Source organism: Miscanthus floridulus, chromosome 16 (genome assembly GCF_019320115.1).
Source record: "Miscanthus floridulus cultivar M001 chromosome 16, ASM1932011v1, whole genome shotgun sequence".
In the NCBI taxonomy this organism is placed as follows: domain Eukaryota; kingdom Viridiplantae; phylum Streptophyta; class Magnoliopsida; order Poales; family Poaceae; genus Miscanthus; species Miscanthus floridulus.
The window spans coordinates 70857931-70930019 of record NC_089595.1 but is presented as its reverse complement, the minus strand read 5'-3'; the positions used below and the strand labels follow the sequence as shown (position 1 = coordinate 70930019).

The 72089-nt window shown below is 47.0% G+C and overlaps 1 protein-coding gene across 1 annotated transcript; it reads right to left on the bottom strand.

The window, feature by feature from the left end:
* Nucleotides 1–30442: 30442 nt before the first annotated feature.
* LOC136511757 (uncharacterized) lies at nt 30443–34780 on the bottom strand. The gene is made up of 3 exons (XM_066505790.1): nt 32913–34780; nt 30962–32819; nt 30443–30854 (listed from the first exon to the last, which is right to left on the bottom strand). The coding sequence occupies exons 1-2, from the start codon at nt 34531–34533 to the stop codon at nt 30973–30975; spliced, it is 3468 nt and encodes a 1155-aa protein (XP_066361887.1). The 5' UTR covers nt 34534–34780; the 3' UTR covers nt 30443–30854; nt 30962–30972.
* Nucleotides 34781–72089: the final 37309 nt, after the last annotated feature.

Genomic DNA, 72089 nt, shown 5'->3' with positions numbered 1-72089 from the left:
CCGCCCCTTCCTTCCTTTGATGGTCAGAGTCCGCTATAACCTTTGATCGGACCAACCACCCAAAAAGTGTCCCGCAGCTAGGGAGATATCCACTCGAGGTTGACCCAATCATCGGCACGAAGCGGCTCACCAAGGTGCTGATGGATGGAGGCAGCGACCTCAACATTATGTACCCTAAAATGCTCGATGCCATGGGCATTGACCGATCACGTATTCGACCGACCGGGGCGCCTTTCCATGACATCGTACCTAGAAAGCAGACCATACCACTTGGACAGATCGATCTACCCATCACCTTTGGGAATCTAACTAATTATAGGACGGAGACCCTTACCTTCGAGGTGGTCGGTTTCCATAGGACCTACCACGCCATCCTGGGACATCCATGCTACATGAAGTTCATGGTCATCCCCAACTACACTTATCTGAAGTTGAAGATGCTAGGTCCATGCAGGGTCATCACCATCGGCACCTCCTTCCAGCACGCCTACGAGTGCGAGGTCGAATGCTGCAAACACGTCGTGGCAATTGTCACCTCCAAAGAGCTTCCGGCCATCAGGGAGGATGTCGTCAAAGAAGCCCCCTGACCCCAAGCGGTCGGTAGTGTCCTTTGAGCCTGTAGAGGGCACCAAGGAGGTTCTCATAGACCCCAGCGGCTCTAAGGGCAAAGTGGTGCGCATTGGCACCATGCTTTCCTCCAAATAGGAAAGTGTGCTCGCCGACTTCCTCGGCGCCAACAGAGACATCTTTGCGTGGAGACCCTCGGACATGCCAGGCATTCTAAGACAAGTCACCGAGCACGCCTTGAAGATCAGGCCAGGATCCAAGCCGATAAAGCAGCGCCTGCGTCACTTCGACGAGGAGAAACATAGGGCCATCGGTGAGGAGATTGCGAAGCTTTTGGCGGCCAAGTTCATCAAGGAAGATACCACCCCGAGTGGTTAGCCAATCTTGTTCTTGTACAAAAAAAAGAGTAGCAAATGGAGAATGTGTGTTGACTACACAGGTCTCAACAAAGCGTGTCCAAAGGATCTATTTCCTTTGCCACACATAGACCAAGTAGTCGACTCGACCTTAGGGTGTGAAACCCTTTGCTTCCTTGAAGCGTACTACGGGTACCATCAAATCGTGATGAAAGAGTCTGACCAGCTCATGACATCTTTCATCACCCTATTCAGATCATACTGCTATGTCACAATGTTGTTTGGCCTAAAGAACATGGGGGTTATGTACCAACGCTGCATGCTCATGTATTTTGGCGATCTCATCGGGCGGACCGTTGAAGCCTACGTGGATGACATTGTGGTCAAGTCCAAATGGGCTGACCAGATCATAGCCGACCTAGAGAAGACCTTCGTGAAACTCCGAGCAAATGACATTAAGCTCAACCTTGAGAAGTGTGTTTTCAGGGTCCCAAGGGATATGCTGTTGGGTTTTATCGTCTCTGAGCGTGGCATCGAAGCCAACCCAGAGAAGATCTCGGCCATCACAAGGATGGGCCTAATTTAGAACATAAAGGGGGTACAACGAGTTATAGGGTGCCTCACTGTGCTCAGCGGCTTTATCTTGCACCTTGGAGAATGAGGTCTCCCCCTCTATCGGCTTCTGAAAAAGGCTGACCGTCTCGAATGGACACCCGAGGCCCACGAGGCACTTGACAAGGTCAAGCAACTTCTGACAAAGGCCTAGATCCTAATCCCTTTGACTGATGGGGAACCGGTTCTACTCTACATTGCGGCCACCACGCAAGTGGTCAGCACCACCCTGGTGGTAGAGCGAGAAGAAGAGGGACACGCCCTCAAAGTGCAGCATCCTGTGGACTTCATTAGCGAGGTCTTGTCTGATTCTAAGACTCGCTACCCCCAAATCTAGAAACTCTTGTATGTCGTCCTTATCGCCAAGAGGAAGTTGCATCACTACTTCAAGTTGCATCCAGTGATGGTCGTGTCATCATTCCCTCTCAACGAGGTCATCCAAAACTAGGATGCTATAGGAAGAATCACGAAGTGGGCACTCGAGCTGATGGGTCAAGGCATTTCATATGCCCACCGGACGGCCATCAAGTCCCAAGTGCTAGCTAATTTTGTTGCAGAGTGGACCAAGATCCAAAAGCCACCAGCAGTTGTCGACCAAGAGTACTGGATGATGTACTTTGATGGATCATTGATGAAGAAAGGCGCTGGCGTAGGGCTGGTCTTCATTTCACCCCTCGAGGTACGCATGAGGTACATGGTTCGCATCCATTTCCCCTCCTTCAACAATGTGGCTGAGTATAAGGCACTCATCAATGGCCTACACATCGCCATCGAGTTAGGTATCTGATGGCTTGACATCCAGGGCGACTCCCAGCTGGTCATCGACCAAGTCATGAAGGAATCAAGCTGCCACAATGCTAAGATGTTTGCGTATTGCCAAGAAGTCCGCCAACTAGAGGACAAGTTCGACGGTCTCGAGCTCAATCACATCCCAAGGCATCTCAACAAGGCGGTCGATGCATTGGCAAAAATGGTGTCTGGCCAAGAGTCAGTGTCGACGAGCGTCTTCGCCAGCGATCAGTACAAGCTCTCGGTCCGCTACGAGGAGCCAGAACAGACCAGCCGATAGGCGGCCTGCCCTAGGCTCTAGGGCTAACCAGCCGATAGCTCCATCCGACCCCAAAGTCATGGAGCTTAACGAGGATCCAGCAATAGAGCCCAACCCTCTAGCCGACTAGAGGACGTCTTACCTCGACTACCTCCTTCATGAGGCACTACCAATGGACAAAATGGAGGCTCGATGGCTCGCATGTCGTGCCAAGTCCTTTTTGTTATTGAGGGCGAGCTCTACAGGCAAAGCCACACTGAGATCCTACAGCGTTGCATCCCCATCGAATAAAGGAAGTAGTTGCTGGGTGATATCCATGGTGGGGTCTGTTGGCACCATGCCATAGCTAGGACCCTAGTTGGAAACACATTTCAACAAGGATTCTACTAGCCGACTACAGTAGCCGATGCTGAACAAATTGTGCGCACCTATGAAGGGTGTCAATACTACGCTCGGTAGACCCACCTACTGGCCCAAGCACTCCAAATGATCCCCATCATGTGGCCATTCGTGGTCTAGGGGCTTGATCTGGTTGGACCTCTCAAGAGGGAGCCCAGGGGCTATACGCACTTGCTTGTCATCATAGACAAGTTTACAAAGTGGATAGAGGCTCGATCAATCTCTGCGATCAAGTTCAAGGAAGTCGTGCTGTTCTTCCTAGACATTGTCCATCGCTTTGGAGTCCCAAACTCCATTATCATGGACAACGGCATGCAGTACATTGAGAAGAAGTTCCTCCAATTCTACGATGAATACCACATCCATGTTGATTGGGCCATCGTGGCGCACCCCGCACGAACAGGTAGGTTGAGTGCGCGAACGACATGGTCCTACAAGGCCTTAAGCCTAGGATCTTGAACTGGTTGAACAAGTTTGAAAGACGATGGGTCATGGAGCTTCCCACGGTGCTCTAGAGCCTAAGGATGACCCCCAGCCGAGCCACCGGCTATACGCCATTCTTCATGGTCTATGGTTCCGAGTCTATCCTCCCAACCAACCTCGATTATGGAGCGCTGAGGGTCTGGGCGTACGACGAATAGGGAGCTAAGATGTCCCTCAAGGATGCCATGGATCAGCTAGAGGGAGTGCACGATGTTGCCCTCCTCCGCTTGGCCAAGTACCAGCAAGCGTTATGCCATGGGAGACCTCGGGTGTGGGATCGGGCCTTCAACATCGGGGACCTGGTGCTCTGCCTCGTCTAGAGAAACAAGAATCGCCACAAGCTCTCTCCGCCATGGGAGGGACCGTATGTCATTGCAGAGGTGCTCTAACCAGGCACCTATAAGCTCAAGACCATCGACGGTGAAGTCTTCATCAACGCCTGGAACATCGAACAGCTACGTGGCTTTTACCTTTAAATCTACGCATGCTTTCTCTTATCGGTTTTGCTATCGACTCCTCGATCTTTAGTGACACCCAACCCTAGTAATGGCTAGGGGCTGAAGACCATCGATAGCGAAGGCTCCATCAATGCCTGGAACATTGAACAACTATGTCGCTTTTACTCTTAAATCTACACATGCTTTCTCTTATCGGTTTCACTATCGTCTCCTTGATTTTTAGTGAAACCTAACCCTAGCAATGACAAAGGGTCGAGTCTCACTCGGGGGCTGATAAGGGTATATATATCCTTTCTAAAACAGTCACTGTGTCTGACCCTTTCTTATGTTAAAAACATAAAGGCAAGGTTTGCGGAAACAAACATTGAGTAAAACTGGTCGGGCCGCAAGAAACCTATGCTCTAGCGGCTATGGCGTTTTTGCTCACCAGCATGATTAGAGTTTTTTTGCCCATACCTCGAGCTTTAGCCTCCACCTTCCTATGAAGGGTTTGGAGGGGCCAGATAATGGTATATATATATCCTTTCTAAAACAATCACCGTGCCCAACCCTTTCTCATGTTAAAAATGTAAAGGCAAGGTTTGCGGAAACAAACGCTGATTAAAACTGGTTGGACCGCAAGAAACCTACGCCCCAGCGGCTATGGCATTTGTGCTCACCAGCGTGATCAGAGTTTTTTTGCCTACACCCCGAGCTTTAGCCTTTGCCTTCCTAGGAAGGGTTTGGAGGGGCCCACAGGTGAATCTCTATCGAGGAGAGGCTAGCGGGTCACCCAAGTCGATCGAACGGCTCAGGCCACTACCAAGTGATGGGTAAGGAGCAGTAGGAAGCCCCATGCATGTTATGCCAACTCTGTCATGAACGATGGACCCAGATTCCACTCAGACATATCCGATAAGAGCTCCCCGAACCCGTCACTCAAACCATCGAGGTAACTTTACCAACCCCCACTTTACTTTTCTAGTGGATGAGCATTCATTCATCCATTCTCATATATCCAAGCATCGTATATGCAATTATTGCATCACAACACTTCGCATCACGTCACAAAGCGGTAGTCGTCTCATACAACATGAGTGGCGACCGACTGGGGTTCGAAGGCTGGCCTGTGAAGGGCTCGAGGCCACCTCACATCGAATAGAGCTAGGGGAGAAATATAGATGAGCCCTAGTGGTCTTTGTCTGACCCGCTCAGAAGCGGATAGGGTCATCTTGACCTTCTCGTTCGATCATAACCTCGAGCCATGCCCATAGAATCTTCATCGAGGAGAGGCTAGTGGGCCACCTGAGTCACTCTCTAGAATGACTCGGGCATTTGTCGGGAGGCGGGTTAAGGAGCAGTGGAATGCCACATGAGGGTTGTGGTAGAACCACCCGAAATAACACACTTACAGAGGCGCTTGTCTTCCACTGACACTAAGCACCCTGAGAGCGAGCTACATCGGGCGAGTTCCGTCGAGCACACCCCAAGGGAGAGCCCGAATGATCCACATTTTCCCCATAGGATCCAATAATGAGAACGATCTTGCATTGCTTAGTCCATTTCATACATCCAGAGTTCTTAAAAATTGTATTATTACATCACCAAATAAACAACAAGTAAACATCTATCGATAAAAAGCAAGGATCCGTCTGTGCCCACCAGAAGAAGCCTTCACACAACGGCTACGTCTCAAGCACCACCTACATTAGGGGTAAATAAACCCTAAGTACACAATGTACTCGCAAGACTTATCCGACTAGTGGGAATAATTTCCAAACTCCATGGAATATGATAAGCTTTATCATTTGCTGGTTTCCTTTTTGTAGAAAGCAATACTAATAGTGAATCTTTATTTCTGTTATTATTAGCAATCATGATTCTTTCATTACCTAGCCATTCTATGTAAGCACCTGTTCTACTTTCAAGCAAGAGTTGAGCAAACAGTTCTATTTCATCACCTTTCATCTTTTAGCTCTTACTATGACGCTAGAGTTTAGACAAGTCATACCGGATTGCCCGATGATTCGCGAATCAATGTGCCCAGCTGGGTACCCCAAAACACACGCCCCGCTTGTACCCTAGGCACAAGTAGGACCAACCCATCACTCTCCTGTCATGGGGTCTAGGTCCCCGTCCAAACTTGGACTCTAAGCCCCCGCTCCTGAGTCTCGGACTCAGTGCGGTGCTTAGACCACCACCATCCCCACCTCCCATCAGTCGGTCTAGAAAGAGCCGGAACCCACGACAAGAGAGCAACAAGCCTTCCCTGCGCCCATACCCAAGTATGTGCTTGGGATAATAAATCTGTGACTTGCCGAGCGTCCATTGCAACGGCCGGTCCTTAGCCAACACAGACAGGGAAAAAGTATAACCAAGCTATGCCCCATTGGCCACAGGACATAACCTCTTACACCTACCAATACCCAAACCATATCCCTACCCGGTCTCCATTTTTTCTTTCCACCATTTTATCATGAGTGATAATAATCACCTATTGTGAGTAACGATAGGTTACTAACGCTACCGAAATCCTAAGCATAGCAGCTACTCGACCTATACTAGTAGGACTCAGGTAGATATATTTATGCATGTAGTTTCTATAAAATGCATGTAACATAAATGCACATCATATATATCCAGTGATCATTCAAAATAAGGGTTATGCACCGGGGCTTGCCTTGGTCAGGCGGGGTGTCAACAAAGTCAGCAACGAACGGCTTCGGGGCTCCCTCCTATACGAGAATCTCCTCCTCGTACTCCTCAATGATCTCCTCATATTCCTATTCACCCATAGGCACGAACTCTACCAACTCGTTATCTACATGCATGAAATGATGATGCAACACTTAGTAATACGGCAACAACAACTCTTAAAATAAAATACAGTTATCAAGCTACTAAGCTAGCTCTACCGACTAAGATGCTAAGTTACCTATTATTACCACTAACAAGTATGAAACATTTCATACATTAACTTTGCAACTAAAGGTATTCTTATTCTTACCATCGATTTACTCTCTATATGATAAAACAAGGGGCACTAGCTACTCTATTTATCAACCTACTCTAGGGCTACAAAATTTACAGTGAGTGCTTAATAATGTTATGAGTCTTCTATAAAAATTTTAGAGCTAGCACTTCTATCATTTCATCACGAAAATTCTTTCTCTAAATAATTCTAATAACGACAAGCATATTACAATAAATAAAGTAACCCTAAGGATACCATAGAACTGTACGAGCTAAATACACTCAAAGCTAGAGCATGAATTTAGGAGACTAACAAAATTTACTTCACAATTTTTGGACACTTACATAATTTTATACTAATTATCAAAAATCAGTTCACAACTTAATTTAGAAAAGCATGAACTAATTCATTAGAAAAGAAAAGGCAATACAGCCTGTCACGGTCCATCGCAGCTCGGCCCACGCTCACGCAGCGCGCGCAAACATGAGACACCGGCATGGCCCACGCGCACGGCACGTTGATGCGGCCCACGCTATGCGGCCCACAACAGAGCTCGCGTGCGAGCTAGCTCTTTTGCTAAAGAGCCCCCATTCTCTTTTCCATTTGCGAAGCTAACTCAACACTATTTAACTAAGTCACGGATTTGCATCTAGCGCCTTGCCCTTACTCAAATTCCTATTTTTCAAGGTCCCTAGCCAGAACTAATAAGGGCCACAACATATCCAGCCAAACATCGGCGAGCACGGACCTCCCTGGCATCAACCATCACCACCATAACACTCTACATGCAAAGCGCAACCGATCGAGGTATCAAACGCCAAAAATGGTGCAGCACGAAGACATGGCCATGCGTCGTGGCGGGGTCTAGCTACGGCAACACCGGTGCCGGCAAAAATAACTAGCCCAATACCTCTACAAATACCCTTTATCCACCCATAGGCTACGGGAAACAATACAAAAACCCTATTTGAAACGCTACCACACTCAAACGCGTTGGCCATGGGAACGGCATCAAACCCAGATTACCGGTGGCAGCGAACGCGTCCCAGCGATCCTAAACCTCAACCGTCTACCCTAGGAGCAGAGGTGCCTCACCAGAGACATGTAGGACGGTGTGGATGAGGTCATGAGTCTCGGCAAGGTGGTTGACCACGTGCACGGGAGTGCTCCGGTTCACGCCGACCGTGGCGAAGATGTTCCCGGTGACCTGCTGCTCCATCGACGAAACTGCTACATGGGTGAGGCAACCAAGTCAAAATGACACCAAAGCACCAATCGTTAGGAGCAAAGGAGTAAAGAAATGACGCCATGGCAGAATACCCCCTTCCGGCGGCCATGGCGGACCACCGTGAGGAAAATGCCTCGCATTACCTCTCCGGTGGATGATAGCTCCATGATTTGATCCTAACAACGAGCTAACCTCACAAGCTAGGCATAGTTGTGAGGAATTGGATGGAGGTGGTTAGATTACGATGAATTTTGACAGAGGGGGAAGGGTAGTTGGCGCCAGTGGGGATGCCTTCGGCTTAAAGACTGGTCGATGGCTACGATGGGCCAAAGAGAGGGAGGGAGAGGCAAGTCTGGCTGGCTAGGAGGAGTAAATGCAGAGCCAGAGAAGCGGGGTCACCAGGCAATGGTGACTCCTCCCTACTGGACGCAGAGGCGGCATCACATTGGGAGGAAACATCAAGGAGTAGGGGAGGGGTTGGTCAGAGCTTGGCTTGTCCTTGCCCAGGAAGAACACGGACAGCGGCAGCGGGACACGCGTGTGTGGCTTTGACATCATAAAGGCAAAACGATGGCATGGTGGCGAGGGGAGCAACCCCATGTGCGGCAAGGCGAAGGTGTGGGTAGGGCCATGTGCTAGTCATAGCGGGCCAAGTGCGGCCATGCACACAACAGTCCCGCATAGGCGAGCATGAGGTGGCAGAGCCACACAGCGCGACGGCCAAAGCGGGCAGCAGCAGCATGGTGATGGGACGACGGCGCAACAACATAGGCGGACATGATGCTGGTGGTGAGAGCGCACATGGGTGACCCAGTGAGGTAGACAGTAGTAGTGGAGTAGAGCGGCCGAGCCTGCCGGCCCCAGCGTCCCGAGTGCGTGCTTGGGCGCGGCAGCGGGTGGAAGTGGCCAGCAGTGCGGCGCCAGCGGCAGGCCTGGCCAAAGCGGTGGCACACGTGTGGGTGTTTGTGCACGTGTGCGTCGGGCGGCCGGCATGGTGATGCCGTGTGCCTAGCACGGTGACCGTGCCCACACAAAGAACTCAACCCAAAACATGCCATGCACGCTTTTTAAAGCGTCCCAAAATCCAAACTTGATGATCCAATTGGTAAACCACCTATTATATACTCGAGATGATATGTTAGGCTATTAAAACAAACCCTAATACCCCATCACTCCTTAACCTAATTCTCCTACAAAAATTCCCAAACTTAGCCTTGTCAAACCGTTTTCTGACTTAGGAAATTTGACTAAGTCTCGATCGGATTCGCGTCGAATTCAATTTCCAAGCTATTTGATACGCTTGAAAGGATCAAGATGCCCAAGAGGGGGGTGAATTAGGCTAATTCTAAATTTTCTTGCAATAATTAAAGCCTACGGTTAGCCCAATTAACCCCTTGTGCCTAGAAAAGTGTTTCTATTAATCTAACACACAAAGGACTTGCAACCTATGTTCCAAACTTACTCTAGCATGACAATTCTATGAATGTAACAACAAGTATTGAAATGCTCAAAGTAAATGCTCAAAGTAAATAGAGAGAGAGGAATGCGGTGATGTTTTGTCGAGGTATCGGAGAGTCACCACTCCCCACTAGTCCTCGCTGGAGCACCCGCGCAAGGGTGTAGCTCCCCCTTGATCCGCACAAGGATCAAGTGCTCTCTACGGGTTGATCTCCATCGCGGTGAATCACCCACAACCGCTCACAACTTGAGTTGGGTCACCCACAAGCTCCACCGGGTGATCACCAAGCTCCTAATCACCACCAAGCCGTCTAGGTGATGGCGATCACCAAGAGTAACAAGCCCGAACTCTCACTTGACCACGCGAAGCCTAATGAGAATGGTGGATGCACACTTTGCTACTCTTGATTCACTAATGAGGTTACTCTCTTGGATTCTCAAATCTCAATCACCTCACTAGGACCTTGCTCTTCTTGGCACTCACAAACGTGTTTCTCAGCTGTTGGAATGAGCAAAAGTGACTCCACACACAAATGGAGCTTCTATTTATAACAAGGGCTGAAAAACGAACCGTTATGTGCCTCTGCGGGGTGACCGGACGCTCTGGTCATGTTGACTGGACGCTCCGTTAGTTCAACCTACACACTAGTGTTTAAGTGTTGACCGGACGCTCATAGCGTCCGATCCTCCGGTCGCATTTAACCCTCACTGGAACCTTACTATACTCGACTAGACGCTAAACCCCCAGGGTCCGATCAGTACTGACTGGACGCATCCGGTCGTAGATTTTCTCTTTTGGAACCTTACTAGAGTCGACTAGACGCTAGACCTCAACGTCCGGTCACTTGACCACTCAGCGTCTGGTCACGCCAGACACAATCTCCTTGATCAAATGAACTAACCGGACCCTACAGCTAGTGTCTGGTCTGACCGGAGCCAGCGTCCGGTCAGCATTTGACCCTCCATTCACTTCCAACTCTCGATCATATGTGAATGAAGTTTGCTCCAAAGGATCTTAGCCATATGTAGGAGCTACCTAGCGCTAGTTTTGACAAGTGTGCACCACACCTAACTCACTAGACTCATCTAGGTCAAGCTACCCATCCATACCCCCCTTAATAGTATGGCTAAAGGAAAAACAAAGTCCTAAACTACTCTAAGTGTCTCTCCAACTCCAATCGACACTTAGAACTAGTCATCCTTAACCTTGTCGTCCATCCTTTGAAAACCAAAATGATTTCCATCGTAGGGGCATGACCACCTTGATTGCCCAATTGATCTCCATTACCATGACCTAACTTAATTGCCTCTGCAAAACACATGTTAGTCATAGTAATCTTGTATTGTCATTAATCACCGAAACCTAATTAGGGGCCTAGATGCATTCAACGCTAGCTAGTGAATTCCTTTCATGGCCTCAAGTATTTCATCGTCACCAACGAAGCTTAAACTACAAACTTTATTAAAGTGTCATATATGCATTTTATAGTATTTTTGTTCAATAAAAATTCATTTAAAACCCTAAGTGATATAACGTGACATTGAATGTATCTTTCATTTCGCGTTTCCGATGATCGTTTCAAGTTACGTACATTGCTTTACACCCTATATTACACACATTTACACATAAATATGATGCTCATGTAGTGTTTTAGCAAAAGACTATACAGTGTAACACCGAGGGTGTTACAAATCTACCCCCCTAACACAAAATCTCGACCTGAGATTTCGTGTGTCTAGTGTGGGAAAAGAGATAAGAATTACATTTCAATGTAACACAGCTACCTATCTGAACCAGAGAGAAGGTGGGGGTAATGCTTCAAGATATAGTTCTCTTGTTCCCATGTGGCTTCATCCTCCGAGTGGTTCTGCCACTTCACCTTGTAGAACTTCACCACATTGTTCCTTATCACTCTTTCCTTTTCGTCTAACATCTTGATGGGATGCTCAATATACGTCAAGTCAGGTTGGAGGGGAAGACCTTCAATTTTGATAGCTTCATTAGGCACCCGCAAACATTTCTTCAACTGAGATATGTGGAACACATCATGTACCACCGATAAAATATCTGGAAGTTGGAGACGATAAGCAACTAGGCTACACTACTTCAAAATTTTGTATGGACCCACGTATCAAGGAGCTAGCTTGCCATGGACACCAAACCGATGCACCCCTCTCATAGGAGACACCTTGAGGTACACATAATCCCCAACTGCAAACTCCAAAGGCCTTCTTCACTTGTCCGCATAAGCTTTCTATCGGCTCTGAGCTACCTTCAAATGACTTTAAATAGTGTTGACTTGCTCTTGAGCTTCTTTGATGAAGTCAGGCCCAAAGTATCCACGGTCTCCCACTTCAACCTAGTTAAGTGGTGTCCTACATTTGTTTCCATACAGAACTTCAAATGGTGTCATATGAATGCTCTCTTGATAGCTATTATTGTAAGAGAACTCGGCTAACTTCAGGCATTCATCCCACTTTTTAGGGAAAGAAATGGCACAAGCTCTCAACATATCCTCGAGCACCTAGTTCACCCTTTCAATTTGGCCATTAGTTTGTGGATGATAAGCTAAGCTTCTAAGGAGACGAGTACCAAGACATTGTTGTAGTTGCTCCTAGAAATGAGAGACAAAAACTGACCCTCTATTAGAGATGATAGTAAGGGGAACTCCGCGTAGGGTCACAACCCGGTCAAAATATATCTGGGCATACTTCTTGGCTGTATATCTAGTGTCCACTGGGAGAAAATGAGCAGACTTAGTGAGATGGTCCACAATGACCCAAATAGAGTCATAGCCCTTGGATGTTCGGGGTAAACCCACAATGAAATCCATAGAAATATCTTCCCATTTCCAAACAGGAATGGGCAAGGGCTGCAAATATCTGGGGGTACGCATATGATCTGCCTTAACTCTTCCACAAATGTTGCACTCTGTGACGTACTGAGTAATGTCCTGCTTCATGTTGGACCACCAATACAAGTGGCACAAATCATGGTACATCTTGTTGCTGCCAAGATGGATAGACAACTTTGAATGATGAGCTCCATTCAAAATCTCCCTTCTAAGCTCTTCATTTGAAGGAACCACCACTCTGTTCTTGTACCTCACTACTCCTTGCTCATCAATACTAAACTAAGGACCACGCCCTTCGGCAATCAATTTCTTGATGTGAGGAATTTCTAAAGTGTCTTGCCTTTGCTCCATAATAATCTGCTCAAGTAATTGTGAGACTAAGGCAATGTGAGCCAGCACCTCTGCATGGTTGAGAGACAAAGGTGTTTCTTCAACCTGATATGACTTTCGGCTCAAAGCATTAGCTACCACATTGGCCTTTCCTGGGTGGTAATGTACCTCCAAGTTATAATCCTTGATCAATTTCAACCATCTCCTTTGCCTCATATTTAACTCAGACTGAGTAAAAATATATTTGAGGCTCTTATGTTCTATAAAAATGTGTATTTTGTTGCCCAAAAAGTAATGCCTCCAAATTTTTAGAGCATGGACCACAGCAGCCAGCTCTAAATCATGGGTGGGGTAATTAACTTTGTGCTTTTTTAGTTGGCATGAAGCATAAGCTATCACATGCCCCTCCTGCATAAGCACACATCCCAACCCCATCTTTGAGGCATCACAATATACATCAAAATGTTTGTCCATATCTGGTTGGGCCAAGACAGGAGCAGTGGTAAGAAGGTTCTTCAAAGCTTGGAAAGCTTTTTCATAGGCCGAACTCCAAACAAACTTGGCTTCTTTATGGAGCAGCTTAGTCATTGGCTGAGCTATCTTGGAGAAATCTAGAATGAAACACCGATAGTATCTAGCTAGACTAAGGAACTAACAAATCTGTTGCACTAACTTGGGAGACTTCCAATGTAGCACATCTTGCACCTTGTTGGGGTCTACAGAAATACCGTCATGTGTCAAAACATGCCCCAAAAACTACACTCGATCCAACCAAAACTCACACTTGCTGAATTTAGCATACAGCTTGTGTTCCCTTAATTGAGCCAGTACTATCCGAAGGTGTTGGGCATGCTCTTCCTTGTTCTTGGAATATATCATGATATCATCAATGAATACCATTACAAACTTGTCCAACTCTGGCATAAAGACTGAATTCATCAGGTACATGAAAAATGTAGGAGCATTGGTGAGACCAAAAGACATGACTAGGTATTCATACAGCCCATACCTAGTAGAAAATTTTGTCTTTGGTATATCTTGTGGTCTAATCTTGATTTGATGATAGCCTGAATGAAGGTCAATCTTGGAGAACACCTTGGCACCAGCTAGTTGATCAAACAAAGTATCAATACGAGGTAAAGAATACTTGTTCTTAATGGTTACCGCATTGAGAGGGCGGTAATCCATACACATCCAAAGAGTGCCATCGTTCTTCTTCACAAAATGGCTGGATAACCCCATGGTGAAGAGCTAGGATGGATGAAGCCCTTTTCCAACAACTCTTCCAATTGCTTCTTCATTTCAGCCAATTCCTTCAGAGCCATGTGGTATGGGCATCGAGAGATAGGAGCAGTACCAGGCTCTAACTCAATAGAGAACTCCACATCTCTGTTTGGTGGCAACCTAGGTAGATCTTTAGGAAAAACATCCTAGAACTCACATACCATAGGAATAGAGACAAGATCAGGAGAAGCTTTAGCATGAGCAGCAATAGGTAAGACTAGATCGGAGGGCATAAGAAGAGACATTCTATCCTTAGAAGAAGGAAGCCGTAACTCCACAACTCTTTGCTTCAGATCTAAGACTACCCCATATATACGCAACCAGTTCATTCCTAGAATTACATAAATGCCTTGCCCAGGCAGTACCATGATCTGGAGACAATAAGTGTGAGTGGCTAATACTAAGCCCACTATGTCTGTTCAAGTATTAATGCACAACTACGCACCCGGAGTACTGATTCTATAGGCAAACGGTATAGCCATAAGAGGTATATTGTGCCGGTGTGCAAATCCCATGCTCATGAATGAATGTGATGCACCAAAATCAAACAACACATAAGCTGGATGGGAATCAATGGTGAACATACCAGCCATCATCGGTTCATTTTGCAATATTTCCTCAGCCTCCATAAAATTAACCTGCCTAGATCGGCTGACTAGCACCTTCTTCTTGATAATAGTCCGCTTGATTAGCCTAGAGTTAGCTGATGGCTGAGCAGACTGGGCTGGCTAGTTTTGCGGACACTCTTGGGCATAGTGGCCTTCCTTGCCACACTTGAAACAAGCACCAAGCTTGTTCCCCTATCCCAGATGAGGCGAGATCTATTGTCCCTGGGGCTGCTGGTGTTGCACCTGCTGGGTAGGTGCATGATACTAAGTGGAAGGAGCCTGAAAGGTCTGCTGAGGCTATTGAAATGAATGCCCACCCGAGGACTAGTAGGGCACCCGCCTGACAACCTGTACCTTCTGTGCTTGGGGATGACTTGAAGACCTAGTAGCCACCCATTTGCGCTTCCATTCTGCTTGAGAGTCTCGCTGCAATCCCTCCATGGCAATAGCAGCGTTCATCATCGCCCCAAAGGTCTGATAGTTCCCAGTAGATAACTCCTTCTGTAGACTATAAGAGAGGCCACAATAGAAACGGTCCCTTTTCTTCTCATCTATATCAACATGAGTCCCAGCATACTGCGACAAGTGATTGAACTTGTTGACGTAGTCCATTAAGGACATATTCCCTTGCCAGATCTAGGAACTCCATCAACTTTCTGTTTAGAACACCTGTAGGAATATAATACTCTCTAATGGACACAGTGAACTCCTGCCAGGTCACATGGTGATCCACCGGCTGCATGGCATTAAATGTATCACACCATGCACTAGCAGATCCCAACTACTATTGTGCCGCAAAGCGCACTCTCTGCTCATTAGTTATGATGAGTAGTAGAAACTTTTGCTCCAGAATGCGAAGCTAATTCTCCGCATCTAGAGGCTCAGCCATGGGCGTGAACGTGGGTGGGTGTGTCTTCAAGAAATCCTGATAAGAGCAAGGTCCCTCAGGATCGTGGGCACCACCCCCATTCCCACCATTGCCCCCGTGGACCCCATCGGTGAAGCCACCGATAGCCTATGCCAGCAGCTCCATAGCACGGGCTGACTCATGACGAGCAGCCAACATTTTTGCCATCATCTTCGCATGAGTCATCGAAGGTGGTGGTGGAGGAGGAAGAGGAGCCAGACATGGTGCCTCATGGCTCTCCCCGTTGTTGTTCCCATTGCCCCAGCCACTTTCACCTTGGCCTTCGCTAAGACCGTGGCCCGCTCCAACACTGGTGCTCCCATGTCTGGACCTTAGGTTCATATAAAAATAGATAGGAACCAACCATTTAGGACAACCCTCCAGATTAGGAACAAGAGATTAGAGAAATGACAAGACATTTATTAAATCATTCTTTTAAATTATCCTATCAATTTACTAATCCCAATTATACATGTAGGGGGAAAAGTTAATTTAAACAAGATTTCTTATCATGATGCATGTATTGGCCTATACGTTCACTCAAGTCAGAATATAGCGACATTCGCAAGAATTTTCGGCACATCGCACACTCACTTTCCGTGTTTAAACGATTCTTACATAACATAAGTTGGTGTTCCTATAGAAAATTGATTAGATAAAACAAGTGCCGCTATCCTAGATAGACCATATTGCTAGGGCTTATACTTATTTACATGATTTTATCATATCCTAATTTTCACAAAACTTTTGTTGGTCAAATTTTAGATTTTTGGAAAAGAGTGATGAAACTCGTAAACTCATTATTGGCTCTAGGACCAACTATGGTGGAACTACCCAAAATAATGCACTTATGGAGGCGCTTGTCTTCCACTAACACTAAGTGCCCTGAGAGCGAGCTACATCGGGCGGGTTCCGTCGAGCACACCCCAAGGGAGAGCCCGAATGATCCACATTTTTCCCACAGGATCCAATAATGAGAATGAGCTTACATTGCTTAGTCCATTTCATACATCCAGAGTTCTTAAAATGGTATTCTTACATCACCAAATTTAGAGTGCGGAATATTAAACAGCGAAATGAAAATAAACAGCAAGTAAACATCTATCGATAAAAAGCAAGGATCCGTCTATGCCCACCAGAAGAATCCTTCACACAACGGCTATGTCTTAAGCAGTACCTGCAACAGGGGTAAATAAACCCTGAGTACACAATGTACTCACAAGACTTATCCGACTAGTGGGAATAGTTTCCCGACTCCAAGGAATATGATAAGCTTTATGGTTTCCTAGTTTTCTTTTTGTAGAAAGCAATACTAATAGTGAATCCTTATTTTTGTTATTCTTAGCAGTCATGATTCTTTCATTACCTAGCCATTCTATGTAAGCACCTATTCTACTTTCAAGCAAGAGTTGAGCAAACAGTTCCATTTCAACACCTTTCATCTTTTAGTTCTTACTACAGTGCTAGAGTTTAGACAAGCCGTACCGGATTGCCCGACGATTCACGAATCAATGTAGTTTGCTCACGCTACCAAAATCCTGAGCATAGCAGCTACTTGACCTATACTAGTAGGACTCATAGGTAGATATATTTATGCATGTAGTTTCCATAAAATGCCTGTAACATAAATGCACATCATATATATCCAGTGATCATTCAAAATAAAGGTTATGCACCATGGCTTGCCTTAGGCAGGCGGGGTGTCAACAAAGTCAGCAACAAATGGCTCTAGGGCTCCCTCCTGTATGAGAATCTCCTCCTCGTACTCCTCAATGATCGCCTCATATTCCTGTTCACCCACAGGCATGAACTCTACCAACTCGTTATCTACATGCATGAAATGATGATGCAACACTTAGTAATACGGCAACAACAACTCTTAAAATAAAATACGGTTATCAAGCTACTAAGCTAGCTCTACCGACTAAGATGCTAAGTTACCTATTATTACCACTAACAGGTATGAAACATTTCATACATTAACTTTGCAACTAAAGGCATTCTTATTCTTACTATCGATGTACTCTCTATATGATAAAACAAGGAGCACTAGCTACTCTATTTATCAACCTACTCTAGGGCTACAAAATTTACAGTGAGTGCTTAATAATGTTATGAGTCTTCTATAAAATTTTTAGAGCTAGCACTTCTACCATTTCATCATGAAAATTCTTTCTCTAAATAATCCTAATAACGACAAGCATATTACAATAAATAAAGTAACCCTAAGGATACCACAGAACTGTATGAGCTAAATACACTAAAAGCTAGAGCATGAATTTAGGAGACTAACAAAATTTACTTCATGATTTTTGGACACTTACATAATTTTATACTAATTATCAGAGATCAGTTCACAACTTAATTTAGAAAAGCATGAACTAATTCATTAGAAAAGAAAAGGCAACACAGCCCGGTGCGGCCCATCGCAGCTTGGCCCATGCTCACGCAGCATGTGCAAACGCGAGCCACCAGCGTAGCCCACGCGAGCGGCGCGCGGACACGGCCCACGGCGAAGCCCTCGTGCGAGCTGGCTCTTTTGCTAAAGAGCCCCCATTCTCTTTCCCATTTGCAAAGCTAACTCAACACTATTTAACTGAGTCACGGATTTGCATTTAGCACCCTGCCCTTACTCGAATTCCTGTTTTTCAATGTCCTTGGCCAGAACTAATAAAGGCCGTGGCATCTCCAGCCAAACACCGGCGAGCACGAACCTCCTTGATATCAACCATCACCACCATAACACTCTACGTGCAAAGCGCAACCGATCGAGGTATCAAACGCCAAAAATGGTGCAGCACAAAGACATGGCCATGCGCCGTGGTGGGGTCTGGCTGCGGCAATATCGACGCTAGCGAAAACACCTAGCCCAACGCCTCTACAGATACTCTTTATCCACCCATAGGCTACGGGAAATAATACAGAAACCCTATTTGAATCGCTACCACATGCAAACACGCTGGCCATGGGAACGGCATCAAACCCAGCTCACCAGCGACAGCGAACGCATCCCAACGATCCTGGACCTCAACCAGTTCAACCGTCTACCCTAGGAGTAGAGGTGCCTCGCCAAAGATGTGTAGGATGGTCTAGATGCGGTCATGAGGCTCGATAAGGTGGTTGACCACATGTGCGCGGAGTGCTCCAATTCACGTCGACCGTGGCAAAGATGTTCCCGGTGACCTGCTGCTCTGTTGGTGAAACTACTACATGGGTGAGGTAACCAAGTCAAAGCCACACCAAAGCACCAATTGTTAGGAGCAAAGGAGCAAAGAAATGACGCCATGGCAGAATACCCCCATCCAGCGGCCATGGCGGACCGCCGAGAGGAAAATGCCTCGCATTACCTCTCCGGTGGATGATAGCTCCATGATTCAATCCTAACCACGAGCTCACCTCACAAGCTAGGCACGGTTGCAAGGAATTGGATGGAGGTGGTTAGATTACAATGAATTTTGATGGAGGGGGAAGGGTAGTTGGTGCCAGTGGGGATGCCTTCGGCTTAAAGACTGGCTGATGGCCATGACGGGCCAAAGAGAGGGAGGGCTAGGAGGAGTAAATGCGGAGCCAGAGAAGTGGGCCACTATGCGATGGTGACTCCTCCCTACCAAACATAGAGGTGGTGGCGCATCAGGAGGAAACAACAAGGAGTAGGGGAGGGGTCGGTCGGAGCTCAGCTTGTCCTTGACAAGGTGGAACGTGGACAGCGGCAGCAGGACATGCACGTGTGGCTTCGATGTCATAAAGGTGAAACAATGGCATGATGGCGAGGGGAGCAACCCCACGTGTGGCTAGGCGACGGTGCCGGTAGGGCCATGTGCTAGCTGCAGCAGGCCAAGTGCGGTCACGCATGCAACAGTCCCATGTAGGCAAGCACAAGGTGGCAGAGCCGCACAGCGCAACGACCGAAGCGGGCAGCAGCAGCACGGTGATGGGACGGTGGCGCAATGACTCAGGTGGACACGACGCTGGCGGTGAGAGCGCACACGGGCGACCCAGCAAGGTAGATGGCAATGGCGGAGCAGAGCGGTCGGGCCTGCTGGCCACAGCTTCCCGAGTGTGCGTGAGAGCATGCTTGGGCGCGGCAGTGGGTGGCAGTGGCGAGCAGCGTGGCACCAGCGACAGGCCTGGCCAGTGCGGTGGCACATGTGTGGGCATGCATGCACGTGCGTGTTGGGTGGCCAACACAGTGACGCTGAGTGCTGGGCACGGTGACCGTGCCCACGCAAAGAACTCAGCCCAAAACACGCCATGCACACTTTTTAAAGTGTCCCAAAAACCCAACTCGATGATCCAATTGCTAAACCACCTATTCTATACTCGAGAGGGCATGTTAGTCTACTAAAACAAACCCTAATACCCCATCACTCCTTAACCTAATTCTCCTACAAAAATTCCCAAACTTAGCCTTGTCAAACCATTTTCCGACTTAGGAAATTTGACAAAGTCTCGATCGGATTCGCGTTGAATTCGATTTCCAAGCTATTCGATATGCTAGCTAGTGAATTCCTTTCGCAACCTCAAGTATTTCATTGTCACCTATGAAGCTTATAATACAAACTTTATTAAAGTGTCGTATATGCATTCTATAGTATTTTCATTCAATAAAAATTTGTTTAAAACCCTAAGTGATATAACGCGACATTGAATGTATCTTTCGTTTCGTGTTTTCGATGATCGTTTCAAGTTACGTACATTGCTTTACACCCTATATTACACACATTTACATATAAATATGATGCTCATGCAGTGTTTTAGCAAAAGACTATACAGTGTAACACCGAGGGTGTTACAAGGGCTATGCTGATCCCGTTACGAATGACAGACTTGGATTCCACTTGGACATGCCCGTTAGCGAGCTCATCGAGCGCGACACTCGAGCCATCAAGGCAAGTGACATTAGCTCAACCCCTCCGGTTGCGGAAACCACGGACGAGGTGATGATCACAAAGATGAGCTGACCCCTCGACCGCCCCCCTACAACGCGCGGGGACTCGAGGGAAGTTGGACTTGCAAGGAGACCGAATGCCTGGTCATAGAACAATGGCTCAGACCCTAGGGAGGGGGTATATATGAAAACTAAGAATAATGTTTCTAAAACAAAAAATGCTTTCTCCTACCAGTTACGCTATCGTTTCCTCGATCTTTAGTGAAACCCGACCCTAGCAACGACAAGGGGTCAGGTCTCACTTGGGGGCTGATAAGGGTATATATACCCTTTCTAAAATAGTAGCCATGCCTGACCCTTTCTCACATTAAAAACCTAGAGGCAAGGTTTGCGGAAATGAACGTCGAGTAAAACTGGTCAGACTGCAAGAAACCTACACCCCAGCGGCTACAGCACCCTTGCTTACCAGCGTGACCAGAGTTTCCCGCCCACACCTCAAGCTCTATGATCTTAACAACAGGAAGGGTCAAAATGCTTTAAACCCTTTTTACACATAAAAAGGGAGAAAGAACAAATTTGTTCAAACATAAAAAGAACAAGCTTGTTTAGACGAAATAGAAGGGTTGGAACTTGTCCGCTTATTACAAGTGCACCGCCTGACCTATCTAACTAAACTAACCCCTTGGGAGGATGATTCATCTTCTATCTTGACAGAAAGGTCATGCGCTAGGGGGGCACCTCCTTCTCAATGTCGTCCAGCTCAGCGTCGGTATAGACGGGCGCGAAGCCTTGGCTCATCGTCGCCAGATTGATGTTCTCATAATGAGAATGGGCGATCGTGAATGATCGGTGAATGCCAAAGCAAAGCGCACTCCTTGCCATATCACGTGCCCGGTCCATGATCTAGGTGGCATGAACCGTGAGCGAGCTTGTCTCCTATGTTGGGGCCAACTCGAGCTCGTCGTAGACCAGCTGGACGATGACATGTAGGTTGTCATGTTTGTCGCTCTCCTTCTAGAGGGTGTCCTTCACCTGCTGAGCTCCTTCTCTAGGCTATGGCTCTTCACCACCTCTACCCCAAGATTGTCATCGAGACCTTCCCAAGTCACGTACCGACTGTGTTAAAAGGCTTACCATGGATTCCAAGGAGAAAGACAACAAGGGAAACCAGAGACTTACCGTCCGCATCTGCCCAAAGCCTACGTATCTCATCGCGCTACCAGGTCACCTCAGCCTCTAGGCACCGAACCTCTTCTTGGCACTGATTGAGCCACAGACATGCCCTCGACAAGCCCGGTGGACATGCCCTCGGCTGCAACCTTCAGGTCCCTCTACCTTTGAAGCTCACCCTCAAGGTGGTCGATCCACTACTAAGCATCGACGCACTCCTGGCGAGCTAGCTCAGTCCTCATGTGGAGCTCCTCTATGGCTCAGAGCAAATCATCCCTCTCCTTACATATCCATTCGGCCTCCACAGCATCCATGTGTGCCCTCTCGATCAGGGCCACGAGCTTCTCCTTGGCCTCATGGGCGTCGTCGCGAGCGTCCTTCTCCCTAACTCAGAGGTCGGCCACCTCCCGGGCGGTAGGGGCAAGCTTAGCCACCTCCTAATGGGTGGCAGCAAGCTATGTGGCTAGCCCCTCACTCTGCTGCATCTCCTTGGCAAGGAATTGGGACTTCTCCTAGCTACGGGCCATAAGGATCTGTGAAGAAGACAAGACTTAGAGGCGCGAGAAGAGAACATGAGGGTTAGAAGCATGGTCATATCATACATTACCAACCAGGGTGATAATGTCACGCATCGAGCTTAGCATGGTGGTCAGGGCACGAACCACGTCCCCAACCTCTATGTGGATGCTCCCCCATTCCCTCTCCTCTATCGCTTCATTGAGGGCAGCCACCTAGTCAAGAGACCAGGACATCCCCGCGCTGACCTCAAACGGCGCCGACCTCTCTAGCAGTGGTAGCTCCTTTAGAGCGGCTCCTCTAGCGATAGAGGGGGTGGGTGACTCAGACACGGAGGCCTACACTGTCGCCACATCCACAAAGGATGCCTCGGGTGCGCCCCCTTCCATCAGCCCCGCCGTGGACACAGCCACCTGCATGGACGATGGCTCCAGCCATGCCTTAGCCTATGATGTCGAAGACATGACTAGCCATGCCATGCCCGCCATGGGCGCCCAAGATGCACCCTCCATCGCCTGCCCTCCCATGGACATAGCCATCGGCTATGCCGCCTCGGTCGATGTCGTGGCCGCCCTGATGCCACTCACACCCTCCACCGGTGTGGCGCTAGTTGGCTCCTGGCACATTTGTTGGAGGAGGATCTTTTTCAGAGCGAGCCGCAGGAGAGCCCCACGTCCTCCGATGTTGCAAGGGACATGACGGTCGGTTCACGACAAAAATTCGTCAAGACAAAAGGATGAAAAAACTTTCAACTCACCCTAACGCCATCATGCGAGGATGTTTTGGGGCCAACTTGCCCGACCCTGGCAGCTCCTCATTGGCACATTGCCGCTTCGAGCCCTCCCTCGGCTCAAAGGGCTCAGACGAGTTAGAATGACCGCCTCTAGCCAACTCTAGAGGCACCACTGAGGGCTCGAACGGAGTGAAACGACCCATTTTCGATGGCTTTGGAGCCACCGTCGAAGGCCCAGACAAGGCAAGGTGGCCTAATTTTGCCAGCTCTGAGGCCACCGTCGAAGGTCCAAACGGGGCGAGTCATTTTGATTCCGCTGGCTCTGGGGCACGTCATCCCCCTCCTGCCCCATGACATGCCACAGGAAGGGCCCCACCTACAGCGAAGGTAGGTCCTCGTCCCTGGCAGCCAGAACATCCCACAGGATGGGCGACATGGAGATGTCATCCTCCTCCTCTTCTTCTTCTTCTTCCTCATCTTATTTTGATGAACCTTGACGTCGCTTCCCTCGCTGCTTCAATCATCGTTTCTTCTCCTTGTCATCCTTCTTCTTCTTCCTTTGTTCACATGTGGCATGGTTTGCTGCCCTCACGATCGCATGCTCTGGCAGCGGCGCGATGGAGTCCTAGAAGACTAACCCCACCGGCAGCTCGATGAAACCCACGTTTGGCCATATCATGGGGTGCCCCGGGATCAGGAACATGGCGTCGGCCTCCCCCGTAGCCTCCTTGATGTGTTGCGTGACCTTGCTGTCGTGGAGCAGCCCCTGGGCGAGCGTCGTCCCAACAAGCTGCACGTCGGGCATCATCCCATACAGCGGGAGGACACGCGCCATCAGCGGCGCCACCCTCCTCGCATGATACCCCCTGATGACGCCAGCCCCATGGAGGCCATGGGTCTTCAGGAATGCGATGGCCTCAAGGAGGTCGTGCATCCTCTTCTTCTCCTTGATGGGTGGCCCCCATGGCCATGACGGTGGTACCTCTTTGATTAGATGCCTAGAGAAGACCGGCAAGGGAGCGGCAGGGTCGTTCTTTAGTTAGAACCAATGCGAGTGCTACCCCTTGTTGGATCTAGAGAGCTGGCAGAGCATGTACTCGGCCACCCACTGCCCCCGGAGGTGGATGCCTGCGCATCCCATCGGCACCGGGGTCTCCTGCCCTCTCTCCTTCTTCTTGATCAAGGAGATAGAGAAGAAATATCTCCATAGCTCGAAGTGGGGCTCGATCCCTAGGTACCTCTCGCACATCGTGATGATGGTCACGATGTGCTAGATCCTGTTGGGGTTCAAGTGTTGTAGCTTGATCTGATAGTGGTGCAGCAGACCCTAGAAAATGGGTGGGGAAGAACCGCGAGTCCGCGCTCATGGAAGGGCACGAAAGAGACGACATAGCCATCGAGCGGTGCCGACGCATCCTCATAGTCGAGCACAAGCCACTCTACCGCATCGGTCCTCCCACAGAGAAGACTACGCTTGACGAGGCCCTCCATGCGTGCATGGGTAACATTAGAGCGATACCACGAATCCATGAAGGATGGAGGCAGCTACGGAGAAGGAAAGGTGGCGGCGGAGAAGCGGAAGCTATAGATCTAGGGCTTAGGTGGCGGATTAGTAAGCACGGTAGATCCAAATGGCGGCGATGGAGAAATGGAGAAGGTAAGGCTGTGATTTTGGTGTGCAGAAACATGAAGGGGGAGGCCGCTACTTATAGGACGGAGCAAGGCGAGAAGGTGAACCATTTGCCTAGATTCACGCGCCCACTGCGCCATGTCATGTCACCTTCCTTCGAAGATCGCACGCATGCTATCTCTGGCCGCGCCCTCGAAGGATACGCCAGATGATGGTTCACCCATTCAATGGGCCAAGAACCATCGCATGTAAGGAGGGATACGGAGCTGAAAACGTTCCTACAGCACATTTAGAACCAGGAGTTTGAAGGCTGGCCCACCGACGGGTGCACAACCGTTCTGGGCACCCTTAGAGCGAGGGATGGTAAGGGATGGGCCCACTAGTGGCCAGTACTCGGGTGCACGAGCACCGCGAGCATCTCGGCTCACGTTCGAGTCTTGGTCGGTTCCCAGTCCATGGTTTTTCCTCGAAGAAAGGCAACGAGCCCTTGGGACTGGCCGAACGGACCCAAGAACTAAATGGAATGGCCGCCAAGAGTCTGGAGTCGGTCACCAGCTAACCCATGCCAGAACCCCACAAACAGGAAGCTGGGGCCCCACTCGGACTAGCCCGTTAATAGCTCACCGAGCACCATGTTTTCATCCATCGAGGAAAAACGTGGCACGGCTCCGCCCCACTGTTTTATCAAAAAAAACGCTTGAGGGACGACGATCACAAAGACGAGCCGACCCTCGACTGGACCCCTGCTATGCGTGGGGGCTCGAGGAAAGTTGGACTCGTAAGGAGATCGAACGCGCGATTGTAGTACGACGGTGAACCGATCGGATCCTAGCGGACTAGAACCAAGAAAAAAATTTCGACCTCCTAAATCCTATGGTTACATGCCCCCAAGAAGACTGATCATGACACAAGAGAATCGTTGTCTTACCAGGACATGCCATGGGCTACAAAAAAGAAGGCCAAGGCCCTCAGAGTCCTCCTGTCCGGAAAAGCCTCCAAAGGAGTACTCTACTCCTCCGCAGGCTCGGGGGCTACTGTCAGGTATCGATATTAGGGATACCCAAAGCAAAGAGATTAGCGCCAACGCTGACTTCCCCGGATGGAGCAAGATGTATTAAAAGGTCTCACCCGACCTCAAGGTCGCGGGCTCTGTCTCGCCCGACCCCTTGGGTGCGGGCTCCTTCTCGCCCGACCCCAAGGCCACGGGCTCCGTCTCGCCCGACCTCGAGGCCGTGGGGGTCTCGCCCAAGGCCGCGGGCTTTGTCTCGCCCGACCTCAAGGCCGCGGGGGTCTCGCCCAAGGCCGCGGGCTCTGTCTCGCCTGACCCCAAGGTCGCAGGCTCCGTCTCGCCTGACCCCAAGGCCGCGGGATCCGTCTTGCCCGACCTCAAGGCCATGGGCTCCGTATCGCCTGACCTCAAGGACGTGGGCTCCGTCTTGCTGACCCCAATGTCGCGGTTTCTGTCTCGTCTGACGGGAACCCATACCATTGCCAACCACTCCAGATCTAGTCGTATGGCCTAGGTCAAAACTCTGACACTAGGGAAGAGACTGGCACATCTTGATGTAACCCGTGGCCATGACGCTATGCAGGTGCTGTTTTGCTTAACCCTCGTACGAACGCTGACAGACACGTTAGTTCACCACGACGTCCGTCGGGATGGAAAGGAATGCCATGACCGGCAGATGATGCCTGCGCATGGCGCCAGTGATGAACAGGGCCACAATGTGGAGCCATTCCTGTTGACATCTACAGGATCAGCGGGACCCATATGAAGGAGAAGAAGGAAAAGACGATCCTGGAAGCCTTTTTCTCTCTCCCGTTCTTCTCCTTTTTCTCCACTGTAACCCGCGTTTTTTCTTCGTCTATAAAAGGAAAAGCAGGGCGTCTCGACCGGACTACCGGGGGGCCGAACAATGAATAAATCGGAACATAAGAGCACGACACGAGCACACAGCTGAGCGGCAATCGAGCTCTCAGCACCCGTTCACTCCTTCGACTAGAGAATTGGGATCATTTCCCTCTCTCGCCTGTTTATAACCTCTACTGCAAATCAAGTACCGGTAACACGAGCAACAGCGAACTTGACGTAGGGACGTTCCACCCGAACTGGTATAAACCCTTGTGTCCTCCGAGCACACCATTCGAGTCAGACGCGTAAATACAAATTTACTTGTCGGTGGTCCGAAAACACCGACAAATTGTCTGTTTTCTTTTTTTTAGAGAAAAACTATGTGAGTTTTTGCAAGGCTATTGATATTAGGATTCGGTGGTGTGCAGCCATAAAAACTCGATCCACGGTGGCTAGATAGCCCCGGGTATTCCAGCTTAAGAAGAAGATCTTCTCATACAGATCGAGCAAACCCCTGAACCCCTGCCCTACCCATACAAAGCGTTGCAGCCATAAAAAAAAAGCTTGAATTCTGGCCTCCTGGCTCTGGCTCACCAATGCTGATCACATGATCAAAAGAAGGTGCCAATCTCTTCAGTTCTTTGCATATTACTGCTAAGTTTAGGTTGGCCCTTGACAGGATCATGTAACCTGTAATTGTTGATTTTCAAACTGTACCTGTGTAGTTGACTTAGGCAGGGTCGCGCCCAGATCTATGTATCAGTGCTTTTCTGGTTTCCCATTTAGTACTTGAAATGCCCCCAACATACTCTGTAATTCTACTGCAGACCAACATGTTAGAAGGCGGTGGTATAATTCCAGGGAGAAGAGGCCCATTGAGTGCACATTCCTGACTCTGCCCTCGGTTCCTGACTCCCTCGGATGCTCCAGCCAAGTGCAGAAGTGCTAGAACCAAAGCCGCTGCTGACCTGCTGTGAGTCATGCTTGCCACTTTTTCTTTGATATCTATATGTTGGTTGAGATGTAAAGATTAAATTTTAGGATGTAACTGTAATGCATGTGCTAGATAGGTCTAGCTAACTGATCATCACTCCACTGATCACTGGATTGATAATTCACTTTTGTAAGTTCCTATTGCTAGCATTCAGTCATATGATTTCTTGTACAGCGCCAAAAGATGAATTCAAGTAATTAAGAAAATGAAGCACTAGCTGATCAGGGCAACTCATATGAGCTCTGATTTTGGTAGCCCATAGGGAAGTGATGGCAGCAAATTTGGGTGTTTTGTGCAGGCATGACTTATAGGATTCACAAAATTCAAAATTAACAAGGACTTATAGAACATATAGGTGGTGGCAATGGTTCATTCAATGACTGATTTTAGGCTGATCTAACTTGGTACTTGATGCAGGTAGTCTAGAACTGAATGGTAGTTTGTAGGGATAAAAAATAAGACAATATTTCTTTGACCAATCTGATAGTTAATTTCAAATATCCGGGTATTTCGTCAGATACTGAATATGGATATGGATAATCAAATTGGATATGGATATGTGACGACTGATGCCTGTGGGATATGGATATCTGTCGGACAATATTCAGATGTCAAATTATTTGGATAGTTTAACCAAGAGGCCTAAGTGGATGCAAGCAATTTCAGCCCAAGACGATGAAGTGAATCAGACCACTTACCCTTTTCTAAATTATTTATAAGTTTGAATTTTTAACTAAATGAAAATTTTAGTTTCGCCAGAATAATCAAATAAGTGCAAAATAAATCTAAAAGCTTAAAAAATGCTAACATCACTGGATATTATAATAAATTCAAATAAATAATAAAAACAATGTTTTTTTTATCTCCACTATAAAATCATAAAAATACAAATTCTAAAAAAACAAAATAAATCATTAAAATATTACAAAATAAATTGGCTAATTGCTATGTCTGATATGAGGTACTACCGGCACTAACTACAGCTCGATAATTCTTCTAGGTGTAGATTGCCTGCAAGGCTATTCTCTTCATCGTTCTGACATTTGCATTTGGCTCATTATTCCTGTTTATGAACAGTGTGCTAGCCCGCCTTGAGAGTTCAAGAGAAAAGTTGGGTCCTGAACTCCTGATAGTCAGTACAGAGGGAACCTACAGGAGCTGCACAACTCTCTGCAAGAAATATCTGCGCACAATGCACTTCAGCTGTTCAGAACATCATTCATTGCCGACAAGAGACAGCTCTTTTCAATGGGGGGAGCAACTGACGATATCAGACTGCCCACAATGTATCGTTTTACCGGTGCTTGAAGAGGAGAGAGAAGGTCCAAGCACCGATGCCGACCATTGCGAGCGATGCCGAGTTCCCAGAAAAATTGGGCACCGAGTCATGTAGAAGCATCGATGCTTCAAATCTCTCTCTGGCAACATGCATGTACATGAGAGAGAAAAATGTGCACAAGAGAGAGGAAAGCTATCTACAGATGTTGCTTTTTACTGTTTAGTGGGTCCTACACGATGCCTGCCCATTGCAGCTTGTCTCCACCGATGCTGAGTTTCTGCTTTTAGTTTTGGGCATCGATGCACACACCGTGGCCAGTCTCAGAGGTACACAGAGCTGCGGATTTTGTCAGGCTACACAACTTATGGAAAGATGTTGGGTCGGTGTTGCGTGGACGCCGGGACATGAAGTTTTGACATGGGATCCTTATACATGACTAGGCAAGGAGAACAGTTGGCAATATAGAGGTCTGAAAGATAGTTTACCCTGTTGCTGGACCGTTGAGTGCTACTGCGTGTCCTGTAATATTGAAGGGAACTCCGAAGTTCTGTAGCTCGGTCTCAAAAGCCAGGATGAAATGGAAGTCATATACGCTAAGAGGGTGCAAATAGTGTTGTATGAAAAGTTGAAAACTCTAAAAAAAATTCTGTTGTATGGACTGCTACTGCAAACTTGTGCGAGAGACTGCAAGTCCTGTTACTGTATCTTGGCTTTTCAACATACCTCCTCTGTAAATCAGTCCTTGTGTGTGAGCACTGAGCAGAAATTTCATGACTTCTTTTCATGTATTCCTTTAATGATGATTGCCTGTCTGATTGCTATGATACATTGTTGTCTGTCGAGTATTTCGGCTCCAGAACTCTGGTCACCATGAAATTGTCACGATCCAGGTTCCTTCTTGGGGGCAGCATGAGAATTTCTGTCTCTTTCAATGTTTGTTAGTTCTTCAATGCAAGTAAACATGATGATCCTTACATTGACTTTGCCAGTTCGTGCTTCAGTCTGAGAAGCATGGCTCGGCAACTGGAAGGTAAAGTGGATGTCAATGTTCCTGCTCGTGAAATTTAAATGGAAAATTTCATATAAAAAGAAGTAGAGAAAATTTCCTTGGAACTGTGGCGAGCACAAGTAATCGAAACTGTTGAATTTCAGCTTTCAGAACAACCAGGCGTCGGTTTTAGAAACTCTTGGAGATGCTCTCATGCCAAGCACCACGAATTGCACTGAAAAATTTGTCTAAAATTTGGCCGATGGAGAACAGAATACGGATGGAAGATACTCACACGACTTGTACATGTCACATACAGTCCTCGAAAAGCGACCAACTTAATAATAATTCTATGGAATTGAAAGCGTATCTCTTTTTTTTTATGGAATTGAAAGCATATCTACTCATGTGATACACGAAGATCAGCTACACCAGACAGCGACGTCGAGGATGCCGATTGCTGGGGGTGGCGTCACATCGGAGGACCCATCGGCTGCCGTCTGCGTGTCGATCTCGTCCGTAAGGACTTAATGGGACCCGTGACTTGGGCCAATCTGTTCTTGCGTCATGTAGATGGACTCCTTGGGCATCTCATTCGGGTGACACTGAGCAGTGAACACCGGCATAGACTGTTCTACAACTGAGACAGCTAAGCTGCAACCGTCAGATCGGTTAATGTGTTCACATTCGGGCACATAGACCTGATGATCTTCAGACGATTCAGTAACTGGTACTGGACTGTGTTCACGAAAACTCAGGATTCGCTACTGCTTTACAATTTACAAATGCAAACATGTGTGTATATGGGGTGCTATTGGGACACAGATTCAACCTCAGTAACAACAATTGTGCACTCAAGATGAGTTTTATTGATCTTTGCCAAAGGAGACATGGATCTCGTCACCATTGACATTTTTCCAAGCCTCATACAGTCACCAGCACAATATCAGACAACATTAGCACACGAGACATGTATACACACACTTAAATTACATAACTCAAGCCGGGACCATTCTCTTTGCAACTCAGCAACTGGACAGGAATACCTTGATCAGTAGTGAGTAGTTACCCTTCCTTGTGGAGCAGGAGTGAGCTCCTCCTCTGTCACAACTCAGCTAGAGATCTCTATTCTCTAGTTACCTCTAGCAAACTAGTAAGTAGCTCTCTCATTCAAACTTGGAGCAGGTTACTGGCACTAATATTGCAGTAACCGAGTTAGTAGCTTGCGCGTCAAGATCAACATTAGTGTAACCACTAACTGCAAAAGATTCACAAAACAAAAAGAGGAGTTAGTGTAAAAACGAATTTGTTCGTATGACAGAACTAATGCCAGGAACAACATTTCTAAGAAAAAAAAATCCTTGCCTCTAATGTTATCAGTTGCAGGGTTGGACAGGCCTTGAGCGTGAGATGTTTTTCTTATCATCCTGATCATGCGGTACGACAGTCTCGAAGGCCTGGACAAGAAGCTCCACTTTCTTCTTCCGAGCAGGAGCTAAGTTTGTCACTGCCCTCCTAAGTGCATAATCAATCATCCATTCTTCAGCATTCTTCCTCTCATCCATCATTTGATGCTTGAGGTCAACCTTCTCTGCATCTGGATCCAATTCCAGAGGAAGAAAATTCGGTGCCCGTGGATTGAAACCTCGCAAGTATTCCTCCTCTTCAGGTGTTGTCCTCCTCCTGGAGATGATCAATTTGTTCCTCGGACATGTGGAAGACTCTGCAGGATCAAAATATACATCCCCCTTGAGGTTCAATCCGCTGAACGCACAACATATGTCATCAATAGAAGGTTCTTTTGCATCAGTAAATTCTTCTGGCATTTGCATATTGAATGATTGATTAGTTTCTTCAGTAACATGAATATCTTTACTTGCATCTGTGGTATTAATATCTCCAGCAGCATCTTGATGCATAGCAGATTTTAAAGAAGCACCTCCTGATTCACATGCTGTAGATTCCAATTTCTTTTCAGCGCCTGCAGTTTTATCCTCGTCCTCTTGAATAACATCTGATTCCACTTGAGCACCTTCTGAATGACATGTGGTAACCTCAAATTCATTTTGAGCACCATAACTGAGATATACCGAGCTATCATCATGGTCAGCTTCTTGACCAACAATAGATTCTTCAAAAACATCTTCTGAGTTGCATGTGAAAAGCTTGGATTCATTTTCCTTGTCATTACTGATGGTGATGACTGCCAACTCACTTGTGGTAAGCTCAGATCCATTTTGAGCATCAGAACTCACATTTGCAGAACTATCACTCCGATCAGCTTCTTTGGAAGCATCTTCCAAGTTGCACTTGGAAAACTTCAAATCATTTTGAGCATCATCACTGACACACACAGAACCATCATCTTCTACAGTTTCTTCAGCATCAGCACTGACATTTGCAGAACTATCACTCCGATCAGCTTCTTGAACAATAGAAGGTTCTTTGGAAGCATCTTCCAAGTTGCACTTGGAAAACTTCAAATCATTTTGAGCATCAACACTGACACACACAGATCCATCATCTTCTACAGTTTCTTCAGCATCAGATCTGACATTTGCAGAAATATCACTCTGATCAGTTTCTTTCATGGTATCAAATTCTTTGCAAGTGTCTTCCGATTTACACCCGGTGATTTGGATATCATTTTGAGCATCATCAATGAGACATGAGTCATGATCTTCTGCAGTTCCTTGAACATCATTACTGAAATTTGCAGAGTTGTCACTATGATCAGCTTCCAGAGTGGTAACAGACTCTTTGGAAACACCTTCTGATTTGCAGTTATCATCTTCTAAGGTTTCTTGATCAATTCCAGTTTCTTTAGATGCATCTTCCAACTTGCATCTGGTAATTTCTTGTCCCATTTCAGCATCATCTGTAACATACTCTGTATTATCATGTAGGTTGCTTTCAGGGCAGGCACCAGATTCTTCAGAAGCATCTTTCAACTTGCACACAGTAACCTCGGGTTCCATTTTATAACCATCAGGGTTGCTTTGTTGAGTAATACCAGATTCTTCCAAAATGGATGTCATAATCTCCAATTCCTTTTGAGTATCCGCGTTGCTGTCTTGATTGATTTGTTGCACAATAGCAGTTTCTTCAAAAGCATCTTCATTTTTGCTTGTTGGATTACCCAATTCCTTTTGAGCATTAGCAGGGCTGCTATCTTGTTCAAGTACATCATCCGTAGAATTGTCATATTGTTCAAACACATCGTCTGCAGTACAATAATTTTGGTTAAGGTTATCGATTGATATTTTGTCGATATCAACATCTCGACAATCAATTGAATTGAAGTAAGAAGCTTCACCTGCTAACACAGCTGTGGAGGTTACTTCCTCAGAAAAATCCTCTCTGCATCCATCACCAGAGATAGCCTCCTCAGAAATCTCCATTTCAGAGCCATCATCTGGCATGCTCTGTTGATCCTCCAGATCCTGCTCCTCAGTGTCCTCTGATTCGCCATCAGATTCCACATGGCACTCGTCTTCACCATCATCATTTGCCTCTTGGTCCGATGAAATATCCTCTCTGAATCTAGCTTCCAGAGTAGCACCTGCCCTTGCTGTTACTTCTTGATCAGGTATCCCAGATTTGTAGATATCATCAGAGAGCTTCTCTTCTGCCGTCCCTTGTTCAACAGATGCCTCCAGGATGTTGTCATCATTTCTTCCATCCAGCTCCTCACATGCATCTGCTCTGCAAGCAACACCTTGATCTGCAAGGATCTCTTGGTCACGGATCAAATTCGATGTGTTTTCCTCATCGTTCTCTTCCTGTCCTTCAGCAGCACCCTCTTTGTACTCATCAGAGGATCTACCAGACGTTCCTTGATCCTCTTCTTGCTCTGCAGAAAACTCTGCTCCAACAACCTCCTCCTCTCTAATTCTCTGTTCTTCCAAGATCTCATCATCCAAGCTGTCATCATACTCGTATCCGTGGTACCTCAACCATGGCAACTCCTCGACGAAATCGCTGCCGGTGTGCGCTCCACTGCAGTCCGACAAGCTGTCCCCGAAGGCACCATGCTTCTCTTTCAACACCAGGCGAGGCTCAGGTTCACCGTCATCGCAAGCAGTGAGATCCTTCCCCTTCTCGCTGTCCTCGTCCGCGCCGCACCGGTCGAACACGACGAACTCCATCCTCCGCACCGTGGCATCCATCTCGTCCAGAGACATGTCGCTGCAGCTCATGTCCGAGCTCACCCTCGGGCCGCCATACACCTCGACGAAGAAGTCGCCGACAGCCTCCTCATCGATCAAAGGCGCGATCTTTGCACCTCCACCGCCACTCCCGCCGCTGGTCTTCTCCCCTGATTTCTTGCGGAAGGCCGAGACGCCCTTGAGCTTCATGCTCTGCTGCGTCTTGATGAGCCGGCGGCGCGACGCGAGGAAGCTCCGGAGCGGCACCGCCGGCGCATGGACGTGCCCGTTGAGGGAACAGTAGGTGTAGGGGCACACCCGCAGCGCCGCGGGGCCCTCGGCGTCGGTGGCGCCCGGTGCGAGGTCGAGCGCGTCGGGGAACTTGGCGTCCTTCATGGTCGTGGAGCACGTGGCGCGGCCCAGGGCGGAGCCAGGTGCCTCCTCCTCCGCGAACAAAACCTTCCCCTTGGTCAGCACCCGGACCGCCTGCCTCCGCCTCGCAGGCGACGCGGACGCTGACACCGACGCCGCGGGCCTCCACCTCGCGGGCGACGCCGACGCCGACACGGACGCCGCAGGGCGCCCGCGGCGCCCGGCCTTGGCGTCGGAGCTGCTGGTGCCCCGCATGTAGCTCGGCACCGACGCCGGCGCCGGCGCCGGGGACATGGCCGCGCCGCCGCGGTTCCACGCGCGGCCCTCGTCCAGGAAGCCACCACCCCTGGGCTTGGACGGAGGCGTCAGGAGCGGGTCCTTGGGCTTCTTCTTGGACGGCTCTTTGCTCCGCACCATGGCTGGCTGCTGCTTTCTTCTTCGGCAACGGGGGCGGTGACTTGCAGGATTTCTTGGCTTCCCGCAGCTTAATCCTCGGCCGGATTTCTCCTTGGCTTGTTGGGATCAACGGTCTTGTCTTGTTGAAACTGGAGGCTTGCTTGTGCTTGTTGGCTTCCTGCGTTGAAGGGCGGTACGGAAGCAAAGCAAAGGGAACTGAGGGAGGTTGGGAGACGGGAGGAAAAGGAAAGGGGAAGGGGATTAGGGGAGGGATAAGACTGGCTCAAACAAACGTCACCCAAAATACTATGACTCATTCGTCTTTTGAGTACATATAAATAATTTAATGTCTATTTTTAATCTTCTTCAACAATAAATACTACGAGACAATTTTTTTATGTAAATAGGTCGTCAGGAAAAATGATATTTAGATTTTGGTTATATCTCTCCTAGCATATAAAATAGATCTTTTATATAGATATTTTATTAGAGACTATAGATATTACGTTGAAGAGCCATTTTAGATTTAGGTTCAGCGATGGATCTCGAGAAAGAAAAGAGAGAGGGTTTGTGAGGAACGGCCGGACGGGGACGGGACGGTGATGGGTTGAGAAGAGAAAAGGAGGAGGCGATGGAATGGAAGATGGACACGGGGGAAGCTGAAGACAGTGGGTGGGCGGCTCAAAGCGGCCGTCATCTTGAGACTTCGGGAGGGAGGCAGGAAGGTCCACCGAGAATTTTGACAACGGGCGTGCATCTTCTGTGGCGGCCATTCTGGGACCATTTCTGTGCTGGCCTGCTGGGGCGAGGGGATGGCTGCCTTTTGAAGGCTGCATTCATTAGTTGCTGGTGAAAGTTGAAAGAGAACGGATTTTGTGGCTCGAAGTAATGGTTTACTTAGCCTCCATCCTATATTTATAATCATGTTTTATAAAGGAAAAAATAAAACATTCTAATTTGAACAAACAGTTATTCGAATTATGTACAAATTTGGGACATAAAACTTGTATCAGTAAATTTATATTCAAAGTGCCTCTGAAATATTAGTTCTTAGCAAATTACAATATACAGTAAGAAAAAAATAATGATCACAATCTATTTTTTTCTCTGATCAAAGTATGCTTATCACTCTCGGACAGAGGGAGTATATAAGTGCATCTTTAATCTTATACATATACATATTGATGTTTAGTTGATGATACAAGAGTAATCAAGATCAGCAAGTTGTTGGGCTTGCCCTAACATGGCTATCTCTAACCATCAAATTCTCATTTTGTGCTCCATAACTATTGAATAAACTCAGCTAAGTACCATTTCATAGCTAGCTCTTAGTTTTTTTTTTGTCATAGTTATCAAACTTATTTGGCACTCAAGGTTCCTAACATCAAAGTTCTCCCGAACAGAAGAAACTATTGACTTTGCTGTGGGTAACTTAACATCAAACTTATTTTGGCAGATATTATTATCCTTAATTTAGCAAAAAAATCCTACATCTTCTGGTTCTCTCCCTCCTATTGTTGAAGAACAGTGGCAGGTGTGTTCTTCCTTTTCATTTGAGCTGGAAGAGGTTATTTGCATCACAAAAGAAATAACTGAGACAAGACATCAGTTTTAGAAAAAAAAAAAAGAAAAAGAAAAAAGAACATAACTGTAAGCAACAACAGCAACCCTCAGGGTCCTGCAAAACCGAGTCCTGATGCTGATCGGCTGAGAGAGACACGGTCATGAGCTCTTGCTGAATCTAAGAGTTTAATAAACGGTTTATTTCTTTTTTATACAGTACAAATAAAGGTAATTAAATAGTTTAATATTTTGAGAAATTTTATTAACACCTTAAAATATTATAAATGTTTGTGTATTTACTACTCTCTATTTATGTAAGGAAATGTACGTGTTCATGGATTATTAACCTGTTCGCTTGCAGGGTATGATACAATGTTTTTCTCTTACGATAAAACAGCATCAACCGTCTTATAAGCCACATAAACGATCAAGCGATGACGATCCAGAAAAGCTAAAACGGGACGTGGAGATAAGATGCTGACGTTGATATCCACAGTACCGATGCAGATTCGCAATCAGTTTTCGTGGGGATTATTGGTCTTTAATTAATTATAAGTGCTTGGCCAGCGGGGCCCACGGGAGTTTGATGCTGGGAGCACCGAAGAAAAAAGTTTTTTTTTTTGACAACACCGAAGAAAAAAAGTTGGCCTCCCTCTCGGTGAAAGCAAACTTTGCGGTAGAAAGGCAAAAACAACGGCTAATAATGAACAAGGCTGTACCGCTGCAGGTGAAAAAACGACTGAAAATCAAAGTAACACAATTCAGTCATTTGTAAGTAGTGGACTACTAAACACATGTATTTTCTTAAGTTCCCTCTTTCGCCTTTGTTTGTCTTCCTTATTTTTTGAGGTAATAAGCTCCAATGAGCTGCACTGTCGCATTTTTTGAGCCGTGTAGCAGCACAGTACAACTTCTGACCAAAATTCGAGTTAAAAAAAAGATTCTGACCAAAATTTGAAAAGCTTATCAGCAGCAGCAGCTGTTTCTGGTGGTCGGTAGGTACTCCATGTTTGACGATGATTTTCCTAATCTGATGGTCCGAAAGGAGCCAATCATCAGATCATGCATGACACAATGACAGGCAAAAGTCTCTTAAGACGGATCTCTAACGCGTGATTGGGCTGCGCCACGTCGTCTGACGTGTGATGCACACACAGCGCACGTGTAGCGATCTCATCTCCGGTACGGTAGCCGTATATGACAACTGGTAATTGACAAGGAGTAATTAATTTAATTTTATTTATTTCTCGAACCTCACTCACCTCGGCTGTCCAGCGATCTTGTGGTCGTGGCGTGTGGACTCGACCTGGCAAAAAAAAAAATGCGCGAGCGCGAGATAGAGAGGGAATATTAGGTACGGGTGCTCGTCAATTGCATGCTTGATGGCGCAACGTCCTTTTCACGAACCATATAACTAACATTAACTGATATGCAAGTAGTCTAGAGCATGCAGGGGCAAGCTTGCGTGGCATACAAAGCTAGCTAGCTTGCACTGCGTGAGAACAAACGCTCAAGTTTGATTGCTTATGATGGCGTTCCAAGAGATGCAAAAAAGATGTGTTTCTTTAAGATGGCGGAACAAAATTAATATATGAAAACTATGAAATGCCAAATTCCATCTTGTAAACACAAGACGTGACAAAAAGTTTCAAGAAAATCTTCCAAGATTTAACATGTCATGGTTAAGTGATGGCGTCCTCCTCTCTCTCTCTCTCTCTCTCTCTCTCTCTCTCTCTCTCTCTCGCAACTAGTAATGGTCAGTAGCGAAATCAATGATGTGCTCCCCTAGAAAGAACCATAATGCTCAACCAAGTGAAGAACCGTTTGCTTTTTACTAATGGCCAAATGGTTCAAACGGAAGTTTATTTTGTTGCCCCAGGCCCCCAGCTAATACGTAGGATGTGTTTAAGATTCACTTTACTTGGCGCTACTAGGATTCTTTTTAGGACGCGCTTTAATTTGCCACGGAGATTAATGGTCGGGGGAGTTGGACTCATACACATCACTTCTTTTTTCCCTTTTGATGATCGGGACTCGAACAGCACTTGTTGGCAACCGATGGACCGATGGAGCAATTTTTCTACGACGGAGTACAGTAGGAAATGTGTTTGTTCACCAACGAATGCAGTACACAGCAGGATCCCGGGCGAGCACACGGATGGATCGAACGGTAGCAACGCGGGCGGGTAGAGGAGGCCCGAGGCCACATTAACGCCCAACGCGCGCGTACGCACGGAGCCACGGACGGACCGCGGGCGCCTCCGGCCGGCGCGCCAAAAACCGCGGTACGCACCGCGTCATCCCGTCGTGTTCCCGTCGCGCACGCACCCAAGACCGAGCGGCCGGAAAGCCGTTGGCGTCGTCGCGACCGGGGACAAGGGGGCTCTCACAGGCTTTAATGTGCGTGCAAATCGGGGAAGCGCGCCCGCCGGCGGCAGACCCGAGTCACCACCACGGGCGACCACGCGACGCGCGCGCGCGTTGGTTCGCGTGCACTGCTGGGGGAATCGGGGGCGTCCAGACTCCAGAGGCCCCAGGGAAATGGGTGCGCGCACGCGGCCTGGGCGCCTGGCAGCGGGCAGGGGCGCAACGGCTAGTTGGTTCAAACCAACCGCACGCACACCGGGGAGCCCACCGGCAGCGGAGGCCACTGGACTGACTGACTGACAGACAGGCTATGCTATACTGCTACAGCAGCGCCACGGTTCAGACAGCCTATGCTATGTACTGCCATTTTTTCCTGCAGGGAATTGGTGACTCCGGCCTTGTTTAGAGGGTGTTTGGGTCTTTAGTCGCTCCTAAAATGTATGTCACATCGAATATTTAGATATTAATAAGGAGTATTAAATATAGATTAATTATAAAATCAATTACATAGATGGAGGTTAATTTACGAGATGATTTTTTAAGCTTAATTAATCTATCATTAGCACATGTTTACTGTATCACCACGTTGTCAAATCATGGACTAATTAGGTTTAAAAGATTCGTCTCGAAAATTAGTCGCAAGTTGTGCAATTAGTTTCGTAATTAGTCTATATTTAATACTCCATGCATGTGTTTACACATTTGATGTGACAGGAATTTTAGGAGGCACTGCAGGAACCAAACAGGACCTTAGATTGTAAGTTTTTTCACTCTCTCTTCATCACATCAAATCTTTGGACACATGCATGGAGTATTAAATGTAGATAAAAAATAACTAATTACACAGTTTGATTGTAAATTACGAGACGAATCTTTTGAGCCTAGTTAAACTATGATTGGACAATAATTGTCAAATACAAACGAAAGTATTACAGTGTCAAATACTGATTCCTAACCTCAATCTAAACCAGGCCTCCGTGCGCAACTGGCCCTCTCTGCCGGTTGTTGTCCTGACCTACCCACTGGTGATCGAGTGATGGTGATTTCCGCCGCTCTGTCCGCTGGTGCTGTCTGAGTCCCGACTCCCGCTCAAGAAAAAAAAAAGGTGATCTATGAGTCCAGCTCCAACGGCTACCGGACATGTTCCTTTTGTCGAGTCGTAACATTTCAGTAAAAAAATAATGTTTTTCTCTCATAACAAATTAGCGAACAGTACTTTCAGTTATGGTTTTTCATCAAGGCCAGTGTCTGATAGGGCGAAGCCAAGTGTGATGCCTGCTGATCTGGGCTAATCACTGCACCTACAGATTTCTGCCATGGTTGTAAATATAAGTATATCATTTACTACTATCACTTCAGTTTGACCAATTTGTCTACCGTTACCTTCACAAGAATGCCATTCTAGTTTAGACTTTAGCCAAACTATCTAAAATTTGATCAAAGGTATAGAAAAAATATAAATATTTATGATACTTTAATATAAATTATGAAATAAGTCGAATCACTGACATGTAACTATAAATTTGAAGTTTAAAATGGTTTGATTTAGTACTATACTAAAATTGTACTCCCTCCGTCTCAAATTTAAAATGGAATGTTTTTTTAGTACTATACTAGAATTATATTCTTTTTAGATGAAGTAGTACTACACCAATATATTGGTGTAAAGGTTTTCCTAAGAAGAATGCCGTCGGGAATAAACTTACTGCACTCACTATAAATAAAATAACACTGGCTACGACTGGTATATATTTCAGCTGGGTTCGTTAGTGGTGCTTCCCCTTTTTCTTCTCTTTTCTCAAATGAAGCTTTGTTGACTATACACATTAGATAATGTGAAACGTGGTTATACCATTCCATTATCTCACAAACAAGAAATTAAACTTGAAGCACAAATACTATCTCCCTTTTTAAGAAACAACAAGAAAAATAGAATCCATGTAGCCCTTGAAAAGTTGAATGAAACAAAAAATCTATAAAGCTCCTTACTAAGGGTGTTTTTAGTGGGGCTCCGTCTAATTAGCTCTAGCTCTTGTTATATTGTACGGAAATATGGAGAACTATAGCTCTAGGATAAAACAACTCTGCAGGTTCCTTGTGATTTTGCCTGCGAGAGAAGAAGAGTCCCACAACCCTGTAGCACTGCTCATGCATTTCTGCCCCTTCCCCTCCCTCCACCACTAGATGCTATGCTTATATATATTATTAAATGAAGCCCCGTGTATGCATAATCTTAAGTGCTCGTGCAACAAAATACATAAAGTATTCTTAAACATCTTGAGAATTGCTCGGTCTCCTAGAATATTCTTAAACGTGTTCTCCATGCTCGTCAGCGAAGTGCAAAATGGATCTTTTATTTTGTATCAAAGAGGAACACTTTATTTTTTTAGGTGAATATTTTTACATCTTGAGCATTGCTTGGTCTCCTAAAAGTTTCTGACTCCACCGCCGCCGGGTTGTGCTTGCCACTTGTAAATGCATGGACTTGACTCAGAACCATGATAAAATTTCGATCATAGTTAGTTATTGGTTTTCTATATTTTGTGTGGGTGCATCGGCACCCACGAGTCACCGTATTGCTTCGCCGATGATTGTTACTCGCTCTGTTTGAAATTATAAGTCATTTTGTTTTTTCTTGATACATTGTTTTTAATATGTATCTAAGCTTGAGTGCTTACAAGAATGTTGGATGACGCGGCATACTAGTCGAGCGTTTGGTTTGGAGAATCAACTCATTCTTTAAATAATGGGATGATGTATCATGAGTTCATTTTTTTAAAAAATTCAACGAAATGATCACATTCCTCATTCTAGTACTAGTTATTAGAATAGTTGAACACATTCTATTTCACAAATCAAATAAAAAACATTGATGATGGGCTACTTCGTTCTACAAACCAAACAGGCTAAGTAACTTCTAAACTGAAACAGATCTAGATGATGAACAACCCTTGATGTGATGGTAAGGCACATTAAACACCTTGCTTCTTGAACACCCACTTTGTGTGTAACTAGTACTAGTACTATTTGTACGCGCCCTAGTAGAGCTACAACAAGGGCTGATGAGGAGCAGGCGCGCACGGCCGCGGACCGGAAACGTCGACGATGCATGGTTTCAGCTCACGCGGCGTGCCTTGAAGCCAAGAGACGAACGACGGACGCGGGAGACGCCCACGTACCAGTCTGCCTTTACCCACCGTCCTTACAAATCCCGCTGACTTTTGAGGCCACCGGCTGCTGCCCTGCCCTCAACAAGAGCGCCCCCGTGGTACACATGGTCGTGCTCTTCGCCTTTGGAGTCCAAGGCTCGCAAGTCGCAACAGCTTTGACCCAACCGGCCGGCCTGTGCGAATATACTTTACTTTACGCAAATGCGACCATACGTACGGGCATTCTAACAAGTGAAGTATCGGCAGGCAGGACGACGGGCAGCGGAAGGTAGAAAGAAAGGCTACAGAAAGAGAGAGGCGGAGAAGGGGACGGTGGAAAGGCGACGGCAACTGCAAGTCGCCTTGCCTTGCCTGCTTGCCGCTGAGTCAGCACGGGCCGGGCGTGGGGCGAGCGATGGCAATTACAAGGAGAGAGAGGAGAAAACGAGCAGCGGTTCTTGGAGGGCCGGGGGCCGGGGCGGCCGCGCGGGCTAGCCCAGCCTGTGGTCGGCTGGAAAGCGAGCGAGCTGCCTGGGGGGGCCGAAAGGGACGTGTGGTCCGGCGCAAAAACGACCAGCGCGCGGCCGCTCCATTCCTTCTCCATCACTATCGATTCTTCCAGTCCAGCCACGTACGGGCAGAGAGCCAACAGGACGGAGCGATGAAGAAAGTTGGCAGCTGCGGCGATGAAGAATGCGTGCGCATTTTCGCATTTGGTCGGTGGGGGAATGACCCCGCCCGCCCCCGCCGGTGGTCCGCCACTGCCGCGTGTTTCTGGAAGGCCAGCGGCCAGGGGGAAAAAAAGTCAGCACTGCCACCCAAGACGGCGGGACGAATCATCGCCGGACGGCGGTATCGGTAATACGCTTTATGGACCAGCTTTTATGCCTTGTTTACGATGAAACCGCCGCTCCATACCTGAAAGGGGTCGCGGTCCCGGACCAAAACGTGAGATCGCGGCTGCGATTATCTTCGGCCATGGTCTCCCGGAGAAAGAGGGTTGCGTGAGGCGTACGATGGAAAAAGCAAGCTGGGCAGTGTTCGTGAGACGGTGAGAGGGGGTCCTGGCCTCCTGGGGTCTATGCGAGCGGTGAGCTTCTGAAACAAATAGGCGTCATCCACATGCCGCGGTGAAATCTGGACCGGTGACCCCAATTCCATTCTCACGGCCCTTCACTGCTTTTCAATCCAGCAAACGATCCGACAGCTACAGCCTTTCCCACTTGCTCACGTGATGGGTCACGTTTACCTCCTGGTTCACTAATTCGCTTTTCCCACGTCCTTTGTCATTCCCGTGACTTTCCCTTCCCCTTCATTTTTCTCGCGTTTTTCATTTTCTCTCTTGGTGTGAGGTCTCAGTTCTCGCTTGGCCACCAGCGCTCGGATGTCAGCCATCGGCGACCGGAGGCGGCCACCCGTCCGGCCATCGGTGACCGGAGGCGGCAGATGTCAGCCGCACGTCTGGCCGTCAGCACTTGGAGGCGGTGGATCTCGGCTGGCCTTCGCATCACCAACGCTTGGAGGCGCCGGATCTCAGCTGCCCGTCCAGCCATCGGCAACCGGAGGTGGCGGATCTCGACTGCCTATCGCATCATCAGCGCTCGAAGGTGGTGGATCTCGGTCGCCCGCTGCGGCACCCACGCTCGGAGGCGGTGGACCTCGATCGACTGTCGCGTCTCCAACGCTTAGAGGCGACGGATCTCAGCTTCCCATCGCGCCACCAGCGCTCGGAGGTGACGGGTCTCGTTCTCTCATCCGACAACTGGCGCCCGGAGGCGATGGACCATGGGCTCCCATCCCGCCATGGGTGCCTGGAGGTGGCAGATCTTTATCTCCTGTACAAGAGCCAGCGCCCTGAGGTGGTCTATCACTGTCGCCCATCCGTCCACCGGCTCTCGGAGATGGCTTCCACCTCCTTCAATTTTGCCAGGCCTTCGCTTTCATCGTACATGCATCATGGTGAGCTAATCAAACTGATAAGATCTGATACTGTCGGTGCAGAAAACGATCAACACGTAAATACTTGTAGTTTTGCCATACGTTGTGATCGGATGTGGCCTAGCACTCAATGACACAGGGTTTATACTGGTTTAGGCAACGTGCCCTACGTCCAGTTTGAGTCGGTCGGTGACTTTATTCCTGAGCCTAGGTGCTCGAAGTTTGCTGTGGAGTTACAAACGGAAGGGAGAAAGATGGAGGGTACAAGAGGTCCGGTCGGACTTTGGTCTAAAGGGCCGAGAGTAACGGGAGCTCCGCTATGTGCTAAGTGTTCGAGCATGCGCCCTGTGTAGCTTTAGAGTGTCTAAAGCTAGCATAGGGTGCATCGATGTAAGTGAACTGATGGTTTGGTTATTGTGTGTTTTTCGATCTCTCTTGTTGGGAGAGAGCGCATCCCCTTTTATAGATGAAGGGGGTGGCCTTACAAGTGAGAGAGGGAGAGCGTATGTATGCTAAGTCTTGTTGCCCACGCCGTCGGGTACAAGATGATTATAGGCGCCCATAACATTGTTAATGTCAGATGCATGTGGGAGGTTGCATTGTCTTCTTCTAGTATGACAGATGTCGGTGCCTGCCATACTGTTGATGCCCATGTAGGGGGTTTTACCATGTTCATCTGGTATGGTAAATGCCGGTGCCTACAACACTATTGATGTCCAGAGGCATGTGGGGGGAGCCTTACCGTGTTTGTTTGGTATGGGAGTTGATGGTGCCCACAACACTGTAGGAAAAATGTCAGCGCCCACAATACTGCTTGGGTCTTGATATGCTAAAAAGGTTGCAGGGTACTGTCCTGCAGGTGTATAGGGTACGGTCCTTGATATTGCGGTTGACTTGGGTGCCCTGCCTTACCTTCTCCGTCCGTTTCCTAGTCCTCACCGAGCGGGCGTCCCTAGTCGGTTGGTCCCAATCGGCTCCGACTGTGGCAGTTGGAGAAGAGCTGTAAGCAAGGGTTCAGTGCATCCCTGGTTCAAGACGCGGTTCGGAGTCGGAAGTGGTGTTTGGCTAGGCCTTCCGGTCAGAGAGGTGGGCCAGAGTCAAAAGCGGGCGCCGTTCCTCCTCGACCAGGCCTTCCGCTCAGAGATTGGATCGCCCTTCTGGCCTATCGTTTAGGTATTTGGGCTGGCCCAAGAGTTTGCACAATGTCGTGTGCTGGGCCGAGCCTTTGCTGGGAAGCCGGTCCATGAGGGACCTAGGATTTATGAACCCAATAGGAGCCCCCGAGCCGCCAGACGATTCGGGTAGAATCATCTAGGGGATTTTTGTCTTGACGGCGGGTGCGTGCGAGCGCACCCACGGGTGTAGCCCCTGAGCCCTCGGGTGATTCGGGTAGAATCGTCTGGGGGGTATTTCATCTTGTCAGCGGGGGAACTTTTTGTTTATTTGATAGCGGGTGCACGCGAGCGCACCCACGGGTGTAGCTCCTGAGCCCTCGGGTGATTTAGGTAGAATCGCCTAGGTTTTTTTTGTCAGCGGGCGTGTGTGCGCGCACCTTGGTCGAGACAGAGTCATCAACCAAGGCATTGGCACAGCCAAGGCAGTTTTAGGGATCGGGCGAGATGGGCTCGTAGACCCAGGCGTCGGGCGCAGCTGAGGGATCGGGCGAGATGAACTCGCGGACCCGTCATGCGCATCCGAGGCAGTTTTAGGGATCGGGCGAGACGGGCTCACGAACCCAAGCATTGGGCGCAGTAGAGGCGGACTCGTGGACCCGTCGTGCACAGCCAAGGCAGTTTTTAGGGATTGAACGAGACGGAGTCACGGATCCTGGTGTCGGGCACAGTCGAGGCAGTTTTAGGGATCGGGCGAGACGGAGTCGCGGATCCTGGCGTCGGGCGCAGCCGAGATAGTGTTTAGGGATTGGGCGAGATAGAGTCATGGATCCTAGCGTCGGGCGTAGTTGAGACAATTTAGGGATCGGGCGAGATGGAGTCGCGGATCTTGGCTTCGGGCGCAGCCGAAGTAGTTTTTGGGATCGGGCGAGACGGAGTCACGGATCTTGGCGTCGTGCGCAGCCTAGGTAGTTTAGGGATCGGGTGAGATGGAGTTGCAGATCCTGGCATTGGGTGCAGCTAAGGCAGTTTAGGGATCGGGCGAGACGAAGTCGCGGATCCTGGCGTCGGGCGCAGCTGAGGTAGTTTTAGGGATCAAGCAAGACGGAGTCGCGGATCCTGGCGTTGGGCGCCTTGAGCCCCTGAGCCCTATTTGGGCTTGGTGGGGTCAGGTTAGGTTGGAATTTTTGTGCGTTACCTCGTCCGTGTTTTTTCACAACTGGAGGGGCTGAGCTAACATCGCTTGCCTCGATGGCTCGAGTGACGCGCTCGGTGAGCTCGCTAATGGGCATGTTCGAGTGTAATCCGGGTCCGTCGTTCATGACGGGGTTGGCATAGCCCTCATGTGGTATTCCACTGCTCCTTAACCCGGCAGATGCCTGGGTCATTCCGGTGACCGACCCAGGTGGCCTGCTGGCCTCCTCTCGATGGAGATTCTATGGGTTTGGCTCGAGGTTAGGATCAAACAAGAAGGTTGAGATGACCCTGTCTGTATCGGGATAGACCAGGCGAGGGCCGCTCGGGGCTCATCTGCATTTTATCCCCTAGCTCTATTTGACGCGAGGCGGCCTCAAGCCCTTTGTGGGCTGGCCTTCGAACCCCGGTCGGTCGTTGCTCATATTGAATGAGGTAATTGCCGCTTCGTGACGCAACATGGAGCGTTGTGATCCATTTAACTGCATATGCAATGCCTTAGATGTATGGAATGAATGAATGCGTGTATAGATGAGTGAATGATAGCAGATGAATGAATGTTTATATAAAGAAATAGTGGGGGTTGGTAATGTTACCTTGATGGCTCGAGTAACGGGGTTTGAGGAGCTCCAATCGGAAATGTCCAACCGGGATCCATGCTCGTCATTCATGATGGAGTCGGCATGGCCCACATGGGCATCCCTTTGCTCCTTACCTATCTCTCGGCGTTTTCCTGAGCCATCTGATCGACTCAGGAAGCCCGATTGTCTCTCCTGGGCGGAGATCCCGTAGTTGGGCCTTTCCAAGTCCCGCCTAGGAAGGCGGTGGGCCGCCTGTGCATGGTGGCACTTTGTTTCTCGTGCCTAGTGTGCAGTAGTGGTGGGCCATACCTAGGCCACGTCTCGTCTGACCAGGCACCATTCCGTCGGGTAGGGTGCCTCCCATTGGTCAGGGCGCGTCCCGTCGTTTTCCATCCGCATTGAATGGGGGAAGGGAGAGAGTTTTTACCCCAATCCTTTGCCCTTCTTCAACTGCTGCATCTCCTCCTTAAATAGGGGAAGGGTGAGGGAAAGGAAAACTCAGACCCATTCGTGATTTCGGAGCGCAATGTCGAGCTGGAGGTCATCCAGCATAGATGAGGTGGTGTTGGCCACCTTCGCCGAGAAGGGGCTGCTTCCGCCGAAGGAGGTGGCACACTAGAGGGTACTGAACATTGCCGGCTTCATCACCGTCTGCGAGGCTTTCTTTAGGATGGAGCCACATGTGGACTCCTTTCGGTGAATCTCCTCCGGGAAAGTCTTGTCGGAGGGGAAGACGCTCAGGACTACGATGGTGGGAGGTTTCGCCCTTGCAGCTGCTCAGGTTGGCCAGTTCATAAAGTTTGATGAGACATCCTCTAGCCATGGCGGCCATACTTTAGCAAGCAGTGTCCCTATCCAGGAGCTACCTCAACTACATGAGAAGGCCCGGAGCTCCATGCTCTTCTACTGAGCATCTATGGGTGCGACGCCCTTGAGGTACCTGTTGCGCTCGCCGAAGTTGAGGGAGCAGAACTGGGTAGGGCCCTTGCGGTGGTGGTTATGTCCAGCGGCATGTGCCGTGGCCTCACCTTTGGCATCAGCCGATGCCACTGAGCGGCCATAGTAGCATTTGGAGTAGAAGTAGTCAGCAAATGTAATCGTTAAGTTCATGGGGGAGCCCCCATGTGAATAGTTTTTGTATCAATGAATACATCAGTTCTGCTTTGTGATAGAATCACTATCTATTCCTTGTTTTTTATCCTAGCATAGCTTTATTTTTATCCTTTCTTTTTTGCACCTGCCCGTTCATTCCGTAGGCTGCAACTTTAAGAACTTGGGCGTGGCCCATGAGGGTCGGCTGCTCATAACCGTAGGTCATGGCGGGGTGCGCTCGGTTGGGAGTAAAAAAAGTCACGTAGGGTAATCAAAGGAATAGAATGCCCTTTCGTTCAGGCAATGCCCTTTCATTTGGGTGAAAAGTTTTTACCATGCGATAGTAAAAAAGCGAGGTAGTATTGTACCCTCATGGAACCCCCGAGCGACCCAGGCTGAAAGTGTTCAGGCTGGGGTGTTTTTATTGGAGCAAGTGTTGAATAAAAAGCGGTAAGACCGAATTTAGGGGAAAAATGATGTAGCTGTTCAATGTTCCAAGTGTTGGTGAGAACATTGCCGTTGTTGTTCTTTAGTCGATAGGCACCTGGTCAGATCACCTCGGTCACCGTATAGGGACCTTCCCATGGTGGAGAGAGTTTGTGCTTCTTGTTCATTGATTGGGTCCTTCGGAGTATGAGATCACCGACTTCGATGATCCTCCCCCTGATCTTCCTTTCGTGGTACCTACGAAGAGTTTGCTAGTAGCGAGCGGAGCGGATGACAGTCATCTCGTGGGCTTCCTCGAGCAGGTCAACAATGTCTTGCTGAGCCTCCGCGGCTCAGTCACGGTTGAAAGCCTTCACTCTTGGGGCGCCGTGGTCGAGGTCGGAGGGCAGCATTGCTTTAGCTCTATAGGCCAGGAAGAAGGGTGTGAACCCTATGGATTGGGGTCGTTCTCAAGCTCCAGAGAATCGCTAGGACCTCTACAACCCATCGCCTGGTGTATTTATTGAGTCGGTCGAAAATGCGTGGCTTAAGTCCTTGGAGGACCATGCAATTGGCATGTTCGACCTGATCATTAGTACGTGGATGTTCGACCAAGGCCCAGTTGATCCTGATGTCGTATCTATCATTGAAGTCTTGGAACTTCTTCTCGGTGAAGTTAGTTCCGTGGTCAGTGATGATACAGTTAGGAACGCTGAATCGGTAGATGATGTCGAGGAAGAATTTGACCGCCTCTTCTGAGTAGATGTTGGTGATGGGTTTGGCCTCTATCCACTTGGTGAACTTGTCGACCGCTACGAGGAGGTGAGTGAAGCCGCTCGGGGCCTTTTTGAGGGTACCTACCATGTCAAGGCCTCAAACCACAAACAACTAATGAGTTTGCTGAGCGTAGAATTGGCATCCCTCACACCTGCGTACGACCTCCTCTACATCTTGTAGTGCGGCGGGCCAGTAAAAACCTTAGCGAAAGGCTTTTCTGACCAGCGACCTCGGAGCCGTGTGATGTCCGCATATCTCGGCATGGACCTTGAGAAGGAGCTGCTTCCCCTGGTTGGTAGGGATGCACTTCATGTGCACCCCTAATGGACTCCATTTATAGAGTTCATCACCGAGTGCGACGAAGGTCTTGGTGCGTCGAGCAATCCATTGAGCTTCAGTCCTTTTAGGTGGGAGGACCTCCTTGAGGAGGTAGGCGAGTAGCGGCGCTTGCCAGTCAGTTTGATTGAGTGCTAGCATGACGACGTCAGCAGGCGACATCATCATGGAGGCACTAGGGTTGGAGCCCCCGAGCGCTGGCCTAACTCAGGGTTGGAGCCCCCAGGTGTCGGCTTGGTGTCGGGGTGTGTCTAGATCGGACCTTCTAGGATGCGGGCGGATGACTCGTGGAGATCATTGATGAAGATCTCATTTGGAGACGGATCCCATCTGGCGGCCAATTTTATGAGAATATCGACAACATCATTGTCCTTTTGGGGGACATGATGCAGCTCGATCCCCTAGAATTTGTCCTTGAGCTTATGCACCTCCTGGTAGTATGCTGCCATGAGGGTTTTTTTGCAGGGGGACTCCTTCATGACTTGGTTAATGACCAACTCCGAGTCACCGTGGACGTAGAGTCATGTAGCACCGAGCTCAATGGCGATGCGTAGCCCGTTGATGAGGGCCTCATATTCCACGGTGTTGTTTGAGGCCGAGAAATGGAGGCAGATGGCATAGCAGAGCCTACTCTCATCCAGGGAGATCAGAACCACTCCAACCCCCGAGCTGGGCGCCATTACGGACCCATCGAAGTACATTGTCTAGTACTCATGGGTGACGTCTGGGGTCGGTAGCTGGACCTTCGTCCATTCGGTGATAAAGTCTGTGAGAGCTTGAGACTTAATAGCGATACGGGGGATATACCTGATGTCATGGCCCATGAGTTCGAGTGCCCACTTGGAGATCCATCCCATGGTGTCATGGTTGCAGATGATGTCTCCGAGCGGGTATGAAGTGATGACCACGACTTCATGGTCGGTGAAGTAGTGCAGGAGCTTCTGGGTCACCATCAACATGGCATATAGGAGTTTCTGCACCTAAGGGTACTGGACCTTGGGGTTGGTGAGTACCTCCCTGACAAAGTATATGGGTCATTGGACCTTAAGGTGGTGTCCTGGCTCCTCCCTTTCGACGACTAGGGCGGCGCTCACCACATGGTTGCTCGCTACGACGTAGAGGAGGCGGGGTTCTCCCCGTTCAGGAGCGATGAGGATTAGGGCTATCGTCAGTGATGCTTGGAGGCTCTCTAGAGCCTGCTGAGCTTCCTCAGTCCAAAGGAAGGCATCCGTCTTTTTGAGGAGCTTGTAGAGTGGCATCCCCCGTTCGCCGAGCCGGGAGATGAATCGGCTCAGGGTAGCCAGACAGTCGGTGAGCCTTTGTACGCCCTTGACGTTGTGTATAGGGCCCATGTTGGAGATGGCCGTGATCTTTTTGGGGTTGGCCTCGATGCCGCACTTGGACACAATGTTTCCAAGCAGCTTCCCTTTTGGAACCTCGAAAACACATTTCTCGGGATTCAATTTGATGTTGAACCTTTGGAGGTTTGCGAATGTTTTGGCCAAGTTTGTGATTAGGTCGCAAGCTTGAGCTGTTTTGACCATTATGTCATCAAGATAGATGGCGATTGTTGGTTTTAGCCGCTCGGCTTGATCAGGCTAATCGAGCGGGTCGATTTGGTCGGTGAAGCATTGCTGCATGCACCTTTGGTAGGTGGCGCCAGTGTTCTTTAGACCGAAAGGCATGGTTACATAATAGTACGAACCATATGGGGTGATGAATGAGGTTGCGAGTTGATCAGACTCTTTCATCGCAATCTGGTGATAGCCTGAGTAGGCATCTAGAAAGGAGAGGATCTCACATCCCAAGGTGGAGTCGACAATCTGGTCTATGCGTGGCAAAGGAAAGTGATCCTTTGGACACACTTTGTTGAGGCCAGTATAATCAATGCATATTCTCCATTTCTCGGTCTTCTTTTTAATAAGAACAGGATTGACAAGACAGTCGGAGTGAAATACCTCTCTAATGAATCTGGCTGCCAGGAGTTTGGTGATCTCTTCGCCTATGGCCCTACGCCTCTCATTATTGAAGCGACACAGGCGTTGCTTGGTGGGCTTCGAGCCTAGGATGAGGCGTTGCGCATGCTCGGTGACCTCCCGTGGTATGCCTGGCATGTCAAAAGGCTTCCATACGAAGACATCATGATTGGCGCACAGGAAATCGACGAGCTCGCATTCCTATTTGGTCAGGAACTGGGTCTCAATCCGCACCATCTTGATAGGGTCAGTGGGGTCGATTCCCACCGCCTTGGTTTCCTTGAGTGGGCAGAAGGCCATCGAGGAGGTTGGTTTGTTGTAGTCCAGGACTGCTGGGGTCGATGACTCTTCGTGCTGTGGGAGCTCGGACGAGTTGATGATGGCGGTGGCGAGCTCAAAATGCTTGTGGTCTCATGTGAAGGCGTGCAAGAAGGTGCTGCCCACGGTGATGATGCCGTTTGATCCTGACATCTTCAGCTTGAGGTAGGTGTAGTTGGGGATCGCCATGAATTTGGTGTAGCATGGCCACCCTAAGATGGCGTGGTAGGACCCTAGGAAGTCCACCACTTTGAAGGTGAGGACCTCCGAGCGAAAGTTGGCTCGGTTGCCAAACATGATGGGCAGGTCAATCTACCCGAGTAGGTACGCCTGCACTCCCGGAATCACGCCATGGAAGAGAGCCTATTGGGTGAAGTTTCGATCGGGGGATGTGCATGGCGTCGAGGGTGTCGATGTAGAGGATATTGAGGCCATTGCCTCTGTCCATCAGCACCTTGGTGAGGCACTTCTTGTGGACGATGGGGTCGATGATGAGTGGGTAGCATCTCGGTCTAGCGATGTGGGAGGGATGGTCCCTCTAATCGAAGGTAATCGAAGATTTCGACTAGCTAAGGAAGGAGGGGACGACCGTCTCGGCAGCGCATGCCTCTCTATAGCGTACCTTATGCTAGCGCTTGGAGTAGATAGCATCGGATCCCCTGAAGATCATGATGCATTCCTTAGGGTCAGGAAAGCTATCCCCGTCCTTGCTCACTGTGCCTCATTTCTTGGCTGCCGCATCTTTGCCATCTCCTTCTTTTGGCCCACCGGCCTGTCATAGGAAATGTTTGAGGAGCTCATAGTCCTTGTAGAGGTGTTTGACGGGGTAGGCATGGTTGGTGCATGGGCTATCCATGAGCTTGTTGAAGTGGTCAGGTAGGCCGTGCTGGGGCTGCCTACCCACGCGATCAGCTGCGGCGACCAACGCGGTGTTGGCCAGTCGACGCTGATCCTTTTTGTTCTTCTTGCCCCTCTGCGTGGAGGGGCCCTTGTTTTGGTCCTCACGCTTAGCCTTGCCTTTGTCCTAGCCTCCATTGAAGACTGCTCTGACTGCCTCCTCGCTAGAGGCATGGTTCGTGGCGACGTCGAGCAGGTCGCAGGTGGTACGGGGCTTCAGGCAGCCAAGCTTGTGGATTAGGGACTCACAGGTTGTCCTAGAGAGGAATGCACTGATGAGGTCCGCATCGATGACATCAGGGAGAGAGTTGCATCGTTGGGAGAACCTACAGATGTAATCCCACAGGGACTCACTGGGCTCCTACTAGTAGCTCTTGAGGTCCTAGGAGTTACCAGGATGGACATACATCCCCTAGAAATTTCTGACAAAGATCCTCTTGAGGTCCGCCCAGTCATGGATGCTGTCATACGGGAGGAATTAAAGCCATGCCCAGACATGTCCCCCCATGCAGATGGGGAGATATTGAATGATGAAATGGTCATCATCCACCCCTCCAACTCGGTAGGTGAGCCGAAAATCTTTGAGCCATATATCGGGGTTCATCTCCCCGGTGTACTTAGTGATGTTGGTGGGTAGTCAGAAGCACTATGGGAACAACGCTCTCTAGATGCGTTGACCAAAGGCCCGTGGTCCTAGGCCATCTGAGCTAGGACTTAGGTCATCTGGCCGACAACCATGCCAGGGGTGCGTTTCACCGCTCCCCTGGATGGTTTGGCTAGGACTTATGTTGGCTACCCTCACTACCGCCCGATGGACATCATCATTACGCCGGGCCTGATGCTGGTTGCTGATGACACTGTGAGCATCTTGGTTTTGACCTTGCCATTCGTGTACCGGCGGTCGGTGTGGAGCAGGCGCTAGGTCAGACCATGACGCAGTTATGGCCTCTTGTGCTACGCTTGGTGGCTGTAGTGGTGAGCGGATGGAGCAATCCATGTGGTGCGTCCCCACTCCCCTAGTAAGGAGAGAGGCCATGAGTTGGAGTCACGATGTGGAGCTTTCCACCTGTTGAACGGCGGTGGCTTCCACCAGCACCCGGAGGTTTTGGTGGACCGCCCACTCCTAGGGGTTGATGGGCTTAGGAACACTATGCAGAAACATTACCGTAGCGGTGATGTTCTGGCTAGCCCGAGCGAACTATGGGGGATCATTCCCCTTGTCCATGATGTTGCGCTGGACCTAGCGAGCGTGACCCCAGGCATTGCTCACTAGGTTACACGCATGGGGCACATCGTGGTGCGCCGAGCACGCTGGCACAGGTGGCGGCTGGTTCTGCCACCTTTGTCATAGTTCCTCACCATGCACCTGCACACACACGAGGGCATCCATGCGAGGGTCCAGAGGGGTGTGGGTCTGTAGAGACTTCGCCACCATCAGTGGCTGTCCTAGGGCATCTACCATAGCGCACTCCTAGGATAGAGGGTGGCTAGGTGCCTCGATGTCGCTGATGCTGGAGCCGTCGCTCTCAACATTGTCATCCATGAGGTTGTGGAAATAGGTGGGAGCGTAGCTCGCCTTCCCCATGAATTTGGATGTGAGAAGGGGCAGTGCCAGCATCCTTTGGAGCCCTTGAGCATAAACGTCTATAGGGGACACAAGGCCCTAGGAGAACTGGTCACATGGCAGTCGTGGCAAGGGACAACGGTGTCCCTCCAGAAAATCAGCGAAAGATAGTAAATAGCGAGTAAATAACAAAGCGTACATTACTCACAGCGAGGTTTGAGCAGAGCGTATGCTTAGAATGAAGCGTAGGCATCTCTCCGTTGAAGTCATCGGGTGTCCCAGAGCCGATGGAGGGCGCCCCTCCGACGGGCGCCGGAACGAGTGCCTCCTCGTGGAGGTGTAGCACGCCCAGTCGGTCGGCGATGAAGTCCATGCTTCTAAAGAGGAAGTCCTGGGATGGCTCAAAGATGGGTGGAACCCACATCCCAATAGGTGGGAGTGCGGAAAACTCTAGTGAGCCAAAGCGAGTCATATCACTTGAGCCCGCCATGGCGAAGATGGTGGAAAAGTGGGCCATTCGATGACCAAAAGTGTGAACGTACAACGTCTTCCCCACGGACGGCACCAACTATCGGTGCAGAAAATGACCAACACGTAAATACTTGTAGTTTTGCCGTACATTGTGATTAGATGTGGCCTAGCACTCAATGACACAGGGTTTATACTGGTTCAGGCAACGTGCCCTACGTCCAGTTTGAGTCGATCGGTGACTTTATTCCTGAGCCCATTTTCTCAAAGTTTGCTATGGGGTTACAAACAGAAGGGAGAAAGATGGGGTGTACAAGAGGTCCGATCGGACTCTAGTCTGAAGGGCCGAGAGTGTTGGGAGCTTTGCTATGTGCTAAGTGTTCCAGCATGCGCTCTGTGTAGCTTTAGAGTGTCTAAAGCTAGCAAAGGGTGAATCGATGTAAGTGAACTGATGGTTCGATTGTTGTGTGTTTTTCGATCTCTCTTGTTGGGAGAGAGAGCATCCCCTTTTATAGATGAAGGGGATAGCCTTACAAGTGAGAGGGAGAGTGTACGTATGCTAAGTCTTGTTGCCCACGCCGTCGGGTACAAGATGATTGTAGGCATCCATAACACTGTTAAAGTCAGATGCATGTGGGAGGTTGCGTTGTCTTCTTCTGTTATGGCAGACGTCAGTGCCTGCCATACTGTTGATGCCTAGAGGCATGTAGGGGGTTTTACCATATTCGTCTTGTATGGTAAATGTCAGCGCCTACAACACTTTTGATGCTAGATGCATGTGGGGGAGCCTTACCATGCTTGTTTGGTATGGGTGTTGATGGCGCCCACAACACTGTAGGGAAAATGTTAGCGCCCACAACACTGCTTGGGTCTTAACATGCTAGGAAGGTTGTAGGGTACTATCCTATAGGGTATTGTGGTTGACTTGAGTGCCCTACCTTACCTTCTCCATCTATTTCCTAGTCCTCATCGAGTGGGCTCCCTGATTGGTTGGTCCCAATCGGCTCCGACTGCGCCAATCGGAGAAGAGCTATAAGCAGGGGTTCGGTGCATCCCTGATCGAAGACACGGGTCAGAGTCAGAAGTGGTGTTTGGTCAGGCCTTCTGGTCGGAGAGGTGGGCCAGAGTCAGAAGCGAGAGTTGTTCCTCCTTGGCCAGGCCTTCCGCTCTAAGATTGGATTGCCCTTCTGGCCTGTCTTTAGGTATTTGGGCCATCCTAGGAGTTTGTGCAACGTCATGTGCTGGGCCGAGCCTTTGCTGGGAAGCCGGTCCATGAGGGACCCCGGGTTTATGAACCCAATAGATACCTTTGTTCCTTTTGGTGGATCGGTTGCTTTGATTCAGTTATGTCTATCATGTTTCTACAAATTAAATTTTTGATGCTCATGGGTCGTGCTTAAATTCATTCATCTGTTGTATTGAAACTTGCAAGTTCTAGCATCAATTAGTGATAAAATATCTGCTAACTTTGAACAAATCTACTGAAACTGGTAACTTGCAAATTCTAGCCCCAGTTAGTGATAAAATGTCTACATACTTTGAACAAATCTATTGAAACCGATCATATATAAATCTAAATTATCTCTTAGTTATGTATTCTCCTTTTTTTGCTTAATATATGTTTTGCATCTATTGATTGATGAACACTCATGATTTTTAGCTAGTATTTGTAGGTCATTGTTGAATGATTTTCAAGGAGTAGGTCATTGTTCTGTTAATAATGTCTTCAAGTAATGTGATTGATTATTCACTTTGAAGATTGCAATGTAGTAACACAACTTTATTCATGGTACAGGTTCCTGATTCCCTTTGAAATACTAGTTATACAATTCATTTTCATATTGTGTTTCAAGTTACACCTATCTTTTGTAAACAATGTTTTTGCCCAAACAGGTGAGATTTGTTGTCATCATATAATGTCTTTTGTCCTTCGATAATAGTGACTCCTACTGAAGTTTCAGACTAAAGAATTCAGAAAGTAGAAAGGGGTAAACTAATGAACTTTTCTACTTGATTGATAGTGAATAGGCAATGTTTATTCAGAGCTTACCTGATTGGAAGTATTAGGATGATGACTTTCTTTGCATATTCTATCCCACAGTAATAAGTTATGCAAAGTTATACTACTAACTTCTGCCACTAAGTTATACTATCAACTTTTACCATTAAGTTATGCTGTTAATTTGTACAAATTAAATTATGCTACTAACTTATTCCACTAAGTTATGCTACTAACATATTTGTAGGATCTCTGGTACGCCTAGAGGGGGGTGAATAGGCCTATAAAAATTTAACTCAAATTGAAGTCAAATTCACCCACGACATTGCCGCACCTGCAGGAGAGATTAGTTCACAGTTCAAAATCTTCCCAACGAAATTTAGATTGGGTAAATTTTTAGCTTCCTGGAGGGTAGTAGATCACAAATCGACAACTGAAATTGATGGGAACACCACACACAAGTAGATCAACCTCAATCCTAGAAATCACCTCAACAATAACAAGAACACAAGTGTAGCAACACAAGCACAAGATGACACAAGGATTTATCCCATGGTTTAGCTCGCCACCAAGGCTTGCCTAAGTCCACATTGTTGAGGTATACCACTAAGGTGTTAGGGCTATGCAACCCTACCTCATTTTCAAGTCAAGAGAGTGAACTCTTGGATGAGGGGTGATTTTATTTGCTGCAAGAGGTGGTTATAAACCTCCTAGGACTGCCACACAAGTTGGCAAGCTCCACAGGCGACACTCTAGCCGGCTAGGAGCCAAGCTCCAAGAGTAACAAACATAACCACCAGCTAAAACATGAACCAAGTGCTCTTTAGAATTTGAAAATCAATGGAGTTGCTCTCTAATCAAGTTTTGGACCCTTTTTCCCTCAAGGATTGATGGGAAAATCAATGGATTTGCTTGGGGGCTTTAGGTCAACAATGGAGTGAGAGTGAGAGAGCTCCTGCTCTATTTTGGGCATGCTGGAGTGAGGAAGAAGAGATCAGGTTGATTTCTATTGGAAAGGAAGGAGAAAGGTATATATACCCCCAACCCCCAATGGTCACTTTAAATCGTAGATAGCCGTTGGCGAGAAAAGGAAAAGGTATATATACCCCAACCCTCAACGGACACCGCACCCAAGGGGTTAGGCGAGAGGAAGCCTGTGATCTCGAGGTCGGGCGAGACGGAGCCAGCGACCTTGGGGTCGGGCGAGGCAGATCCTGTGACCATGGGGTCGGGCGAGGTGGATCCAGCGACCAAGGGGTCGGACGAGCAGGATACCGCACCCAAGGGGTCAGGTGAGGCGGATCCCACACCCAAGGGGTCAGGCGAGACGGAGCTCACACCACGCAAGACAGCAAGGGTAATAGTGAAGTGCAGACTATCTTGGTTGTGAATCTGAGGATGCTTGTTGTTGTTTTAGCACTTGGTAGTACATATTAGCTTAAGCATTGTGTCTCCCTTTATAGTAAGGCTTTTCCTATACTCAAATTTAAGATATAAAAGAATCTTAAACCTCTTTCGAGTTTGAAGCCATCTATATTTGTAATTGGGGGCTCCTCCGTTTCGTATAGCATCCTCGAATATAAATTCCCTGCTTGTCATCTTGATAAATCTCATTAGTTCTCTAATTGCATGGTCATTATCACCAAAACCCACAATTATGGCTTGATCACAATTTCAATCTCCCCCCTTTTTGGTGATTGATGACAACCCAATTAGAGCTTACAAAAGATATGAAATAAATATTGAGACTTTCGAGCTATGGGTGTAGAGCCTCCACTAACTATGTGAATAGAGAATTGAATTCTCAAATTGGCATAAGAATCCAAGATTCACATTTTAGTCAAGGTGATTGGGCTCTCCCTATATCCATGGTCCTATGGGGTGCTACATACTGTGTCAGGTATGTAAAACGTGATGCAAATGTCAGTTTATGCACAACATGGTTTGCTGTTGCAGCTGGGTGTGGCACTACCGCACTTGCTGTAACAGCATAGATCAGAATAGACTCCACACAACATATGATACATATAAAGATATACATTCTAGCATAATTGTATCATAAGCAACAACATAGATTAATATATGTCCATATCCCACATAAAAAGTCAAATAGTAGCATTATTTCATAATTTAGAGTTTTGCGCGACTCTCAAACTTTCCACCTAGCGAAGACTAACACTCATCGAATAGGACATGAAGCACAGCTGCTGACCATGGCGTCAAAAAGTTGTTGTTGACCCCTCTAATTTTCTACCCCGTTGGCATAAAGCACCAAAAAGAGAAGAAAAGAAGAAAGATCAACACCTACTCGTCATCTCCCTGGATGTCCATCCAATCAATATCATCACCTCCTGCAGCAGTCCTAGCACCACCATCACCATCATCGTCGTCGGAGTCAATATGTGCATGGCCCTGACGGTGAGTAGTGGCAGTGTATCGAGTGGAACTAGTGGAACGCCTCAGCTCCTGTCTCTGACGGTATCCCTCTAGGGTCTCATCCCAATCTGTTGCTTGTCCTTGCTCCTCCTCCTCCTCATCATCATCCTCATCATCTAAATCTGTGTTGGAGAGACTCGGAAGGTCATACTGTGGAGGAGGTGGAATAGGAGGAAGTGGTGGAAGGTCCTGTCCACGCTGTTGACACTGCTCAAGTTATGTCTCATACGCTCTATCAACTGCATAGGTGCACTTGCCAAAGATTGCCTTCAACCACTTGCCAAACTTCTTCATCTTGCCTCCTCTACGAGACCTAGAGCTAGAAGACTCAGGGATATCTACATGATCATGAGAGCTCCCCACTCCTTGAGTAGTTGTAGCTTGCTGGGTCTTCTCAATTTTGTAGACGGTCTGCATCCCATCCTTTGGAAAATAAAATCTAGTGACCCTCTCAATCATGAACATGAGGTAAGGGGCATAGGGCAGCCCCCTCCTCCCATCCTTCACTACAAATCTCAACTTAGTCCACATGAATCTAGGGACATTGAACCTATCCCACCTGAATCAAATCTAGCCAATATATTTCTCACATAGCCATTAATATCTAAGGCTGCTCCATCCTTTGGGTTTATGGTGTTCCTGATGAGGTTGTTGAGGATGTAATAGAAGCTATGTAGACCACTCCTCTTGCCATCAACAATCCTTCTATCTCTCCACATGTAACTGATGTCACAGATCTCAGCTCGAGGCTCATCATGAATGTAAGTGTAACCTCTATGCTCCTCCCCAAAGACAAGAATCCAGCTAAAAGTGACAAAGTCGACTCAATAGTGCCAACCATCAGTCATCCAGTGAATCCCATTAGAGGTTGGGTCATAGAAGTATGTGGCATGAAACTATGCAAGGACCTCCTCATTCTAGTTATACTAGAAACCCATGATGTCTAAAAGCTGGAACCTATCACAAATCTTGATTACCTTGTCAAACTCAGGCTCCTCCTTCTCCTACATCTCATCCTAATCAATGTACTGCATCTTGATGATCTTGGTTTTCTTGGATGCAAGAATGGTAGTGGCATAAAAGTTGGAATGAAAATCTATAATCAATGCCCAAATCCTTGCGCACTGCATAGGGATTGATCCCCCTTGCCTCTTCCACTAGCTTCCAACTCTTGGAATAGTTGACAGTTGTATGCTGGCAGGAGTCATCTGGAGGTCTCATGATGATCTCACCCTCAAAATCTCTCATGTATCTGCCATCAAACTTAGAGGGATGCTGTGGGGTGTCAGGAATGGCATTAGTGGTACAACCTATCATCTCTAGCCTCTCCTCATCTTCAATGTATTGCTCGTGCCTCCCCCTATCACCAAGTCCCCTTGGAGCTACACTATAGCCTACTACAGTTGACCTCATTCGACCACAGCAAGGTGGATCCTTGTCTCTTTGCTCATTTATCTTCCTTTTCCCCTTTTGATCATTAACTCCATGCTCCATCTTCTCAAATGAGGAATGGAGAGTAGAGGAAAGAAACTGCTCGGGCTAGGGGCAGTAGCAGCTGTCAGTGACATTGAGAGAGAGCTATCAGCTGCCGTGGCACTGCCAGAGATTGGCAACACGTGGCCAAGCGACGGCAATGGCATGGGCACAAGAGGAGAGAGGCATGAGCATCGGCATCGGGGGGAAGAGAGAGGGGAAAATGTTACTGCAGACTTGAGGATAAGATGAAGACTAAATGGGCCCCATAGTAAAACTGTTGGGCTGAATCTCAATTGAGATTCAAAGTGCGACACTGCCGTATGCCTAGCCCGGCACTACCACAGAGAGGCATTGCCACACGCCAGGCGTGGCACTACCGCATTCCCCAAAATAGTGGGAGTTAGTTATGATCTATATGACTCTCTCTGTATAAGATATGGATACATATCACTTATATACCATGACCAGAAACAAATAATCAATATAGACCATGATCATGATACATAAGTTGCCTTTTATAAATCATTTTCATGCACAATATGAAAAATTTCAACTCTTTTGCCTATATACTGGTTTATCAAATAGAGGCATGCTAAAATTCAAACCACGTTCTGAGAATCAAGTATATTTAGCTCACTATGCAAAGCACAAAACCTTGACTCGTCGAGGGACTTTGTGAAGATATCGGCTAGTTGCTTTTTGGTGTTCACATGGTGAATTTCGATATCTCCTTTGGTTTCAAGGTCTCTCAAGAAATGATGATGGAAGTCTATGTGCTTGGTTCTAGAGTGGCTTATGAGATTGTTTGCAAGCTTAATGGCACTCTCATTGTCACATAATAATGGGATTTTGGTAAAATGACATCTGAAATCATGAAGAGTTTGCCTCATCCAAAGTAGTTGAGCACAACATGCACTGGCCGCAATGTACTCGGCCTCGGTAGTGGAAAAGGCTACATAATTTTACTTTTTAGAACTCCAAGACACTAGGGATCATCCAAGGAATTGGCATGTCCCCAAAGTGTTTTTTCGATCTACTTTGCAATCGAGGTAATCGGAATCCGAATACTCAAGTAGATCAAACTTAGAGCCCTTAGGATACCACAAACCAAGGTTTGGAGTGTGTACTAAATATCTCAAGATTCTCTTAACGGCCACCAAGTGACACTCTTTCGGGTTAGCTTAAAATCTAGCACACATGCACACACTAAGCATAATATCGGGCCTAGATGCACACAAATAAAGTAGAGAGCTGATCATGGAACGATATACCTTGGTATCCATGACTTTCCCTTCAATGTTGAGATCAAGATGTCCATTGGTTGGCATGGGGGTTTGAAAGGTCCTAATGGCTAGAGGGGGGTGAATAGCCTATTAAAAAAATTCTACAACAACACTTGGCAAACCAGTTAGACAAATATGAGGCGAAGCGAGTGTTGCGCTAGTCTACTAAAAATGCAAGCCACCTACCACAATTCTAGTTTATATAGTCTCTATCCACATAATGGTTATGTCACTACACTAAGTTAGTGTGCTCTCAAAGGCTAACTAAAGAGCCACACTAACCAAACTAACAAGCTCTCATGACTAGCTACACTAAAGAGCTTGACAACTAGTTTGCGGTAATGTAAAGAGAGAGAGCAAGATGGTTATACCACTGAGTCGAGGAATGAAGCAATCAATCACAAGAATGAATACCAATGAAGACCAATCACCTCGAAATCAAATGATGACATAATGACTTTTTACCGAGGTTCACTTACTTGCCGGCAAGCTAGTCCTCGTTGTGGCGATTCACTCACTTAGAGGTTCACGCGCTAATTGGCATCACACGCAAAACCCTTAATAGGGTGCTGCACAACCAACACAAGATGAGGATCACCCAAGACACGAGCAATTTACTAAAGTACCTTTTGACTCTCTACCGAGGAAAGGTCAAGAACCCCTCACAATCACCACGATTAGCGACGAAGACAATTACCAACCTCCACTCGACGATCTTCGCTGCTCCAAGCCGTTTAGGTGGCAACAACCACCAAGAGTAACAAGCGAATTCCACAGCGAAACATGAACACCAATGCCTCTAAATGCAAACACTCAAGCAATGCACTTGGATTCACTCCCAATATCACAAAGATGATGAATCAATGATGAAGTTGAGTGAGAGGGCTTTGGCTAAGCTCACTAGGTTGCTATTTCAATGCAAATGTCCAAGGGGCTAAGCTAAAGCTGGCCAAACGATATTTATAGACATCCCCAAACAATAGAGCCATTGGCTCAATTATTGGGCTGACTGCGGGATGACCGAACGCGCCGGTCGTGTGCACCGGATGCGGGAGACGTAGTGTCCGGTCGAGTCCAGAGAGCCCCTAGAGCTGCTTTGGGCCGACCGGACGCGTCCGGTCACACCAGACCGAATGCGGGAGACGTAGCATCCGGTCGAGACCAGAGAGCTCCTAGAACCACTCTGGGCCGACCGAACACGTCCGGTCACATCGGACCAGATGCTCCTAGCGTCTGATCAATTTTGCGCTAAAAACTCGAGACTTGCTGGTTCACACTGGACCACCGGCCGTGTTTGGTGTAGCGACCGGATGCTTCTGGTTGCTCTCTGCAATCCTGCTTTAGGCTATATCACTTTGACCTGACACTGAACAGTAACTCGTTATTGTCCGGTCACTCCATTGAGCTAGAGTCCGGTCACCTCGATAACTCTACCCATGCCTGGCCAGAATATCGGACGTGTCCGGTATCGATATCGAATGCATCAGGTCACGTCAGGAACACTGCCGCCTGAGACAGTACCGGACACGTTCGGTATGTATGTCGGACGTGTCCAGTCACCCCATGACCAGCGTAATCAACTCCTTTTCAACTCTATCTTCTTTACCCTTGCTCAAATGTGCCAACCACCAAGTGTATCACCTTGTGCACATGTGTTAGCATATTTTCACAAATGTTTTCAAGGGTGTTAACACTCCACTAGATCCTAAATGCATATGCAATGAGTTAGAACATCGAGTGGCACTTTGATAACTGCATTTTGATATGAGTTCCACCCCTCTTAATAGTACGGCCATCGATCCTCAATGTGATCACACTCGCTAAGTGTCTCGATCACTAAACCGAAACACTCCTATCAATTTCACCTTTGCCTTGAGGTTTTTGTTTTTCTCTTACTTCTTTTCCAAGTCCAAGCACTTGATCATCACCATGGCATCACCACCATCAAGTCATGATCTTCATTTGCTTCACCACTTGGAGTAGTGCTACCTATCTCATAATCACTTTGATAAACAAGGTTAACACTTAGGGTTTCATCAATTCACCAAAACCAAACTAGAGCTTTCAATCTCCCCCTTTTTGGTAATTGATGACAACCCTTACACAAAGATATGAATTGAAATTAAATTGAATCCATGTTGCTTGCCCAAGCATATTTACCATGTGTAAAAGGATATGGATAAGTTTCATGAATCCCAAATGGTAGCAATTGCTCACACTACATATGTGCTAAGAGTTTGGATTGTAGCTTGCACATATGCTTAGATAGGAAATATAGGAGACAATGTCTACCTATTTACACCAAAAATTGGGAAGGAGAATGTGGAAACTCAAAGCATCCAAGATTGATTCATCAAGGAATAGATTGCATAAGGATCGACATCAGCTAATTTAGATGCGGTACTAGGATCGGCTCTCTTCGGATGACATCAGCAGATAACGCCAATGAGCTATGGTTGGCGTTGGGAAAGACATGTCAAACTCTACAAAAAGAGAAAGATTAGGGTCCAAGTTATCTTAAATTAGGAATGTTTTCTCTTAATACCAAAAGTTGTAATGAATCGTACTTAAGTAGGATTCATGCTTAGGTTCCGGGTATAAATATCAGACCCCGGCTATTGTAAAGAGACATCCAATCAATCAATACCAATAACTTTTTTTGGCTTTACGCCAACCCTTAGGAGTAGGAGTAGTGTAGATCTCGGTGAGTTCTTCAATAAGCAGGGCTACATCGGTCCTGCCAACCTTCGGCTTGTCTGTAAGTACCATCATGGCTTATACTTTTGTTTCTAAGGCTACATCAGTTAAGTTTGATCTCCACTGTGAGCTCTAGTATAAGCTAGTTATCGACTCTTATCTAGTTTAAGTATGGCTGCATCGGTTAAGTTCGACCTCCACTGCTTGAATTAGATTAAGGTCAAGTTATCGGCTCTACCTAAGGGTGGCGTCCTTCGGGTAGATTCATTAAGTTACCAATCTTGCTGATGTTCTTATTGTCATTAGTTTCTGCAATATCAACCTGCTCGATCGAGATCGATCTAGATCGGCCTCACATCCTTTTAATCCATTGTTTATTATGTTACATTGCGATGGTTCTTACTTTAAATGATGGATTATGTTTCATCAGTTGTTCTACTTCGATCTTGGTCGTGCATAGTACGCAGTCAAGGCATGCCTAATCTTGAGAAGGTTTACTAGCTAGTTGAATCTAGTCCATAGCTCGCTATTATGGATGTATCGATTTGGTCAACCTCCACTATTTATACTTTAAATCGGAGGATGCTAGCTGGTAGATTTGCTTTCGACCAGGCAAGACGCTGGCTGTTTGATATGCCCACATCGGCTAAATAGTCGATCGCCTGTGCTTTAACGCCTATAGTGTGTCTCCATGATTATGTTAAATGTGAATAGATCTGTTTATTTTAAAGGGTTGATTTGTTGTCTTTATCATGACTGTCATCGATCCGATCGAACCCCACTATTAAGGATAACAGGTTAGGTCTGATGAGTTTATAGATCTATCCATATTAAATAGTCGATTGTTCACATGTTGTAGTCCCTTTTCTACCTGAATTGGCTATTTTAGCCGATTCGTTTGTGCTTTCACACATATAGCATGTCTTTTAGAAAAACTATCAATATATAAACGATTTTATGGATTCTTTGGTTTTAGTTTGTTATTATCATCATAGCTGCCATCGATCCAATCGAACCTTACTATTGATGGTAACAGATTAGATTTAGAGCGTTTATAGTTCCATTTGTACTAAATAGTCGATTTGTTCGCATGTTATATCCTTTCTCGCTATGTTCATCAGCTCAATGCTTTACACTAGTTATATCCACCTAGCTGATGATTTTACTTATATCTACGTGTATTGTACTTGTCATCATAAAATCAATCGCAACCCATGAGCTTTACAGAGCTTAATAGCTGATTTCTTTATGTATCGGCTATTTAGTCGATTTTTTCATCTGGCTACCCCCGAAGTCGCACACTTGGAACTGTCTAGGCAAAAATCAGCATGTTCCACCTTAAATTACTGATAAACTTTCTCTCCTTGTCAATTGCAGGTCAAATTGACTAGCACGCCTTTGGGAATTCACAGGATCGGCTAGCCTTGCGTTGAAGCCAAGTGGATCTCCAACCTTGCTCCATGAAGCAGATCCTTCTGGCTTGCTGTGTACCAGGCGCAGCGTCACATTTTTGCACCGACACACATTCTGGCATGCCCAGTGGGATCCCACAATTGTCATGGCAACTCACAATAATAGTGACATCCTTATGGTGCCTTATGAAGACCTACCTAGTGAGGATAAAGATGTCATCAGTAAAGCTATAGAAGAATTTCAGAACAAGTGTTTATTATCCTACACCAAAACATGCGACAATAAAATTGTTCAGAAATATCCACTACCAAGAGTTTTATTGCATGGGTAGTCAGATACAGACGAAGCTGAGGATAGGCGTTTCTTCATAGAGGCTATAAACATATCTGTTCATGATGCCATATTGAACCATAATACAATTTTCTTGAACACATTCCACAACACCATGAAAGAGGTGTTTCATGGATATCCAATTGATCAAGTTGGACTGGTTTACTACAATATTCCACATCCATTGATTCAGAGGACTAATCAAGCCGGTACTAGCCATCAAGAAGCAGCACCAGCTGGTAATGATGATGTCCAGGTAGTTCAGAGCTCATCTGAGCAAGTTCAGGGTGCTACTACTAATCAGATGCAGTATAATCCTGGATCATTAGTGCAACATGTGTAATAACCGATGGGGCAAGTTCAGAATCAAATGGTTAATTTTGGCACAGCAGGCCAGATACCGTCGTCAGCTCAAAAAATAGTGCCATCAGTTCAAAGGATTTGTAGAGATACAGATCCTAGCATTTACATCTATAGACTTCAAGCAGCAAACCAGCAAAGGACCCAACAGATAGAGATTCCATAAAGGTATCATTATGGCACAAATCACAATACTCTTCATATGATTCCAAATCCAGGGTATCAAAGTACTTAGAATTTTAATTCGCAGATGGGTCAATAATTGCAGAGAAATCCAGATTCAAGTGCTGATGAGTTATTGCTCAGAGTGACCGAGATGATGATGAATCAGTTCGGTTTGAAGCCAAAAGGGCAAACCTTCTCGTACAAATGCCCATATCCAAAGTGGTATGATTTGGTCGCTCCTCCTACAAATTAAAGGCTCCCAGAGTTTGCTAAGTTCACTGGTCAGGATAGCACAAGCACAATAGAACATGTCAGTCGATATCTTACACAGTTGGGCGAAGCATCCATTGAGGAGGCTCATCGAGTTCATTTCTTCTCCTCGTCCCTATCGAGACCAGCCTTCACTTGGTTTTCATCGTTGCCAGTTAATTCTATTGCCAATTGGGCTGACCTACAGAAAAAGTTTTATACATATTTTTATACTGGCATAGGGGAAAAGAAAATTACCGATTTGACGACCATAAGGTAGAGAACTAATGAATCGGGCACCGAGTTTCTTTAGAGATTCTGAAAGACTAGAAATTTGTGCTTCTCATTGAATCTAACTGATGATCAGCTAGCTGCTTTGGCCATTTAAGGAATGTTGCCAACGTGGAGAGAGAAGCTGCTTGGGCAAGAGTTTGACAATTTAGGTCAGTTGGCTCAACGAGTGGCAGCACTCAATAGCCAATTCTAGAGTATGCGTAGAGATACCTGATTCCAAAAGAGTGCCGCAATTGCCGAAGCCTGTAATCCATATTCAGTTGATGATGGCAATGAGTACGAAGAAGAAGAGATTGCTGTGGCTAAATGGAATTGGGGTAAAAAGACAGTAATGGTGCCAAATCCTTAGGGAAAAGAAGTTGAAGAAAGCTATGATTTCAACGTCACAAAATCGGACAAGCTCTTTGATTTCTTGCTTGAGAAGGGACAGATCAAGTTGCCCACCAATCATGTTGTGTTGCCTGCTGATCAGTTGAAGAATAAGAAGTTCTGCAAGTTTCATAACGCTATTTCTCATTCCACTAATGAGTACAGAATTTTTTGATAACATATACAAAGGGCTATTCAACAAGGAAGGCTCAAATTCGATACACCTCGGAAGATGAAAGTCGATGATAATCCTTTCCCAAGAGATCAGAATATGGTTGATGCTAAGTTGCTCAAAGGAAAGACTAAGGCAAGAGAAACTAAAATAGTCGATCCCTAGATGCAAATATCGGTTGATGAATATAGAGAGATTGGAAGGCGTCGTGACCAACAAAAGAGCTAATATGAACAGGGAGAGACGTCAAGGGATGGGGCAATAAGGCCTTATGTCACATCTCAAATTTTGTTGACCAAATGGCAACGACAGAAGGAGAAGGATTATTAGCGCTGGCTAGAAGAGAAAGAATACCAGCATTAATAGAAGAAAGAGAGGTATGAAAGAAAATAAGCTGAATCACATTGGAATTGTCCTTTCTTTAGACATTGTTGGAATGAAGGTTTGAAATTGCCTACCTTGCCCGGAGTGCAGTGAGAAATATTGGGAGTTTAGGCAATCTCAAGCCAACCGCCGATCTATCCATGCTCGAGATTTATATCATCATAATAATATAGATCGACGCTTAAAAAATATAAGTGTCCATGATCGGCTTGGGAAGCGAGTTTTTTAATCAAAATTGGGCTGATCATGGAGAAGAAGATAATGAAGAAGAATATGTTTGATAGGAAGGGCAATGGTGTCTAGGAGGTTTGACAAAAAGCCAAAAAAGAAGGGTGCATTGCCTAAGGAACAGAGAGCCAGAACAGGCTTAGGCATCTGGTAGACCTTAAGTGTGGTGTGCTAAACAAACAGTCGATAGGGGTCAACCATCGGCTAAAATTCAAATGGCTTTTCTGTTGCCGTCAGAATTTAGGGCTCTAGCAGATCAAGAAGTCTATTTAGATTTCGATGAATTGGAGTATGAGGAGATAGTTGCCAAGTTGACAGTAGTATAACAAGCTATATTTGATAAGGTAGTCAAGCATCGACACTTAAAGGCTTTATATGTAAAATGTTTTGTTGATGGGAAGCCGATGATCAAGATGTTGGTAGATGGAGGTGCTTTTATCAATCTTATGCCTTACACCACTTTTCATAAACTTGACAAGGGACCAAGAGATGTGATTGAGACCGACATGATGCTTAAGGATTTTGGGGGTAATGCATCTAAGACCAGGGGGCAATGAACGTTGAATTGACAATCGGAAGTAAAACTTTGCTCACCACATTCTTCATCGTTGATGGAAAAGGGTCATGCCGTTTAGTCCTTGGTTGTGATTGGATTCATGCAAACTATTATGTACCATCGACCATGCATCAATGCTTGATTCAGTGGCTTGGAGACGATGTTGAGCTGGTTCATGCTGATGATTCTGTAAGTATCGCAATAGCCGATCCAGTATATTGGGAACTGGAAGACTTCAAGTGTTTTTCTAGCAAACTATGGGAAGGAGGCTTCATTAAGATCAATGATGAAAGCCAACAACTGATCCAAGCAATCAGCTTTGAGAATTTATTTTAATGGATAATCCAATAGATGGTACAGATGGTAAACTAGGACATGGCTTTATGTCGCCCATTGAATTAGAAGAGATAGATATTAGTTCTAGAGATAGGCCTAGGCTGACATATGTAAGTGCTAAGTTGAATCCTGAGTATAAGCAAGAGTTGGTGGATTTATTAAAGGAATTTAAAGATTGTTTTGCTTAAGAATACTATGAGATGCCTGGTCTAGACCAATCGATTGTTGAACATCGGTTGTCAATTAAACCTAGATATTGGCCATTTAAACAAGCTCCGAGGAGATTCAACCCAAATGTTCTTGATGATATCAAAAAGGAGACTAAAAGATTACTAGAAGCGAAATTTATCTGACCGTGCCGATATGCGAAGTGGATATCGAATGTTGTTCCTGTGTATAAGAAGAATGGGAAGTTAAGAGTTTGCATTGATTTTAGAGATCTAAACAAGGCTACACCCATGGATGGTTATCCGATGCCGATAGTTGATATGTTGGTAGATGCAGCAGCTGGGCACAAGGTTATTAGTTTCATGGACGACAATGCAGGATATAACCAAATTTTTATGGCTAAGGACGATGTAGCAAAAATAGCTTTTAGATGCCCTAGCGTAATCAACTTATTTGAATGGGTTGTGATGACCTTTGGTTTGAAGAATGCTAGTGCAACTTATCAGAGGGCGATGAATTATATTTTTCATAAGTTGATCGGCAGGATTGTTGAAATCTATATTGACGATGTGATGGTAAAATCTAAGGGGTACAAGGAACATCTAGCTGATTTGCGGGAGACTTTGGAGTGCACAAGAAAACATGGTCTAAAGATGAATCCCAATAAGTGTGCCTTTGGAGTATCAGCTAGACATTTTTTGGGTTTTATGGTCCACGAGAGAGGAATCAAAATTGGTCAAAAAAGTATAAAAACAATTGATGAAGCAGTGGCTCCGACTACTAAAACAGAGTTACAATCTTTTCTTAGTAAGATTAATTTTATCAGGAGGTTTATTTTAAATTTGTCGAAAAAGGTTCTGCCATTTTCTCTCTTGTTGAAGTTAAAAAATAATCAAGAATTTAAGTGGGGTGACATACAACAAAAGGCGTTTGAGGAGATAAAAGAATACATGAAATGTCCACCCGTGCTGGTCCCTCCTCAGTAAGGTAAGCCTTTCAAGTTGTACATATCAGCCGATGACCAAATGATTGGATCGGCCTTAATGCAAGAGTTTGAAGGAATAGAATGAGTTGTTTTCTATCTAAGTAGAAGACTTTTGGATCCAGAAATGAGATATTCTCCTATTAAAAAGTTATGCTTGTGCTTATATTTCTCTTGCACTAAGTTGCGACATTACTTGCTATCGACTGAGTGTACAGTTGTTTCCAAGGCTAATGTGATCAAGCACATGCTATCGATGCCGATGTTAAATGGGAGAATGAGGAAGTGGATTCTTACGTTGTCAGAATTTGACTTGAGGTATGAATTAGCTAAAGCAGTCAAAGGGCAATTAATAGCTGATTTTGTCACCCAGCATCATAAGCCAAGTGTTGGCTATGTAGAGCCGGTACCTTGGACATTATTCTTTCATGGATCATCATGCAAGCAAGGTGGTGGCATGGGTATTGTTATTATTTCACCTCGGGGGGGGGGGGGCAAGTTTTGAGTTTGCTTTTCCAACTGAACCAATGATTACTAATAACCAAGCAGAATATGAAGCTATTCTTAAGGGGCTTCAACTTCTTCATGAAGTAAAGGCTGAGGCAATTGAAGTATTTGGAGATTCATAGTTAATTATTAATCAGTTGATCGACCTATATGAATGTAAAGAAGATACTCTGAGGGGTTACTATAATGAGTGCCAAAGGTTACTCAAGGAATTTTCTCATGTTTCTCTTCAGCATATTCTGAGAGCACAGAATCAAGAGGCTAATCATTTAGCTCAAAGTGTGTCAGGTTATCGACTGTTTCAAGAGGTCTTAAGTAGTGAGACCTCGAATAATGATTGGAGAGTTGAAATAGCCGATTACCTTAAAAATCCATCATAGAAGGTTACTAGGAAACTAAGGTATAAATTGACTAAGTATGTTTTGCTAGATGATCAGCTATATTACAAGACAGATGATGGGGTGTTGCTTAAATGCTTAATTCAAGAAGAGGCTAAAGTGTTGATGGGTGAAGTGCATGAAGGGATATGTGGAGATCATCAATCCTCTTATAAGATGAAGTGGATTATTCACAAGACTGTATATTTCTGGCCAACAATACTAGAAGATTGTTTTGAATATTATAAGGGGTGCTAGGATTGTCAATGTTTTGGTAATATTCAAAAATTGCCCGCATCGGTTATGAATCCAATAATCAAACCTTGGTCATTTCGAGGTTGGGGAATTGATCTAATTGGACAAATTTTTCTGCCTCCAAGTAAAGGACATAAGTTTATATTGGTAGCAACAGATTATTTCACTAAGTGGGTTGAGGCAATTCCTTTGAAGACAGTAACCTCAAAGAGCATGGTAGATTTTGTCAAGGAGCATATTGTGTATCATTTTAGGATGCCTCAAACTATCACTACTGATTAGGGGGACAATATTTACATCAGAAGAATTCAGAGATTTTGCTACTAGTATATGAATTAAGTTATTAAATTCTTCTCCTTACTATGCTCAGGCTAATGGCCAAGCAGAGGTATCCAATCAAATTATGATTAAGCTGATCAAGAAGAAGATGAAAGAGCAGCCAAGGAAGTGGCATTCAACGCTTAATGGGTCATTATGGGCATATAGGATGGCTTGTCATGGATCGATTAAAGTGTCACCTTATGACCTTGTGTATGGTCATAATGCAGTCCTTCCCTGGGAGATTCAAACTGGATCAAGGCGCGTCACGCTGCAAAATGATTTGTCAGCCAAAGTTTACAAGAATCTTATGATGGATGACCTAGAAGACTTAAGTTGCCATCGACTGCGTGCTCTTGAGAATATCAAAGCCAATAAGCTAAGGATTGCAAAGTATTACAATAAGAAGGTCAAGAGCAAACAATTTTCTGAAGGAGACTTGGTCTGGAAGGTAAAATTACCGAT

Coding starts and splice junctions, on each gene's coding strand:
- LOC136511757 (XM_066505790.1), bottom strand. CDS start 34,533: ATGGTGCGGAGCAAAGAGCCGTCCAAGAAGAAGCCCAAGGACCCGCTC. Junction 32,820..32,912: donor CTCCACAGCTGTGTTAGCAG/GTGAAGCTTCTT, acceptor ATTGTACTGCAG/ACGATGTGTTTGAACAATAT.